At 37.7% G+C, this 72,089-nt stretch overlaps 2 protein-coding genes across 5 annotated transcripts; one reads left to right on the top strand and one right to left on the bottom strand.

Annotated features, from left to right (window-relative positions):
* Nucleotides 1-46,385: 46,385 nt before the first annotated feature.
* Nucleotides 46,386-52,721, bottom strand: LOC139690712 (palmitoyltransferase ZDHHC3). 4 transcript variants are annotated; one of them, XM_071588227.1, is made up of 8 exons: nt 52,661-52,714; nt 52,210-52,584; nt 51,944-52,129; nt 51,725-51,861; nt 51,467-51,551; nt 48,327-48,539; nt 47,968-48,001; nt 47,701-47,775 (listed from the first exon to the last, which is right to left on the bottom strand). In XM_071588227.1, exons 2-7 carry the CDS (start codon nt 52,288-52,290, stop codon nt 47,969-47,971), a joined length of 735 nt encoding a protein of 244 aa, XP_071444328.1. In that variant the 5' UTR covers nt 52,291-52,584; nt 52,661-52,714; the 3' UTR covers nt 47,701-47,775; nt 47,968. The 4 variants fall into 4 exon arrangements, with proteins under 4 accessions (XP_071444325.1, XP_071444324.1, XP_071444327.1 ...); XM_071588224.1 differs by lacking the exon at nt 47,968-48,001 and having other exon boundaries at nt 46,386-47,775; nt 52,673-52,721; XM_071588223.1 differs by lacking the exon at nt 47,968-48,001 and having other exon boundaries at nt 46,386-47,775.
* Nucleotides 52,722-52,805: 84 nt separating this feature from the next.
* LOC139691042 (transmembrane protein 208) lies at nt 52,806-65,487 on the top strand. Its single transcript, XM_071588765.1, has 5 exons — nt 52,806-52,988; nt 53,218-53,370; nt 54,275-54,411; nt 54,489-54,573; nt 54,978-65,487. The coding sequence occupies exons 1-5, from the start codon at nt 52,983-52,985 to the stop codon at nt 55,104-55,106; spliced, it is 510 nt and encodes a 169-aa protein (XP_071444866.1). The 5' UTR covers nt 52,806-52,982; the 3' UTR covers nt 55,107-65,487.
* Nucleotides 65,488-72,089: the final 6,602 nt, after the last annotated feature.

The raw sequence follows: 72,089 nt of genomic DNA, 5'->3' as shown, positions 1-72,089 counted from the left end.
TGCCTTCGCGGGAGCGTTCCAGGAATGGGAACGCCGCTGGAACAAGTGTATCGACTCACAAGGGTCCTATTTTGAGGAATATTAGCTTAAGATATGTAAAAGTGTAATAATTTTTTTTTCCTGAGCTCAGTACACTTATTTTCCGGACGAACCCTATATATATATATATATATATATATATATATATATATATATATATATATATATATATATATATATATATATATATATATATATATGAATTTCATATAAATATTTTATATGAAAATCCTCCAGATCAGGTGTATGTAAACGAAGGAGATTTAAAGAGTAGACATTGAACCGAAGAGAAAAATTATTACCTCGGTATGCATAATCAAATCGGCTTTAGCATTCCAGGATGTATATGTCATGGTACGAGTTTTGGCCGGTAGTTCTACTTTTTGGAAGGGATGAACAACAGTTTTGAACAAGACTTTTGTTGTTTTTGTTGCTTTTACTAATTCATAACTATTTATATTATTATATTTATTAATCATATATTTATCACACACCTAATTATGAATTTTAAAACACTGGTTAAAATTTTTGTGACTTTCGTCGAGTCTTCTGAACATGTGCGGGTATGTTTATTCAGGTTGAACGGCGATTTCACTTCTCTGAGAGTTCTCTGGTTAGAGATTTTTCGCCGGGAACAACGATGAGGGGGAAATTAACTCAGAGAGACAGGCCGAGATGTTAGCACATTCTTCTACCAAACTGCAAAATGGTACTCTTTGTTTCATGAATTTCAGACGACGAGGAGCGCTATGTAACAAGAGTCTAGTTGTTTATATCCTGAACGCTTGATGAGTACGATGAAAGGAATGTGAAAAACTGACAATATAAGTGTGCGGAAATCTCGACCAAAATTTTCTCCCTTGGGCGATCGATGCACCTTTCAAAACACGTTTGTTTACGGTCTGGATCCGAGGGCGGCAATGGACCATTTCCTGGGTGACGCACGATTACGTACAAATAAAGGAATGGGAGGCATGGAATTCGGTGTGGCCAATGCTTAATACCCCGATTTCAGTGCCATGCGTTTACGGGGTTGCGGAGATGGGTGGGATCCATTACGGTTTGGTCTGTGGGAATAGTGATAGTTTGTAAAAAGGGTTCCATGCTTTTGGTTTACTGAAACCGTAGTATACCACATGGACTTGGTGCGGAGGATCTGGTATAGACGTGGCTTGCGGGTTGAAAGGTGTAAGTTTAATCATCACATCATGTCAAAATTAGATCTGGAAGGAAATTGAGTCTGGAAGAGTCGAGAAAACGTTTTTGTCGGCATGGAAAATAGCTCTAGTGGCAATAAATGCATCCTAGGAACCAATCGTTTAGAAATTCATGCAGAACTCCGGTTTAGCAGATATTCGTGCATGTTACTTTAAAAATGAAGGACCTCTAGTATTAACATTGAAGCTTATTTTTGCTATTTTTTTAATCTAGCTACCTGCCACATAATAGTCAATACTTACCTAACAGTATTTCACTCGGAATCAACCAAGAGCAAATTTAAAACTTGGCAAAATTGCTACGGAGACATTTGGAATGATTCAGCAAGCCTTGCAAATGAATTTATGATTCGAAGTTAGTGTTTTGAGTGGCACAGTCGTTTTAAATCGGGCAGAACCTCAGCAGATGAAGATTCACGAAAGGGGCGGCCTGCCACTTCGACAGACCCCAACTATTTCAAATTGGTGAACGATTTGGTGCGGGTAAATCGCCCTTAAACTGTTAGGAAGATGACCGAGGAAGTGAACATTAGTTTTGGATCCTGTCAGATAATTTTCACAGACATTTTGGGCATGACGCGCGTCGCATCAAATTTTGGCCCGCGGGTGCTGACTAATTAACAGAGACAAAAACGTGTAAACATTTGTCAGGAACTCCTGGATCGAACCAATGCCGAGCCAGAGTTTCTTAAAACCATAGTAACCGGTGACGAAACCTGTATTTACAGTTATGATGTTGAGACAAAGGCTCAGTCTTCTCAGTGGAAAGGCCCCTTTACCCGCGACAAAAGAAAGCTCGCATGTCCCCGTTCAATGTGAAGGTCATACTGGTGTGTTTCTTCGATTAGCAAGGGCTGATTGATTACGAATACGTCCTTCAAGGTCAAACCTTCAGCAAATATTTCTACTTAAAGGTTAAGGAGAGGCTGAGGGTCGCAGTGAGCCGAAAGAGGCCGGGGTGTGGAGAAACAATGCATGGCGTTTCCACCACGAGCTGGCTCACACGGCGCTGATCGTGATTGAGTTTTTAGGCAGAACCGGAACTTCCGTGATCCCGCAGCCACCCTACTCTCCAGACGTGGCTCAATCAAACTTTTTTTTCCAAAATTAAAATCAATCTTGAAAGGGCGCCGATTCGACTCTATTGCGGACATTAAAACTAATTGTACGGCGGACCTGAAGAGGATCCCTAAGGTGGCTTATGAGGTAGGGCTCGAGAGCTGGAAGAAACGTTGGAAAAGGTGTGTCGTCAGCCAAGGCATGGAACACCAAAACTAAACATGTGAGTGTCCTTTCTTTGTGTTTCTGTGTTTAAATGTTTTAATATATTTGTGTCGTCGCTGGAGAGTTTTTACTACTGTACGCTACTGTTTCGATACACACACACACATACATTATGTACGATAATGCATAGTTCTACCACTATTTGCATTATTATTCACATTCATGAGACTTTCACATTATTTATATGGAATATATATATATATATATATATATATATATATATATATATATATATACACACACACACACACACACACACACGCACACACACACAATCTACTACCAAGATATTCCCTGTGCGATACTCAAAATTTAAGTACACTTATTTTTATGTTGCATACTTCAATGGAAAATGCCACTGGTGCCATGGGTAGGGGATATAAAGAGATATTCATATTCTCATGCGAAAATATCTTGCGGAAGGGACATCTCAGTTTGATTTTTTCATTTGTATCTGTTGAGACTAATTCATTTTGCTGAACCAAGAAATATGTTTTATCATCGTTTGTTGATAAACTGAAACTCATTTCTATGAATCCTCTACGTTTACTCTATGCCCGTTACTCTCCTCGTGAATCTGCTCCGTCGACGGCGTGCACACCGCAAAGAAGAACACGAGCGCCAAAAAATTGTTGACCAGGCGAGGGAATGATGGGAGCATCATCATTTATGCGTATCAACGCGATAGGCCCTGTTCTCCCTCGTTTTTTCCCCCACTAACGCCCCCTTAAATCACTCGTGGGTGTCAGCAATGCACAGAGATTCGGTCACCGTAAGAGGGAGGCTCGGAAGGGGAAGAGTCCATTTTCATGACTCTCCCTACCACCCGACCCCGATTGCCCGTTCGAAAGAGAAAGAAACCTTCCCGTCTCCCGGAGAGGATGCGTTCTTTTTCCGCTTCAGAAGTTTTTGTCCGTGGAATGAAAAAGGATATGCGTCCTTCGCAAGGGTGAAATGGAGGGAAGGCGTCGTCGGTTGTGGAGGATAAAATCAACGACTGCAAAATAATTAATGAAGAAACCGACGCGGGGCGATTGGACCGCGGAGTGAGAGGGTCTATATTTGCCTTCCGCCCGCAGGAAAAGAAAAGGAGGTAAATTTTGTTTTCCGGGCCATTAAAAGGGATGAAATGGCTTAATTCATTCGCCTCGGGAAGAGTGAACGGCGTTTGTGGATTCATTTAGTCCACCAACGGAATTGAGGCCCGAGGACCTTTCTCTTCGCCGGGAGTGTATAAATATGCAAATTAATCATCGTTATATTTTTGTACGCTATGGAATCCTCATGCACTGAAATATTTAGATCCATGCGAAGAATTTACTCTCAGAAAGTGCAGTTCTAAAATATTCGAGGAAGATCTATTATTCATAGGAGCAGAATTGACTGTTCTTGCTTGTGCTATTTGTCACAATATTTTGAGAAGTCAATGCCTGCAAGCACGTCTTAGTGGCCAATGGGTAGAATGTTTGGCTGCCAACTGAAGAATCCTGGATTCAATTCAGAGTGCTAATGCCTGTGGGCACTAAGATTACAAGCTGTGTGATTTTCTGTGCACCAAAACTTCCGTGGTTAACCCAAGGAAGCACCGGAAAAGGAACTGCTCCCCTTCCAAAATAACGCGTAATTAATATGCCGCAGGGCACATTTCTGCCAAATCCCTTTATGAATAAGGTAATTTTAGATTGAGAAAATAAAACGTGATCAGGGCACATTTCTGCCAAATCCCTTTATGAATAAGGTAATTTTAGATTGAGAAAATAAAACGTGATCATCTTACGATATAAATGGAAAATGAAACTGCCATATTTCGGCTTTTGTTCTAAGCTGAGATATCCTGTAGACCTTATAACTTAATTATCATAATCGCGTCCTATAATCACTTTCATCTTACTTTTAATTAAGAAAATTTGGTCTAAATGTCCATTATTTTCGGGTAATAAAGTTGATATATTTACCGTCATAGTTCGCTTTTAGAATAAATTAGTTTTGAATAAATTCTTCCGTATTCAGTTTCGCAAAAGATACCGAGACGTACAAACGTAAAAACGTACAAATGTTAGTAAAATAAAGGTCGCTTATCATTTTCGCTGGCATAAAAAGATTCAGTTCAGTTCAGGTGAATGTACTATATTAAACACTTCCCCTGAATGACCAGCACAAGTCATTCAAAGGTTACTCGCATAATTTACGGCCAACCTGCATTGGATGACGACAAAATATGCAGAAACACATTAAAAACGCTGTAATTTCTGAACACTTGAATATTTCTCAACTTTATTAGCATGCAAAATATTTTAAACAATAAAAATTGAGGCCCACCGCTAATCCTGACATTAATTTGTGCGATTAATGAAGCATTTTCTCGGATGTATTCTCATTAATTCTCTAAAGACTTGAATAGTGACTTCATCTTTCATTATTAAGCACAGGTACCCAATGCTTATAAATATAACAAGCTGAAATTTTACATGGAAATACGTTTGAAAAATAGTTATTGGTATCAGGTCTATTGACTAATGAAGCTCACTCTTGATAAAAGTCTATTATTTCTTGTATTTCGTATCTCTGTGCTGTTTCATCTTTGCTTACCCAAGCCTGCTCGTGTATCCTCTTCCGTGTCTGCACATTGTTCAAGAAGTGCATCGAGCCTACTCTACCGCGAGGTCTGCTGTTCGTAGGTTCTCCTTGAACATCCTAAAAATATGTATGACATTTTGGTCGACCTCTTGATTTTAAGCGTGGCTTTCCTAAGCGAGGCTCGGTGTGAAGGGCTCGGGACGTTGTTATCGACCGCAGTACGTGCTTTTGCCTTTGTCACCCCTCCGGTGTAATGAACACACACAAACACAAGCCGTCTTCTGAAACGAAGGAGGGTAAGAGTGTCGCAGCACAGGCTGACAGTGAGTTAAACTTGGGGGAGTGTGCTCCATCGGACGAGCGCTCTGGAGAATATTTCGCGACGATAGGTTGAGGAACAAAAGGAGTTGATGACGTGAGAGACGGCTATCCCCGTCGTAGAATATTTAAATTTGAGCATCACAATGCGACGTAAATTGATAAAGAGTATATTTTCTGCATTAGAAATGGATGGGAGATGATGAATGTTGAGTATATATCTTCAGATCACAAAGATTGCAAGATTGAGTGGTGATAGGCATGAACTTATAATTTATCGGCATGGGCACTATTATGAGCCATTTTTTTCTCGCAAAATCTATCTTCAAAATCTGCTACCGCAAAAGTATAGTATCAAAATACCGATCCCTTGCGAGTTTTTACGTAATTTTAAAGAATAAGAGGAGGTCGTGCTTTTTTAAAGTCTAAAACATATGAAATCCTCAAATTAAATCGAAATCTTCAAATGAAGGTTTTATTTATGACCGGTCAAAGAAATAATTTTAAAACATTATTACATGGTTGGGCATATTAATTTTTAAAATATGAAAAGAATAATTTTTCCGGACTGCTCATTCCATATTTGTTTTTGTGAATTTTTCAAATTATTTTTGGAATATTTCTTTTAAATTGCTTTGAAAATTTATTTACAAATTATCAAGTTAAATAGTTCATTACTATTTCTTTATAATAATGCTGTTGTTGCTCAAGGTGTCTTCAAAAAATTTTCTCATTCCAAGTTTGCGACTGCTCGTCCCATTTCTGTTCTTGTGTATAATTTTCTGATTAATCTTCTGAAACGAACACTTTTGTTAATGAAATTTATTGAATTTCTCCTTCTCATCTATGTGGCCCGAATGCATATCTCGGACTGTGTGCTTGACATCCATACACCGGTATGTCTGAAATTAGAATACTTGCTCGATCAGGAGATGCTCCGGCATTAGCGTCATTTGTATGAATACAAATACTACGTAATTAGTCATTCGTAATTGCGTCACAGTCTACATTTAATTTTGTTAGTATATAGTAGTTCATTCTTTGGAACAATATATGTTTATTTTAAGAAGGGCATAATTGTTATCATGCTTTTAAATTGAGATAGAACGGAATGTTTTGTCGGAAAATTTTCGTCTGTCAGAATAATTGCTTATTATTCGAAAATCAATGGTTCACCAATTCCAAGACCAGAAAACCAGGGCCTAGAATATGGTCTGCAAATATTACCTTGCAATCAAAGAAATAAATAAATTTTAATTTTGCATTCCATTAATTTCTTTAGGAACTCCTTGCTGGCATTTAAAATAAAAAGAACACAGTAGTTCACCCGTCCTGGTGGTAAACAAGAATTTTTCTGAAAATTCAAACGATTTGCCTGAATAAAATAATAAGGTTTAATTGTGAAGTGTGAACCAATGGAATTAACTTAGAAGGAACATAGTATTTACCCTAACTATATACTCTCATTCTTGTATTGAATTGCGTTAATAACTTTTGAAAGAAGACATTCCGTCACCTTCAACTGTGAATTTGAAAATAATCTAAAATTTGCGTGCAAATAAATAAGATTTTTAACTCCGAAACTCAACGAAGTCTATAATTATGTTTTTGTTCTATTTTTTAACGATTACGATATAGATTGGGCATTGTTTTCAATAGTAATCAAATTTTAACAGAAGAAAAATTCAACGGTTTGTGAAAGACAAAACTAGCTACGCTAGTTCATTATTTACGGGATATCTGTGTATAAGTGCATACTGATAGGCACATAAATGGGTAGTGCCACAACACCCCCACCACCCATTCCGTTGATTTTGTGTGAATGTGACTGTAATTACTTAGGATAAATGATGATAATTTAATCATAGAGTTGGCTTTCTAGGATCAACAACCGGAAACCGTTAAATGTGACAAAACACATGATTGGCTGGTGAGTTCCTTGCGTGTTGCAGATGAATGGTCTTTCTAATAGAGGTATCCGTCATTCCATGCCGTACTCTACGCATTTCCTGCGCTTATACTGCTGTGTTTGACAAGGTTAATTCAAAGAATAAGCGGTGTAGGCTCAGTCATAGAGAAGATGACTAAAAACTACAGCTCTAGGTGGTCGATGGAGGGAGGGAACATGAGGCTGGAGAAACGGGTCCTTGGGGGAGGGGCGGTTCCAGGATGAAGATATCTTGTAGTTCCTATCAATTGTGTGAGCACACTAATATCGAGATTCCTCGATAAGGATAGGGAGTTCGGAACATTCCTCCTTTGAGAATCGATTGAGACGCACACCCGGACCAATATGACAAGCCGGTAATGAATGACTCTGCCTTCGGATAATATATCTCCGCATGAAACTCGTGCACTAGAGGCACGTGATTACGTTTTTTTCTCATTCGAAAGGAAGAGATAAATTATTGCATTTCAAGGAATTTATTGTGTATTCGTGAATTTACAACACAATGTAAAATTATTGTATCCCGACCGGAATTTCGGATTAAAAATTTGAAAGGAGAAGACGATACACCGCGGTAATGTGGGGCATTCTTAAGTTCAGAAGTGGGCGTAATGGACTCCGGATACAGTTTTGGTACTAATAGCAGGGTACAGAATGATATGCCCTTTTTAACGGTATAGACATGGAAATATAGGATGGCTTATGCATATTTCCTTCCTCAAGGAACGTTATAAGACGACAGAATGCGGCAATCCCTTATTCATAGATTTTTCTTTCGTTTTTTCATGTCCTCTTCCCCCTCGAAAAACTGCTGTCGTTTATCGTCTCTCATATTTTTTTATCCAATTATTTTCTAAAGAAAATAATTCTCGTTTAGAGCTGATTGTTTTTTTTTCTGGGAACTTACGATTTAGGAAAATAAACATTTCGTTGAGGAAAAGTTCTGTCTCATGCAGAGTGCATGCATTATTTACAGAATTCACGTGGAATTATTCAAAGCTTTAAATATTACTGGTACTCCTTTTTGCTGGAATAGTGGTATAGATCTCGGTAGTAATAAGTCCACATCATGTAGAACTCTAAAAATTCTGCATTATTCCCATCTTACCAATTACCAACTAGGTAATAAATGTAACTTAAGCATCCATCAGCGTGAAAATCTCGTTTTCAGTGTGTATTCCTCTTTCGAAATTAAAATTATTTGTCATTCGCCTTAAAAACCAAAATTTATAACAAAAAAGTAGTGTGTGGGTAAGATCATTTGCGCGACCCAACATTTCATTTTGGTAAAATCGGTGTGTTTAGCTTCAGTATCGTACGAAAAACAAGATATCTTTGCGCTCAAGTGATTTTCAAACTTTTCCCCTAAAAGTTTTCACGGTGTTACGGCTCATTGTGGCGTGAAAAAGAATTCCCCAGGAGCCAAAGCGAATGGAAAGTATTGAATATATTTTCTTTTATTGCGAGAGGTATCTTGGTCTGTGGAAAGACGGGGGACCGGAGTAGTAAGCACTTTTTTGCGCCCATCGCGGATGAATGAATCACCCAATTAATTAAAAAAATATATATTTTCCTAAAATGTAAGGTACGCTACATGGTTATCTGCGGTTTCCTTAGATTTATTCAGAGTTTCCATAGTCGTATTGGTCCAGAATCAATCCTATTTGTTGCTCCTAAAAAAGGAATATTTCAGATGGAAAGTTGGATACACATCCTGTACCCCATTGTTTGAAAAACTGAGCAGGAACTGAGGCAAGTCATACTTTACGTTCAGGGGAAAATTTACCGATAAATCTATGTGACCCATCTCTGAATGATAGCTAATCTAATGACTGGCCACTGTCCAACTGACAGCCACTCCTTATCTCCTAGGGGTCGTGGATAACTACGAACAGATGTAGATGGTGCGGCGGATTGCGGGGTACATCTAAATAGTACCCCGCAATCCGCCGCAAGGGCGTGTGGCGGGGGGTGTTAGGACACCACCCTTAATCAAGAATGAAACCGCATGCAAAACCCACAAATTCATTCCAATATACCCACATAAAATCGTTCATATTCCTGCAAAAACCTTTACAATTCATGCACATGCAGATACATATTCTATCAACTAACACCTACATGCACCTACGAATATACCTTATGTGTACGCCACGTTTAATCTTGTACTGACTAGTAAATTAAATGTATTTAATATTTCTTTGGTGACTTTGGTTTCTTGCTACTATGATTCCTGACTTTCCGGGTTAAGAATGAGTGTTTGTATATATTTGCACTGGAATCTATCTCCCTTATCTTTTATTTATGATCTGATCTACCTAAGTAGTGTGGGGCCAGAATAATTCCTTAAGTGACATTGTTAAACTCGTTTGTTATGAATCTTTCTAAAAGTCTCAGTCGGGTTTGTTCTCTTCGTATCTTTAGTGGCTCCCAGCATAGTTCCCCTTTAAGGCATGTTACACTCGTCTTCTAATTGTAACAATTTTTCACCAATCGGGTGGATTTTATCTGGACTTTATCTAACTCTTTTTGCCAAATTTTTTTCCCAAATATCCGAAATACGTGCGGCATATTCCAAAGGAGGTCTTAACTATAGTGAAATAAAACCTCTCTTTAACTTTCTCATTTCTTTTTCCCACCACTCATTTAATGAAGTCGACTTTCTTTGAAGTGGATCCGCATATTGTCCTGATATGTGCTCAAAGTAATTGATGAAACAGCGCTATCATCTCATATGCAAATGCCAATCTATTGCAAGGACTCGCAATAATATCTTCTAGACGTCATTAGCTGCTGGTACACCAGTAAATTATCATATGTATCTCTGTAAGAGATAGTCAAATCTCTGTAAGAGACATCAAAGGGGGATAAAAGGTGGTGGAGTTAACGGTATACGGCACGGTGAACCTTCCGGTCTCAGTGCCTAGAATCCTTCCTTGATGGCGTCCTCTATTCACGTAAAATCAATCAAATACCTTAGATATACTTGAATCTCCCGACTATAACTTAAAGCTCTCAAAGATATCGCAATTACATGCACTGTCTGAAATGAATTATGATTAGGTCCTTTCCCAAAATATCGTAACTACCAATTCATCAACATCATTTACTCAATCAAATCCGAAGGAATTTATTCATTTTTTGTTGCTCCGGTTGTTCAACTTTTGCCGGTTACATAATGATTTAAACCTCGATATCTATTTCAAAATGTAATTAGTTACGGGATATATTATTTGCAATGTGTGTTGAAATTTCAATAAAACAATTTTACCACTATTAAAAGGTACACCCAAGACGATCAGAATTAACGCATTGATGTGATGGATTGATCTATTTTTCAGCATCAGTAAGTCATTATACGGTTTTTTATTCATGAAAGATATTCAAAAATAAAAAGGGTTTTCGACAGAGGTCTTTTCACCCAGCAGTCATAAAATAAGTACAAATAAAAAGAGTGGAATATGTGCGTAAATTTTTGCTTCAACTGGAACTATGGTCAGCGTTGATCCGCGTACTCTCGGTTAAAAGTTGGTTAGCTTCACTAAATTTTAATTTAATATTTCTTGAAACCACATCACAGCTCTTGGAGTATGACAATTGTGGGCGCGTGCGGTAAGGAGATTTTATCTTAAAATAAGTGGTAAATCCTAACGTAATCTCATGGGAGTAGTTCTCTGCTGTCAAGAAAAGTTGAAAGTTGGGAAATATTTATGTTTTCGTAATAACGTGGATTGATTTAAGAACATAGGGTCACTCTTTGCCACATCTACCACCAGAAGAACTTGTTTCATAGTGCTGAAGGCTTTTGGAAACAAGATATCACTAACAACAGTTTCGTGGGCCGTAAAATTTACTCGCATGTCGTCATGTAATGCCAGAAGCCTTCACAAATTCCACTCACGGTTGGCTATTCTCGTTCATGGAAATGAAGTAGTTTCTAAGCTTTCCATGCTAAAATATCTTGGTCATTTTTTCGGTGAGCGGTCGTCTTTTGGAAAATTATCTCATTTCAATGTTTTTTATTGAAATGAATGTCGCACAGTGCTAGATATACATATTCTATTCACTTAACGTAAACGAACGTCTTGTGAACTAAGGTCTGTCGTACATATGGGATACCGTAAACTTTAAATTATTTCTAAAAAGTAATTGAGATAGAAACTTCTTTTATTTGTTATTCTTACGATTTCTTTACATTCTCACCATCACCATCCAGAGTTATACATTTCTCCCACCGTTTCTTGATCTTTCGAAGATCGTCATTGTAGAACTCATCAGATTGTGTCGAAAACCATTGTTCCACCTCTTGAAGAATGTCAGTAGTGTAGTCAAATCTCCGACTCCGCAATTGTTTTTTTTAGTCCTGGGAATAAGAAAAAGTCTCTTGGGGCGAAATCGGGAGAATAGGGGGATGTGGCAAAGCCCCATCGCTTTGTTAACTCAACCGCACTTCGAGATGAATGAGCAGATGCATTTTTGGCAAAAAGACGGATCAATTTTTAGATCATACCGCGCCTTTTCTTTTACAGAACAGCACGCAATATATTCGGCATTTTGAAGTATTAAACTCATTCAGTGATGGTCTAACCCTTCTCCAGGTAGTCTGATAAGATGACATCACGACAGTCCCTAAAAACAGGCAGCATGACCTTCCCCGCAGACCTCTGCACCTTAGCCTTAATGTGGGAGGTGAGTCCCCGTACTTCCACTCCTTGCTCATCTCTTTGGTCTCTGGATCATATTGATTGATCCAATATTCATCCAGTGTTACCTGGTGACTAAAAATTCCTCTTCGTCTCGTTCTAAAAGATTCAATATCTCCCATGATAGGGCTCTGTTTGCTTCTGAAAAGGAGTCAGTATTCGTGAAACCCAGCGAGCTGACACCTTTTACTTGAGCATTTCTTTGTGAATAATTTTCCTTACAATGCCCTTACTAAGATCAGTTTCAGTCATAATTATTTGAATTGTTGCTCTTCGATTGAATAGGATTAAGTCCTCCACTTTCTTCACTGTGGCAGCATCGTGCGTGAGTGATGGTCTTCCACTTCTTGGTTCGTCTTTGATGGACATTTGGCCAGTTTGAAAATTCTTTACCACCTCACAACTGTGTCACATGACGAGCTATCGCTTCCACAAACGGCTATCATTACAGCGTGGATTAGCCGGGCACTGTAACTTTTCAATTGAAGGAACTTAATTACGCTGCAAGCCCGTATCTTCTCCTTACTGTGAGTTACTTAAATATACGACTTCCTGAAACAAAACTAATCATTTAATATAATCAGAATCAATTGATAAGCATAATACATTTTATCTAGATACCTCTGCTTTTTCCTAGTTATAATTACTAAAAAACAATACCCCCACGTATGTGCTAGTATTATAGCGCAGTGCGCCAAATATAAATAAACGAAAGAAATGTATGGACGGCCTGCTAATCTTTTTTTTAGTCTCATCTCGTCCATGAAAGTTTTTTTAGTACGATTAATAAGATACCAGGAAAACCTAAAGGCAACCAAATGGCCATCGTGGTTCTACGGTTAAATAAATCCCCAGAATTATAAACATCGTTATATTTTTTATTGATTGATATTGTGAGTTTGAATTGTTTCAGTACCCTTACACTATTACAGTTATAGGTAAATTATTCTAAGTATAGAGCATCGTTAATGTTATTCGACATTATTGTAATGCAGCGCTCTCAATGAATCCGAAATGTGCTCAAGTTGTATATAGCACGCCGTAGCTAACTTTGCCATTTTATGGTAGGTATGAGCCACTATATGAAAGTTTGCTTTATTATTTGGTGGATTCACCTTACTGCAGATGAAATTATACACTCATCTCTTTATCAGAAGGGCTATAATACAAAAGTCATATCATTTTTAACTACGACAGTGGTACATTTTTCTTTGTCGTTAAATTTAACTGGTGAGTAGACATGAACAGAGTCACGCCAAGACTGTCCTACGTCAAATAGTAAATTATAAGAATGAATTATACCGAAATCGAAGCTATATTGAGAAAGGACGTATCTTCCAGGAAGTCATTCGATAACAGCTGTTATTTTTCTTTCGCCTGGCAATTAAGAACCGGAACAAGGGAAAGTGCTCTTCACGACTCAACGAAAATAAATAAACGAGTTGTCTCATCCTACCTGGACTTCCGAAAATTTCGGACTGGTTATGTGGGATATCTTTGAGAAGTGAAAGGTGTACCTTCCGGGGCGAGTAGAGTCTGCGGATACGCTCCGAAGGAGCGGTCGTGACGGAAAAAAAACGTATCTGTATATAAACCTCAGCAGCTTCTTGAAAGGCTTAGGCCCATCCCTTTTTTCTCCTCCGCTCTCTTTTGTTTTTAGTCGGTTCGAAAGAAAGTGGTCCGGTCGGGTAGGTTACTCACTCTCTGTCTTTACCCTTTTCCCCAGCGGCGGCGGCGTGGCGGTCCATCCTTAGCCCGGCCTCCCCGTTGGTCGCTTTTGGGGGTGGGACCGCCGGGGGGGTGGCGGGGTATCATCGGATTCCACCATGGGGCTCCCCATGGAGTGGGCCAATTTAAGGGCGCGCGACACGGGAGAGGTGGTATCCGTCGAGCATTTTTGCCCGCTTCTCTCAACCTTCCCCTGGCCCACAGACCCATCTCGTGAAAGTACGTTTCCTCGGAGTGAAAGTTCATGAAGTCACCTTTCACTCACTTTTGTTGTCGGCCACGACTCCAACTCGATTCCGATTCTTGTGACAACGCCGAGCAAATCGACCGATGTTTTGATTGCCCTTTTTAATTGCCAGGGAAGCATTTATCCCGGCCTTGAAGGGTAATTTTTGTGAATGAATACCAACATGCTTATATGAATAATAATAATAATATAAACACCAACACTGATTATCTCTATTTATATTGCTTAACGTTTCATGTCAATTCCTCATCTTATAACAAATTTTACTCAGCACATTTTTCCGTTTGTGAAATGCACCGGTATTGCCTTAAAGTGGTTCAATCTGAATATGATGCAGTACTTCGCTGTATGTGATTTTCACTGCAATTGATGAGTAAATAGAACAAGCAGTTGACCACCATTAAAAGATATGCTACTGAAGGACTCAAAAAACACTAATGCATAATTTCGTGTTCTTTAAAGGTCTTAACGCTGCTACAATCCAAGGTCTCGCTAAGCACTACGAAAAATATCCCGAAATCCCGTATTACGATGGAATTTTTTTTAAATTTCAACCACATACTACCAACTTCATTGCCCAAATTCGCAACCCTTTTCCTTCCCCTTCCTCACCTCTCCAAATTCCTTCCATCTTTCACCGTCTTCAATCACATATTGTCACATCTATTTCCTTTATCCACTGCCTTCTTCTAATTCCTCCAAGCAATCTTTCCTCGCCCCGTATCATGCCCAGCGCTTCCGATTAATTTTGCTTTCCATCCAGTTTATTTTCTCTAATCAATAAGCTAAGGTAAATTACCGTTTTCGTCATCGTTACCGGTAAAACCCGTTTTTGTTTACTTTCTTATCTACTCATGTGAAATTTGGAATAAAAAAGTTCCTTTAACATTTCGTTCCGTGGCGAAAGGTAAAATTGAGATTCATGACCTCGACCATAAAAATTAATGGATCTAAGGCTCTCTTTTCCTCGATTTTTCGAGGGCGGAGCAAATGAAGTTTTACCAGTAGTTTGTAGGTGTTGATAAAAAAACTTGAGAAATCATTAATGCGTTCCAAGTTCGCAATGGCCCGGTGGCAAAATTCGACGGACGTGCGGGATGGTCGCCATTGGACGGGAGCGATGAAAGTATATGTATCCACGTTGCCGAAAAATGAGAGAAAGTTAAAAACAGGTTGGGTTGGTCAAGTGCTCGACAAACAGACATTGGGATAGGAGTAATTCTGGCCTTTAAATGAAAAATATTTATTCCTACTACCAATGTGGTGACAGTTAAGGGTTTCTTGAGTTGGAAGTGGAAGGGGATACGTAAAGTTGATCATACATTTCAAGAGATGAATCGCCATTGGCATTGACGAAGCCCGCCATCGATAAGAACTGTTGTTCTAAAACAATTTAATGGAAAATGTAATTGACGAAATCTCACAATAACCTTAGAGGTGTCCAAGTTTTTGCCGTGTACACATCAGCTCTCCCCTGTCTGTAGGAAATCATTTCTGTGGAAAAATTGAGAAAAGATAGAAAAAATCGAGAGTAGAAATGAAATAAAAACTCTTGTTGACGAGAAAGTTGTATTTCGTCGAGTAAAAAGCTGTGTTGTAGGATATATTACGGAGGAAATTGACTTTTCATTCGATGTGGTGTCCCGAAGTGTATCACTCGTGTTTGAAACCAACGGTTTCAGAAAAGTTTTTTTTGTTCTCTTGCGCCCTTCGTTTTCTTAATATATTTAGCCACTGAATTTTGTTCCGATCAATGGCATTCTGCTAATGATTATTCCGGCGTAGTTAGACTTTTCCTTTCTTTTGAAACTTGGGTGGAAGAATAATGAAAAACACTATTATTTATACTACAGGACCTCCTACGAGCGCCATCACATCGATTCCTTATGCAAAAATTCCTCATAAGATATAACAGGCAATGGTAGTTTAAAATCCATCCTAGATGAAATATCAATCCAATTATTTAAGCACGGGCAAACCAAAACTTACTTGTTTTAAAGGTTACAACTCAATTCTTGAAGGTCACAAATCTCTTGAGACAAATCAAGACTGCAACTTCAAATATAGATATCGATTGCATGGCCTGAAACATTTTTGCAAGGATACGTCTATTTGTAAGAGTCTTTGCAGGCCGCAAATACTTTTTCTGTACTTCTATAAGAGTAGGCCCTATTCAAATAACTTTGATTTTTGATAACCTTAATTGATAACAATAATTGATAACCTTAACCAAATGTTCTGGATGATGAGTTAAACTTCAAACTGTATTAATTATGGGAGAACATAAGCAAAAGTGAGTTGTATTTTAACCATCGCAGAGGTTTTTTACAGGGGCACATAGAACTGGATTAGTAGGAAACAGATGGAAAGAAAATGGAGAGAGAAGTTGAGGGATAAAGAATTCGAGATTAAATGAGTGATAGAGTGGATGGAAGTACATGCCTACATTTCAAGTTGAGAAGGAAGTGGCTCCTATTGCGTATGTGTACTCGAATGAAACCGCACTTGGACACAACGTTGACCCACTCGGCGTCCCTTAATTCCCCATCGGGGCAAGAACGCGTGAGCGAAGTAGTGGGGCATGGTGTCGCGTGAGATTGATTTTTAACGGCCGGAGTAAATAGTAACCATTAAAAAAATCTTTTAAATTAGCTTTAAAATCAATCTAAACTTCTATAGAAACGAGAGGACACGGATATCATTTTCATTTTTCTCCAGTTACACGAAGGAAGCCCAGCGGAAGGTTAATAAAAAATGTATCGGCCTGAATTCTTTTTTTTTTTGTTCTCACCCTCCATGGGACCAAGGAAGCTATTTTAAATGACGTGTTATTAAATTTGATGTTCTTCCCAGTGGAATGCGCAGCTGTTTACCCGAGGAATTGAAAATTGATGGAATGATTTTTTTTCTCCATCCAGGCACATACCGTCAGAGTTGTTATAAATTTGTTCTCCACGATGATCTTTCACACGCAATTGATTGCCGTAGCTTTCCCTCCGGGGAATTCCATAATTATTCCTGGTCAAAAACCTCATCCTCACGGTGAGTAGCTCATTTGCAAGGATAACTTTTAAAATTCCGGAGGTATGCTCCAAAAATCCTTGGAATTTCTCCCTTTGCTCTCTCTCTCTCTTTCTTTTCCCTGTCACATTCTGAAACAATCATGTTGGGCTGTCGCGTCATTTGAATATCACGACTTTTACCTTTATGTGTTCCTGTATGTGACACCAGTTTATAACCACTATGACACCGTTTAAAGAATTTATATATATATATATATATATATATATATATATACATATATATATATATATATATATATATATATATATATATATATACACACACATATATATATACATATACACATATATATATATATATATATATATATATATATATATATATATATATATATATGTGTGTGTGTGTGTGTGTGTGTGTGTGTATATATATTACGCGTTTAATGGGAATTTACGCGATTTACGCGAATTTTGAATCAGTGGGCTGTCGGCCGTATTTCCACAAACATAAAGTTTTGCTTGAGAATTGAATTTTGTTAGAATATTGTCACTGAAAAAAGCAGATTTCATTGCAGCATTCATCGTGCTCCTTTTTAATTATAGTCATAGCCTAGGACAATGTCGTGCGCAAACTGTTGACTGTTGTTCCGCATGTCGTAGATTAAAAAATTGCAGGGTTGATAAAGAGGCAATCCTGCTGTCTTATTTTATCATAAATAATTCATTTATTTAGTTACATTCTGAAAAAAATTAAACATTTAGCAAAAATACAGAAAGCCTACTTAGAATTAGGAGTATGAAACATCAGGCGCCAACGACTGACCAGCCATTTGACTTCACCACGACAAATTGCCAAAGCGTAAACGCGTCAGAAAATGAATGACAATTTATCGGCGCAGTTCGGACCAGTTCAGTCATTCGTAATAGTGTACGAGTTGCAGTGAACTTCATTCATTTTTTATGGGCCCTAAATTGTTTTTCAAGCTTCTCTTGGGAACACTTCACATAGCAGAGAGTATGGGAAAAATGATGCCATTTTCTTACGAGGCACACTACCTACTCAAAGCCCTGAGAAACTAAGCGCACATCTTTCCATGATGAAAAATCTATTGTTTTTTATCATCATAATTTTATCTGAAATATTTTTTTTGTTCTTTAACTCCGAATCCGGGATTAAGAACAATCTAACCTTAGCTACACCATTTAGTGCAGGCATCCACAAATGCACGCCTATCGGTAGTTATTCTAATTTCTGATTTCATGAACGTGACAAGATATCTTCCGTCGTTGGCCTGAGATGAATTGAAGATAGCTAGTATTTAATTAAAGGAGTCATTATTCAATGTTTTCAAGGGTGCATGATTTTTCTAATGAGCATAGGAACAAAATGTGTAAATCTCTCCAGTTACAAAATTAACAGTAACAAGAGGAATGAATAATCAAAGTATAAGAACTGAATTTCATTAATAGCTACTGGTGTCTGGTTATATATTCCTGAAAAGACGAATATGAAATGCAAAAGGACAGTAGAATGCTTGGAGAAACATAAAAGCGAATCAATAAGGACGTGTAAGAGGAAGTACAGACTATTTGTGAAATATGTTATAGGTGGTAGTCGTTAGGAACAATCTAAAACCTACTATTAATTGGCACAGTGCGTAATATGCTTGAATTTTACTTCTGCCATCCCTATTTTCGCCACTATTCACCAATAGAAGTTGACTCTCGGACCCAAAGGGGAGATGAGACACCTACCTATGTTTCTCCCCGGAGCGAGCGATGAGCTCTTTCCACGAGGTCCACAACCCTGAGGGAACACCAGGGGTTCTCGGGAATCAAGGGAGCCCGTCTCGCTCTGCCCCCAGTCAACCTTCTCTAATACACGCTCCTTCCCCCCTCCCCGTGCCGAAGAATGCCCTCCCGCCTTGGGGGCGAACAAGGGAGGGGCGGGTGAGTGATTAGGGAGATGCGAGGCCGTGATGGTCGCTGGTAATGGAAAAATGGGGTCCCAAGGGAGGCCCGGCGGTCTGAGGGGGCGCTGCGAAGAGTGCCCGGGGGAAGAGGCGGTGAGGTGGGTCGAGCGTTAAGCGAAAGAGGAGTCGGGAATGCTTCGAGGGGTATCTGGGGTTCCATGTTGCCCAGGCGGCGGGCACGTCCATTAAGACCGATTAAGACTATCATGAGACGAATAGAAACCGGGGTGAGGAGAGATTTAACGGCTAGGAGCGGCACGAAAAGGGAGCGAATACGACGATTGACACCGATGAAGAGGTCGGCATGGTGCTCATCTCAGCTTTATCCACCTATCATTAGGATGAAATCGAGCGATGGCTGAGAAACGAGATTTTCGTCATGGATGTCGATAATGTCCATCGAGAAGCAACTCTGGACAATCTGTATCCCTCAAGGGCTAACACATATGCGGCGATTCGTTCCATTAATGTCCAAACACAAAAAAACTGCATAATAAACCTAATATCTGCCAAGTAACATTACAAATCCTCACCATAAATCTTTTCAAGAAATCAAGATTTTATTTCTAATCTAGCTAAGCCTTTCCCTAAATCATCAAAATTATATAGAATTATGGTTGATCTTTCATAAACTTCGTATTTTAAGTGCAGCATACTCTATTGAAGCCAACTATGAAGAACGCCTCAGAATGTTATGAATAATTTAGCTCCCTTGAATTTTATGCTCATGTAAAAGTTTAGCTTGAAGCACGAGTTAACAATGCCTACATTGAAGTTATTCGCGGTAAAAGTGTGCGTCTTTGCTCCCGATCTGTGTTTTTTACAGGATATTAAAATCGTTTAATTATTATACCTCGCGTACCAACGAGTAAATTTCTGGAAGGCGGTGAGAAAAATTTTTGAATTAATGTAACACGCTAAAAACAGTAATTGAGCAAGTTTTTCTCAATACTTGACCCGCAATGGCTAAACTAAGCTAAAATCGGACGTTGCATTGATAAGCATTATTTTAAAGAAGAAATTATATCGATAAATAAGGGCTAGAAAACTCCTAATTCTGACTTAGTTTGGAGGACTGTTTAGCGAGGATATCGCCACTAGACTCATCTTCTCTGATAATTTCTTTGTGATTTGAATACATTGAAAAATGGATTGGGAGGGGGCCTTAAGATCATAGCAAGTTCAATGTAGTCATTAAAATATTACTTATTTCATTGAGTAACTTTTTTCAAGGGTAATTTAATCGATCATTCTTTAAGAAGAGGGATTATGGTTTATCGATTTCAAATACATGTATATGCATAAAATATTTGAAAATAAATCCTACCTCATCAAAAGTTTATTTGACACCCGGATGTCCCCGCTGTGGTTCTTTAAAAGACTTGAACATTAAGTCAGAGCAATATATTTTTTTGTGGTGATGTGGGCCGTTCACCTTACGGCGCTCCATAACCGGTGCGACTGTCTCGGTTTTCCTGCCTTTTCCGACAGGCAGACAACCATTCATCCGTTTGGATAGGTTATGAGTTGCGCGAGCGAGTAAGCAGATACCAGGATTATACTTTCATTAGTTTCGAAGGATATATTCGGATATGGAAAAGAGGAGCGATTTTATCAGGTAGCCATTGATGCAGGTAAACGTGAAAGAAAAGAAGACAGGAATAAAAGAAACAGGAGTAAAGTAAAAACATAAGGAGAAAGGGATATTGAAACTTAACATGTAAATGATCGGTAAGGTAAGAGAATACCAATAAAATGCAAATGAAAATAAGAAGAAGGGGAGTGAATATTTTATTCCTCAAACAGAAAATTCGTATTTAATGGATTGATCCATTATTGTTGTTAAATTTCTTAAGGGGGAGGGAGTTATACATCGAAATAAAGCATTAAAAAGGAGGACTGTAAGACGTACATCTTTGCCACTCCTGGACTTACTTACTTGAACTTTCTTGAATACTGTTAAAATGAGTGTGCAAAAGTAAGGGAAAAACGAAGAATAAATCGAAATCAAAGGATCCTGGCATGGTTGGTTGAGGACGGAATAAGACAGCAAAGAAGATTTTGGAACAAAGATTTCGGAAATGTGGTTTGTACATCGTAAGAAAAGATAAAACTCGAAAGACTTTTATAGAGAGGTGGCTCAGAGTGAACTAAAACAAACGAATGCGGGCAGGAGGGAAGTAGGAAAGGACGGAAGGTGTGCGTGGAGAGTGGGCATGGGACATGAACAATTCAATTAGAGCCCAAAATCAACACCATACTTGTAAGATCCCAGGTCTTGCGTTTTTCAAACGGAGAGACATGGGGACAAGAAGGAATGAGAACGAAATGGAGGAGGAGGATGGAAGACCGAAGGTTGGAAATTAAAGAGGAGGCATGGGTTGGTGCAAACAAGGTAAAATTAAAGTAAGGGCATGAAAGGGCCGAAGACAGATTAAACGTAATTTACGGCGACGTTTCGAAAGAAAGGGAAGGAAGAAATGAAAACGGAGAGCGAGCTGGATACAACGAAAGTAAGAATTAGGGACGGCTATTCCCTTCGCGATAAAATAAAAGGAAGAGGTAAGGCGGACGGATTTCGGGAGAGGGCGACTGGGTGAGAGGATGCGCGAGTCAAGAGAGCGACGGTTTAAGGATGGCCCGAGAAAGATGGGGAGAGAACAGGTTTGGGGTGAGTGCCGAGAGGAAAATAAAACCGTCGCTGGGCCTGCGCCGAGGGCGGGTGGGAACCTCGCCTCCCTGCCTCCACGGACGAAGGCTATTGAATCATCTCGGCATATCTTATGACGGTGAGGATGAGAGAGGAAACCCGACTGGTTGTTCCCCCTCACCATTTACTCCTCCCATTGTCCGTGGCCTCTTCACCCGACGGGAGTGCCCCAATCTCAAACATGTCACTCACTGAGCGCTCGCTCTCTGGCCTATGTAAACTGTTATGGACGCCTTAATCGTCGAGCGTGAAGGACTGTTAGGATGGACCCCCCTCCTGGGCTTCTCCCTTTCCGTCTAATGAAACTTCAAGAGGATTATATGGAAAAAATAAATGCACTTTATTCACTTAAACACATTTTTAACAGGTTGTTTTCATGTTTACACGTCGTCTTCCGTGTCAGTATACTTCAGGATCTTTTTTTTTAATCATAAAACAAATTTATAGTTAGGTATTAAATACACTTTCGTCATCTTCACTGTCCGGTCTTATATCCTTCCACTGCTGTAAGAAAAGCGAGTTATAGGTTAGTAAGTGAACATAAAATTACTAATATTATCCTATTAACATTTGTGCCAATGAGCGAGGAGATCAACATTACTTGTCTGATGAAGTCTTAATTAAAAACTTAATCAAAAGTGCACCTATGTAATGAGGTTCAATTTTTGGTCAACTCACCTGGATATTGCGGAAAAACCTGTATTATCTCCCGCTGAGGATAGTCTGATTGGGTTGGCTGGTAGGGCATGTATCTATATCCAAATCCTGGCCAGTACCCCAGGTCCCTAGGTTAAAAAAGTTGTGTTTTATTATTGTTGGAAATATCAATGTCTTGAGGTTGGAATTATGTTAACTGGGCAGATATCAAATTGAAAATTGAGTGAAGTTCTGAAAAATCTAATAAACTGAGCGGGAATTAATCCTGGATGAAAAGTTCCAGAAATTATGAAACTGTTACAAATCGGGTTATTTTCATGGAATATGAATACGCTACATATATAACTGTTCGGTAATAATTATCCTTGAATAAATGAATTGATTGAACTATATAGTGTTATAGAGATATAGACAGTTCTTTTAAAATTTCCAGTTCATAGGTCGATTTGGTCAAAACATTTTATGCGTAAATGAACACGTTAATTGTGTTTCAAGAGTTACATTTGACCAATTTATTAATAATAATTTTAGTTTACAAAATAGTTGTAATGTGAGAAGAATTCGAATAGACGATTGAATATGGATTACTTACAGCTTTTTGAGCAGAATGGGTAATATGAAAGCTTGGCCCACAGCCAGATAGCACATCAGCAGCGCCAAAACGACCTAAAATACGAAAACATGAAGGCTTACAGAATGTTTCAGGCGTTACAAAATCTGAAAATAATTCCTAAGCAAAATAACGATTTTCCATATACATATACCACTTGAGTTACATTGAATTGATTTCTATAGCATGCAACTAGGGCTATCATTCTCAACTTTAAACAAGAAAAAGTATAAATTAGGAGAGTAATTATGAACCATATATATTTTAGAGGAAAAGGTTTTCGCCTCATCAGTTATTACGGTACGATATGGTGTGAAATATTTAGCTAAGCTTCGTTAGAACCTCGGGAGTATGATGGCACAAAAATTTTAATTTTAAGAATAACACAAATTTGATGTCTTCATTACTATTATTATCATTAATGACTTTGATGTTATTTGTAGCAATCAATATTAACCATAAACACAGTAATCAACCCGAAGGTCGGTTTGGTAGGTGATGGTAGAGTTCACCCAGCACTAAGCCTGACGGCGTGTGAAATTCACACATCAGGGTAGCGGGAAATTCACACACAGGCCAGTTCCTTTCCCTGTGCCGGTTATGGTTTCCCAGGAAGATCTGGTACCCAAAAAATCACATAGCTTGGGTGGAGCTGCAGGTACCCAGAAACTTGCCCGGGAATCGAACCCGGGCCCCCCAGTCAGCATTCCAACGCTCTACCCCCTGGACTACCGCGATCCACCAATCAATATTATCTGATTATATTTATTCATCTCATTTTCTTTGCAAGGGTACATGCCTCTGTGCGTCAAAAAGTATGTAATTTCTTCAAAAGGTAAATATCTACAAATGCATACCATTCAAATGAGTGGTATGCATTTGTACGTGAAATATTTCAATAAGCAGTTCAATAAATACTTCGCGAACATCCATGAGAGAATACGTTATAGGTGAACCAATTTATCTTTACTAGCATTGAGTTTGAAACTATAGATGTAAATTTTCAATGTATTCAATTTGTGTGGTTTGCGCCACGACAAAATCAATGCAGAGGAAACAGTTTGTATAGAGAAGAAAAAAATATCTGATTCAATACGCTAAAAATCTGAAAATTTTGTTGGTACAATTGATTCACGCTGAATAAATAAAATGGCTATATAAAAAGCATTAAAAAATACAATAACATAAACCGCACGATCACATTGATTTCTGTCGATGAAAATTTTTGCTTGTGAAAAAATACACATCGGGAGGCTCCACGAGAAATTTCTAAATATTTGTGGTGAATCGGTGAATTAAATAACTCCTGCGAGTTTTTTTTTAAGTCACCGGAGTTTCAGTCCTTGAAATATGGACGTGTAAAAAACTGCGACACTCCCGGGGATGATTTTTCTGAGTGCAAGAGGACCACACACACCGAAAATATTTCGCGAAAAAAAATTTCTTTTCATTCAAGGCGCGACCCCGTCCTTAATAAGCTTTTTTTTAAAAAAAAATGGAGACCACTTACCACAATCCTTTGTCCAGCCATCTCTTTTCGTTTTTCCTTGGAGTAGCACGCTAGAGGAAGAGGATTCCTTCGTTGATTTTTAGGGGAGGGGTAGTCTTGTCCCGTGTGTTTGTTCTTTACTCTTCCGCTGTCCTGATTAGACTGTACTCGCCACTCGCTTCACTCTTCCCTTGGCCCGCCTCTCCCTTTTTTTCTCTCCTCCTTTACCCGTCACTTTTTCCCTTATTCTCCCTCGACACTTCACTCCTCCACGAACTGCCTTTCCTCCGGGGTTCAAAGTCTAAGGGAATCGTTTTTAGTGTAGTCCCATCAGTTGGGGCACAACCCTTTTATACATTTTTATACCACCGGCCCACCTCCTGCACCTCCCCCGGACCCAGATACCCCTCCCCACCCCCTCCTCTCCGTCCGAAAGGTTCTAACGTCTCCGTGGAAGGTAGTATGCACGGTGTAACCCTTCCTTCCTTGCTTCCTCTGCCCGGTCCGCCCTTTCACCTCCACTCCCCCCCCCAACCCTACCTAAATAGCTAGCGTTGCTTGCCCTTGAAAGCTGACCGGAGGGATGTATTTTTTTTTTTAATCCTTCCCCAAAGTCCGATGCCTCTCCGGCTTCAACAACCCTCTCTCCGTTCCACCCGACGACTTGGGCGAGGGAGGAATCACGTAACCACACTACCAAGCCCACCATGCCACACGAGTATTACTTTTTTTATTTCTTCTCCGCTTTCAACCTCCCGGCCTCGGTCAAAGGGTGACGATGTGTCCCAGCGGTCCATATGGACCGCCCCCCCCGCCATCCCCTATGCCGTAGAGCACGGGGCCACTTCAAGGAAACTTGGATCTCGGAACGCCAGGGTCGCTTACGGTCGTGGGACCATCCGCGCGACGGATTCGTGCCTTCGTTCACGTGCCCCGTCGGAGGTTTCCTCACGGATCGTGGACCGTGCGCTGTTAAAAAGAGTGTGGAGGCAGGGGGTGGAATGGAATCACTCACGTGGGAAAGAGGACATTCTCGGCAATTCTGAGGCATCATCCCGAGACCCCACGCTCGCTCCGTTTATTTCACTCACCCACCCACGCCCTCGGACACGCAATAAACGGGCAGATGCTGTGTGTGATGATTATGATGACGTCAAAGATATTTTTTATGACAGGCTCGTGTCGCCGGTGGCGGTCATATTCGGGAAAAATAATCCGACGATTCTGTGGGAATTATTGGCGCTTTTACAGCGGCGACCCTGTCTACTGCTCGGCCTGGGGTACTTGAGTCGTGGAAGGGAAGGGTGACGGAGCAGCTGGAACGCCTGAGAATGTAAGTCTATCCTCAAAGGTATTTGGGTATCTGCCTTTATTAGAGGTAATTTTAGACGCGTATTTTCCTCGTGCTCTCGACGTGTCCGGGAACAAATGCGCCCATTAAGTCGTCTCAATAAAAATAAACGATCGCATTCAAAACTTTCCGTGTTATTTTGGAGCATATCTTACTGTAATCGTCCCCGGACTCGGACGTATATTTCACATTCACTCGACGGAATATCTCTTCCGTCGTAAATGTGTCAGCCTAGTTTTATGAAAACGTTTTATGACTACTTAAAGACACATTTCCCAGCGGTAGTGTGCATTCACAAGGGAAAATTTTCACTATCGTCACTTCAGCGAGAATAATTTTGGGAGAGATTTACGTTATTATGAAGGCGTTTCTGCTATTAAAGACTCGGTGTTCGTGAGTGATTGACGTTTTTATCCACGACGATGTCCTCAACGGTTATATGCATTGTAAAGCCGAGTATCAATAAAATTATCTATTCACGCTAAGAAAATAATTATTCAATTACACCGACAAATTTCTTAAAGTGGTCAATATATCATTGGATTTTTCTCGGGAAAGGGGATGTAATGGAATCATCGAGCGTTGAAATTACAGGAGGAGGTATCATCAACGTATGATTTTACTGTGTGCTGTTGGAGTTATATGCATATGCCCGCGAACCATTAGAAGTTAGTAATTACGTGAAAAACTTAGCGGAAGGCCGATAGTAAATATTATTTCATCTACATCAACACAATACCTCGCAAGCCGCCGCAAGGGCGTGTGGCGGGGGGTGTTAGGTCACCACCCGTAAATAGGAACAATACCACATGCAAAATCAACGATATGAAAAATTACACCCACAGCAGTCTTCTTTTCACTCTTCATTTTTTAGTAATGCCTCAGAATCAAACCATGTTAAAATTCAATGAAATTTAAATATTAACAGCGAATATTAATAGGATTTTTTATTATAGTATTTTGCCAAATTAACATAAACAACACTCACCGAGTTCAATGTGAAAAAGAAAGAAAGCCAACTAATAATTGGTTAAAAGTTCGACAAAACAATTTTATCTCCGAGTAAAATTATTGCTTTTATCACTTAAAGTAAAAAATAAACATTATTAATTGAACGCGTTAATGGCAATATTGTGTAGCTCTCTGAGCCATGAAACTATTGAAATTACGGGGATGATTTTTTCTGGCGTAATTGTGAAACGATTTAAAAGTAAATGCGTCACCATTTGACCAAAATAAATTTGGATCTCATCCTATCGAACATACCAGAAAAGGTACCTCTGTGGCACCATGGAGCCGCAGTCCCGATGAGAATTTACCACTGGCACCCTTTTCCTTTTTTCTCTTCTGGTCTCACCAATCTCCGATTTGTTCACATCGTTTGACAGCCGCTAAATAGCATCTCTTCACCCTTGACCGGGGATAGGAGGGCAATGAAACTGTTATGAAAAGGAGAAAAAATATGTACGCTACGATTAGTAGCGGAGGTGTGTCATTTCTCGAGTCATATTAATTTTTTTACCTCTCACTTCATTCCTCCAATAGAGCATTAACTTTTTATTCCACAGATACCCAAAGGGCGCGTCCATAATCCTCCCAGTTGAATAGTTTTTATCCGGCCCGGAATCGGCTGACAAACTTTCGATGCCTCAGCGGCCCTCCACGGCCTTTCGATGCGTGGCAGCTGACACATCCCTTAGTTCCTTTTCAGCTTCGAAGATTCCATTTTACCACGATTTATGGGACAATTTAAAGTAAATCAAAGTCCATGAAGGGTTGAGGGGAGGTGGGAACGCCTGTGGGAAGAAACTTGTGGATGTATACCTACACTTGTTTTCTTTCCTTTCTTCCAAAGGATGGTGGCAGGATTTTCATTTTCTCTCTCCCCTTGTTTGTAAGTTTCAACTCATCAACCGTTTAAAACAGGGCTCGCTGAAATATTTTCTCGTAGTCCTGAAGTATCGATAATTTTTCCTGTTCCGATATAAAAATCGGCTTATTTAAATGATAAAACTCTTTTGAAAGGGTATTTTTCTAAATTACAAATTGTATTTTCAAGAATTGAAAATTTGGTGTACCAAACAGTAGCTAAATAGTATTTTAAAAAGGTTTAAGTGATTGCAAATCGCTTTAGATTTATGTAAAATTTTTTTTGCAGTTTTGAGGCTAAATTATTGATAAATTCGAACAATTTTAAATTTTTCGATTAAATTTTCTTGAGAATCAAGAATACAAGATAACACTTCACACGGGGCGTTTTAATTTCCTTGACATTTCCCCCGTGAATACCGACCCTGATGGAAAAAAACTTTAGGAATCACATGAAAAATGAGTCCATAAGTCGCGATCGAAATTCCGCAGGCGTCAGAATCACTGACAACATGCCGCAAATCTGTCTCCTCTTTTTCTCATTCCCTCGAGCAAGAATCAAATAAAAAAAGAAGAGCAACGATGGTTGTGAACCAAAAATGCGTCGTTTCCCCGCGGTTTCCATTTGCCGCTTTTACCCCCCGGGCACCCACATACTCGTCACCTCACGTCTGAAGATATCAACTATACACGATCGGCGACTAAATGCAAGGAACTCACTCCCCCCTTTGAGTCTCGGAAGAGGCGGGTTTGATTGGGAAGGGTTTTTGACGTCGTGGAAGACGTTAGAGGGAGGCGTGTAACAATTAGCTGAGTCGGCGAAGCAGTGCACGTAGGTGGAATAAGGTGAATGGTCGGGAGGAGCCGCCGGAATGGGGAGGGCGGTTAAGAGTCACAATGCCCGCGGAGTGAGGAGATCCTTGGGGGGGGGGGAGGGTACGAAGGGGATGGAGATGGAGGAGGGTTGGAGCTTCTCCTCTCATGGAAGGGGAGGAGGTTCGGAAGGGGGGGGGGGTAGATGCGTAGGTCGTTAGTGTGAGACGAGGGACCTCCGGGCCAAATCCCATCACCCCCCCCCGGTCCTCTCACCTCTCCCCGATTACCTAACCCTCCTTCCCTGTCTCCCTGGCCCGTCCCACTTGGCCACCTTCTTCCGCGTATACATACGTACGTGGCGGCCGAGATGAAACGCCGCTCCAACAGGGGTTCGCTCCGGAACCACCCCCACGTCCACGTCCACTCCACCCCTCCCCTTCCCTCGCACGCACTCACTCCCGAGGCGCCCTCCCTCACGGCCCACCACCCTTCCCCAACTCTCTTTCTCGATCCTTCCCTGGCTGCCCATTCTATCGTCAGGCTCACGCAACAATAATAATGACGACGAAGAATTTGAACTCCCTCGGAGCGTAATCTCCCCCCCTCCCAATCCACCCCTCGCGCCCCCCTCTCAACTTCCAGCACTCCACTCCTTCTCCCGAACCGCACCGGCTTCCCTCGCCTAACCCCGTCCCAAGACGACGACCACGGAGGCGGCACGATTTAAGGAATCCCTCTCTCTCTCTCTTTCTTCCTGTCCCCTTCCTTACTCACACCCACCCTCCGCTCCACCCCACTCGCAAGAGGTATGCATACATTTACTGCTATTTAAAATGCACCCGTCCGCTTCCTCTTTCCATGGCATCACTCCACCTTCACTCGCTCCACGTTACAACCGATATTCTCGCTCACGGGCGGCAGTGGGTGGGTTCGTGCTCCTTCGATGACGGTTTCCTTCGGATGAAAGCCGGCTGATATGAACGAGAGAGAAAGAATAAGTTTTCAGTGATATCGACGTGATTTTCGGTGGTTCACGAAGGGCATATGCGTGGAGGTGGTTGTAAAGTCATCGGCTGGAGGGCGATTCGCCCATTATTTATGTACTTATCAATGTTGATAGCTATACATTGGGAACGCTTATTTTCTTGGCGCAGCTGACATTTTCCCTGCAGCGGTTAAAAAACATTTTCAAACGTTTTAGCGAAGGTTTCCAGCTCATTAAACCCTGACGGGGTAATATCACGCTTGGTGACTTGGAAAGTTAAGAATGAAAAAAATCTCGGTCTCTACATAGTGGCGCGTTGGAGTAGCCGGCCGTGGTCTGCAACACGTCTCGGACAGCCCACACTATAGTCGGATTCACGCAACAATAATAACGACCGCGAAATTGCCATATCCTACCTCCCTATCCGATTCGTCCATAGCCTACGAAATGGCTTCAATCATAGTGAAATCAGGTATCTTTTGCTTTTGCTGTGTGGCGAAAGGAGAGTTTTGGAAAATTTAGTAAAAGGAGTGAGTTTTCTGTGATTCCAAACTTTAAGCCAGAATTTTTTACTCTGTCTACCCAGAGAGGGAACGACATGAGAGATCTAATATGGTTTGTTGGTTTACCAACATGGTATCAGTAAGTATGCATGTATGATTATGCTAACTGTAGCCAATTATATGAGAACTCCAAACAAAACGGAACATAAGATAACGGACAAACACAGACGGGAGCAGAGACCGGCAAGACTTCCCACGGAGTTCTACAACAATATCCTTGAGAACCCTTTCTCGAAAGCAACTAAAAAATCTTAAACCAAAGGCACAGTTCCCAGTATGAATAAGCTATTTTGAGTCGCCATATTTCAAGGCTGGAAAACCAGTCAATAGCATTAACCTCCCTGTCCTATGCATTTTCATTCACATCTAACATTCTGTGGTAGCTTAGCTTTAACTCATATATACACATAAATATGTACATATATATATATATATACATACATACATATAGATATATATATATATACATATATATATATACATATATATACATATACATATATATATATATGAATGTATGTATATATATATATATATATATATATATATATATATATATATACATACATTCATATATATATATATATATGTATATTTCAGGATTTTTACTATATGTTAATTAATGATGCAATGAATGAAGTCTACAATTAAAAAAATGTATTAATGCATGGTACTATACTTCTTCAAAAGAAGAACAAACAAACAGACTTACACTTGCATCCTCGGAAAAGTTTAAATGACCGTTGCTGGCTTCGAGTATCACATTAATATCACCGTAATTTCGTTCTCAATTGGGGAAAAACAGTTGCTGATGCGGTTTTTACCTGAATATTTCCTATTTCTCATTTTTGAAATGCATTTTTGAAACGGAATATACTGTGAGTATCCTTGACCCATCTCAAGAAACTTTGTTTCTAGCATTGAAAAAGGTGCTGAGTTGCTCAGATTCATAAAATACTATAAAAACACAAGGTCGCATAATATCTTCAAAACTTGGGAATCAACCCGAGCAGACACCAAAGGTTCATTGCAATATCAAAATTAAGCAAAGTTATCCAACTTTATATTTTAGTAGCGAAATCGATAAAATAATTCTGATCCCACACTATCAAAAGGTCGGAAAATATGACAAAATAAGATAAAGAGATACGCTGATTACACTGGAATAATCCCTTCCACAGCTCATTTCACCACACAAAAAGGGAAAGGCCAACCAATTTGTGGACCCTAACATCCACTTCACCGATTTCTTCCCATATATTATCATGACTATTGACCCAATAACCCTGCCATATTCCCTTGCGGATGCTTTTGGACATTGTGTCAAGATATTTACTACGGTAGCATATGGTTATCAACCGCTTCGGTGGTTGAATTGAAGCATCGGTACCTTGCCAAGGAACTCATACGATGCCAAGGTTATTTATCAAGTACTATATAACCCAGGCTAACTCAGTTGACTGATGAAATAGCAGCATGATTATAGATATTATCTACACATAATAAAAGCAGTTATGCAACCTGGACGTTAACCGCATTCAATGCGAGTATAATTGTATTGATGCCCATGAATCTGCTTTTTCCTTGGACAGTTCCACGATCCGTGGCTCTCATAGAAGATAAAAACCGCAAAAGTATATCTGTATCAAAGGCAAAGAAAACATTTCTCCGTGCATTTCACTCGCAGTCAAGCTATTCTTTGATTCTGTGGTAAGATGTTTACGTAAATGTCATCATAGGTTGAGAATCCCCATTACTTGACCCTCAGGTCTAAACAGAATCTTCAAACCAAACCGTGTCACCGTAAGTACGGTATAAGTACCCGTCATATAAGTATTTGTATTCATAGATTCCGGCGTGTGGAGCGGGCCTCTATGGAGGAAAAATGGTTTTTATTTTCGGCGTCTCAAACAGTCGTACATTTTTTTATTTAGATTCACATTGCTAAATATTTAGCGGGTCAGATGATCAGATAGAGAAATGAGAGAGATATTAATCGTTTATTTATATGATCTAACTAAATTCAGCGATTATTTTAATTCCTCCTTTTCACTAATCCGCCCGTCCATACACTACGATTCTCTGTTCATAATATCCTGGAGAAATTATCCACGTATTAATCGGGGATTGATATGATTTGTGGGAAGATTCTTACTTGAAATTTTACTAGCACGGCCTCCCGCAGTGGAGCCGCGTTTACCTCGGGAAATGCGGAAGACGCCTCCGAGTATTTTTATGGCGGGCAGGACACATTTTTTGGGTGGAGTAAGTTTTGAAGGTGGATGGCCTGTCGCGTAGTTTACGTTCCCCGCATCCCTCCAGTCACTTCTTTCAACCATCATCCTCTCTCCCACCTTTCTTTTCTCCTATCCGAAATCGGAAGAAGACCCGTTTCGCCGAGTATATCATACGATATACTCAACTCCCTGGCCGCGTCCTCTCCCTCTGAGTCTTTCTCCATCCTTCCCGGGGACCGCACCCGAAAGACGTGTCACCTTTGTGTTCTTTTTGTTTCCTCCGACGGAAAAATAAAACAAACCGGGTTTTATCCCATTTCTCCATCTTTCGACTCCATAACCCTTTCCTCCTCCCAACCCCTCCACGGGAGTCCCTTTCCCGTGGTAATTGGGAGGCGCAAAGGTGACCCCTAAAGTGGCCAGTTCGGACACGAGTGTGTCCGACGCGTCCATCCCTCACAGGTTTTTCTCTAACACACCAAATCCATGCCCTTCCCTCCTCTTCCTCTCCTTTCTTCGATGTCCCCGCACCTCAAAATTATCACGCATAAGCATTTATTTTTATGCGTTATAATAGGAAAACCGTATCCTCTTTAGTGGCTAACTTATCGATATTCATTCTGTCACTTTTATTCATTGTCCTTCCAAATTTAAAAAAAAATATGTATATTTATTTCTGCTCCTTGCGACGAAGGCATGAATAGTTCAGCTGCAGCGCATGATGTACTCCGACACCCCTCTCGCACGGGTCATGGAAACTGGGGATACGGTCATGGTTGTTCTTTTCGCCGTTATCGTCATCGCTATTCATAACGGAATTTGACTCCTGAGATCGGGAGGTGATAGTGAATACTGCTACCTAACTTCAATGATTCGGAGCCTGAAGTAGCGCTTTAGGGTTTCATAATGCTAAATTTGAAGAACGGTGAGAGAATATTCACCATCGATAGTTTAAATAGCGGTAACGATAACTCGCGCGCGTTATCATCCCGGGCAAGGTGTGCAAGTGACGGCCCACATCAGGGAGTAACTTGCGCATCTGGTTAAATAATGTTCTGGTGAAGTGGATCCCTTAGCATTTTAGACCTCGCACGATTAAATCAGAAGTGAACAGCACGCGACCCCAAGAATGGGGGGAAAATTTCCCCTGAGGGGGGCATGGATAAAAGGCGGGAAGTACTGGTCGGGGGAAAACATGAAAGGTGCGATTGCAACAATCTATGAAAATGTAGTTGGTTGAAACTGAAGTCTGACGCGACACTGTTGTATTTCCTTCCAGTAATAACATTAAATATCCATATTTTTCTATCTTGCCCCATTACTTACTCGTTGGGCCCTAATATTATGTATTTGGCATTAATATATTGTTTATCAGTACATTTAATGCCCAATTCCGTGCATGAATATTACATTTTCATTCAATAATATCTTTCTCTGTCATTTCCTTGCTCATTCCATAATGGTAGAACTATTCGCGGGTTTTTCACATCCCCATATTTGAGAGTGTTGTTCGGCGTCGGCTAATACAAAAGAGGCTCTTATGGTATCCTCAAAAAATGTATCCTAATAATTTTATTCATTGTCTTCATATGCCCATTTATTTCTATGCGTATTTTGAGGAAGGTACGTATGGACGCGAAGGATCTAAGGTCTCAATTTTACCCAAATAAATCCATTTCTATATTACTCGGTACTTTGAATAAATCTTCTTCCCCTCCCTGATCCCCCTGCCAGCCTGGCCCCAACCCCACCCCTTCGGACAGTTGGTCCCGACGTCATCGGACTCGAGACTACACAAGTCTCCCCACCGAGCGTTTGTTTCCATGGGAATGGCCCCAGGTCACCGCCGCTGCCGCCGCCGCCACCCTAACTCCCCTCCCCCATGCCATGCCCTTAATTCCCCTCCCCACCCCCAATACCCACCCTCTTCCACTCAACTTCCTCCCTCTCCTTCCGCTCTTCTTTCCACGTTAGCTCGCCTCCGACCCAACGTGCATTCCTCTCAGCCACCCTCTCCCTTCGCCCCCGTTGACGATTCCAAGGGACGAACCCTATTTTGGAGGAGTGTGGGAGATGATGGGGCGAGGGTCCTTTCTCCCTCCCCCCCCCTTACCTTTGAGACCCACTCGTGTCCACCACTCTCGCCGTGCGTGCCTCTTCCCCATCTCCGACCGCCCGGAAGGGAGGAGGGGGTCCATTCACCGGTCCGGATCACACTCGACTTTAGTCCACCCTTTAGTTATCCACTCCTTTTCATTCCGTGTCAGTCCGCTCAGAAGCGGGGGTAGATGGGGGGAAGGAGGAAGGTGGGGTAAAGGGTGGAGGACGGCTGAAACCGAGGAATGCGCGGGGAGGGGCGCGATGGGAGAGATTGTGGTCCGCGTGGCGGTGGCGGATTGGTCGGCGTATTTAGATTTTTCGTGAGAGGTTCGAGAGAGACGCCACGGCGCAGTGCATGATCGAAAGGCGAGGAGGGGGAGTGATGCATATATGTATTTGTTTTGTTTTAAATCTCCTTTCGCTGGCCAAAATAATAACAAGTCCAGACGTCACCAGATTCGAAACTCCCCCAAAACTCCAAGGTTGGCTGCGGCAATTGTTTTCTGAGTGTTCCCACGGCTGAGGTCAAATTCGCTATTGGAACAATAAACAACTAATAGGTGATCACCATTGATTGAAGGAAGAGTTTTGCATCAGCAGTTTTAATAGTACTTATTTTTTTTATTTTACCCACCACGTAGCACTTAAAACAGGTCGTAATATCATTTTATTTGTGGATAACGGCAAGTAGATACTGATACTAAGACGTGATAACCAAAAAAATGTTGTCCTCTCTTTGTCTGTAAACCAAGCTGAGTTCATAGTGAAGTAAAATCTAGTGCTTTCCCGATGTATTTGATTGATGAAGTTTTCTAGGGTCTTCCACCATGGAACCCCTGATCCGGTGGAAGACCTGAGAAACTTTCATCAAGGCTTCATAGTCACAGTAATTATCCTAATCCCCTACCTATGGGCTTTCTGGAGAGATATTCTTCTGCCAAGCTAATCCGAGGTCCGATGCGAGGACAGCTCGTATAACTGTCCAATTGTATGCACTGCACAATTGATAATGCTACGCGTGCTTTTTACCATTCCTTTTAATATCGCAAAGTGATATACAGGGATTATGGGATGTCTACCAATGAACCCATTGGATTCAAATTTCCCAAGCTAATTGAGATGGAATACGGGGAAAAAACAAGATCAAGGGCGGTGTAAGATACAATGAGGCATTTGGAAACGCTAGTCCTTGTAATGCTGATGAATTGGATACACAACTTTAATAACCTCGTTCATTTATTATTTCTTAGCGATTGTATCTCTTATTTTTAACCACTTCCGAGTATTACTCAATACCAATAATTAGCTTTTTACTTCTTCCGTACTCTTTACTGCTTACACCTTTGTGACGGGTTCTATAATTCCATGTAAATATTTTACGACGATTAAGTTAATAAAATAAAATCCTCATACGATTATCGAGTTGTATCGCACTTGTCTGATTTATAATATTATATCTTCATATACGAGGGTCATCCGGAAAGTAGTACCCGTTCGTGAAATAAAGACACAAAAGTAAATATTAACAAACATAAAAAATTTTATTTGAAAGAGGATACTTTAAACTACTTCTCAACATAATCTCCAAGCAAATTAAGGCATTTGTCATAACGTGTGACAAGTTTCTGTATTCCTGCTGCATAGTCCTTCGCCGCCAGCTCATTGAGATACGCGAGGGACCCATCTTGCACAAATTTTTGCATAATGCAGATGGTGTTTAACAATTTCATGAACAATTGTTCGAGAAACATTGGGAAAATGCTCACAGATGTCATCAATTGTGACGCGCCGATCGTTCCTCACGAATTCGTCAACTGAGCTCACCAGTTGGTCTGTAATGACAGACGGTCTCTCCGAACGCTCATCGTCGTGTGTGTTCCCCCTCCCCATGTTGAAGTTGCGACACCACCGCCGAACAGACGACTCGTCCATTACATTGTCTCCATACACCTCCTTTAATTGGCGATGAATATCACATGGGCGAACGTTTCTTGCATTGAGGAATTTAATCACTGCCCTCACTTCACAACTGGCGGCGTTCTCAATTTTTTTAAACATTGTAAACAATCACAGAAACAACACAGGCAATGCTAGCGTCACGCAACTTGGCTCAGAGAAGGCAGACAAGCCACTGAAGCTATCTGACCTCGTCCAGCGGCTACTCGCGTCGTCAGCACTTCATGCGGCACGAACGGGTACTACTTTCCGGATGACCCTCGTATGTATGTTTGCATATGTGAGTGGAATAATGCATTTTATATACATATATATGTTTATATATAATGTATTATTATATATGTAATAATGAAACACATTTTCCCATCAGGTTCACCAAAGTTGCAAATTTTTAAGTTTTGCACATACAATTTGGATTTTTACTAATTCTTAATTCTCTATGTTGTGGACCTTTTACTTCGAATGACAGAGAGAAAATCAACCGCGGAGCTCTTGACTCCTTTTCCGGAAATGCCATCATTTTTTACTTCACCTTCTGCGGTTAGAGACGCTACACACCTAAACATTTACGGAAGAAATTCCCTTAAGCAAATCGGTTGAGCACATTCTACGGTTTCACTTGGGTACTGCGGTGACCTTAAAGTAGAACAGAAGTCAACAGAAATATGGATCGAGCTTTGCCCTCCCCCTTTCACACCCTGCGCGCTTTAATGCGTGTTGTAAATACTTAATCGTTCACAGCTGTCAGGTAAAAGGAAAAGTACTGATTTTCTTTCTGATGTTCTTGGAGATTTCAACGGAAGTATCTTTAGCTGTAACGCCTCCCGAACGCGAATTGACCATTTTAATACGCATCTATTCGGGATTTAGTGGGTTTTTACGTGAAATAATATGGAATTGAGCAACGTAATTTTTCTAAATTAACTTTTTTTTAATTATAAATTAAAATAGTATTTTTTTGTGTGCTTGAGGTTAACATTTGGTTTGAGGTTTGATTTTGTGCTTGAGGTCACTTTTATTTTATGCATTGATTTTTCTCAGAAAACTCTAAAGAAAAGAAGTATAAAATATCCCTCACAGTTTTATTTCATGCGGACTTTTCAAAATACTTTGATTGGGGAATAATTTTATTTGCCTAATTTTTTCCATAGATCTCTTTTATTAGTTTTTATGGACTTATTCTTTAAGATTCGGGTGGGAAGTGGAGAGAACGAACACCCGTGTCATCATTTGTCTACTTTTAAATTAACAAGCCCGTTTGCCAAATTCTTCCTAATGGCGAAAGTAAATTGACCCACGAATAGGGGTAATATCTACAACAATTATTTAAAGCGATTAACAATTAAAATATCGCATCATAATCCCGCTTAAACCCCGATTTGACCCAAATGCCGAAAGCAATGCACTTTTTGCCAAAATATGTTCCCTCCCAATGTTTTATTTAATTAGAATTTTAAGGGGTTATAATGATTTATAAAACCCATTAATTTTACCTACGCACACATATGTACCATATACGTTTGCAAAATTTGTCCTTCGAGGTAAAATAATTACCGTAACCTCATATGTAAGCTAGAAATGAAATTATTGAGTAAAGGACCACTATAGCATTCGATTATTAATATGTTAGTTCATATTGTGCTCAATTATAATGATATTCACGGCCATTTGTGACGCAATCGATATTTTAACACTGCGGAAAACGGCTGGAATGAGAAGTATTATCGTAGCTATTACATCAGAATATTGTGTGCAAGGGTGAACAATGATATTATGCAATGGATTATATGCTGCATCTCATTATATGAGATACTGTATACATGTAGTTCAGCACTAGTGGTCAAGATCCTGCGTAGACTAAGAAACCTCTCAAAAAGAGGATGTTTACTATGAAATGATAAAATTGTCATTTGCTATTTTAACCGCTGCCAAAAATATTTGATTTCATTCACGTGCTAATATTTGCTCGAAGAAAGAGTAATTTTTTTCTAAAATTGGATAACTATTTATACTGGATAAAAATTGGACATAAACATAAAAGAATCTTAAGAAATAATTCAGATTTTACCTACAGAGGGAAAATGACGAAGTGTATTGATATAATTATTAATTGAAGATAAGGTTCGTTTACGATTTTTGATAAATTCACGCTCCCCATTTTTTAGCTGAGCAAATCGCCATTCGATTACCATTTGGTAAAAGAAAAAAGAAATTAATTAGCTTTGGAAATACCAACTTAAGCGATGCCGGAAGGATCTACAGTCGTCATCACTAATTCTATACTGATCGTAACACCACTTCGGGTGTCTTGCTTTTTTTCCATCGGGCCACATAGCCCTGCATTCTTCGAGATTGTAATATGCGGGGCATAAGGAATATTTTCAACCGAGGGCGGGTAGCCTGCAATCAAATTCCGTTGCATTAATACGGGCTGGCGTATATTTTTTACTTTCTTTTTCCCTCAGTTTGAATGCTTGGCATAGTTCAGTGGGCATTCACTCTTAATGGGGTGGGGTGAAGAAATAGACAGTTCTCACCGCAGCAGTTGAATGAATCGTAAAATTCTCTATCACCTTAAAAGGATTGATTGCTTTCGAGGAGGAATTTCAGAATATATCGATTAAGTTTACGCGATTGGAATAAAATTAAAATTTCATCGGGGTGATATGAGTTGAAAGATTTTACATTGTATATTATCATAGCACTATCATAAGGGATTGAGGGAAATGCTTACAAATATCTTCAAGGAAATCAGCTCACGGCAGAGCACTACGCCAAATATGCTTTGATAAATCTTTTTCCAGGACACTTACTGTGCTTTCTGATCCCGAAACTGGGTACGAGCATTTATCTATCCTAGTATCTGAGTTTTTGAAGCATAACCAATGATAACTTAAAACTTCAGTAACATTCTGGTCTACTTTCTTTGCATTTTGCTAGCTATTTAATCTTTCAATATAGCTATATATTTCCCTACCTGTAGTCGCCAACATCGACCACGTGGAGACGATCTCGTACCCAGGAACCGTACTCCGCGGAGTAAAGCACAGGGATTCACAGATCCTTTTCATTATTTTCCTTTTACCGTTCTACTGCAGTATTATATTATAAGCACTCTTCAGAGGGTATTAATTTCTTTGGGACTTATTAATAGCACAATAGCACTTTAAAATCTAATGACTTATTAACGACGCTCTAAGAAAGAGCTATTCCGTTTTAGGGCTAACAATGTAGGAAGGTCAAGGGCTTGTTCACCTAAATTGAGATTTTTATTTATTATTGGAACTATTGGATATCACACTAAGGAACGATATTTATTTGGGACATCCTCCTATTTAATTTTATATGTAATTTTGGCCGAGTCATTTAAAGTACGAGGGTTTTCAAGGAAGTAACTTACGTTTCGGCCGAGCATGGCGGTGGGTCTAAAACCACCATCTTGGTTTCTAAACATCCCTGCTGTGGTAGTGTGCAATCTGTGGATCTTCTACTTTGATCACTGCGAACTTGATAATTAAACTGTAATTTACTCTGCAATCCCGCGAGTTGCGATATGTGATTAGGTTTATGCTGGCAACTAAACCGCAAGCCAATTGACATTCATTCAACCATTGTCTTGCCAATAGGTTTATATTTTTTTTCAAAACGTAAGTTACTTTCTGGACAGGCCTCGTACATTCATTAATGCTACTCACTTTACTGTATCAAAAGCTTGTTCGAAATACACGAAATAGTCAAATATATTCTCATTGTATCCAGTGTCCGTTCCTCTCTATTAGCGATCTCGTGACTGCTATGTCATGATGTATGCCTCTCCCATTCCTTAATTCATACTTATCATCCCCTAAGTAATCATTTACCCTCATCTCCATCCTTTAATTGATAATCCTGAGAACCACTATAGCTGCGAGCGAAACCCAAATTAACTTTTCGTAGTCCTCTCATTAGTAGTCCTCGTTAGCTATAATACGAGGGTCATCCGGAAAGTAGTACCCGTTCGTGAAATAAAGACACAAAAGTAAATATTAACAAACATAAAAAATTTTATTTGAAAGAGGATACTTTAAACTACTTCTCAACATAATCTCCAAGCAAATTAAGGCATTTGTCATAACGTGTGACAAGTTTCTGTATTCCTGCTGCATAGTCCTTCGCCGCCAGCTCATTGAGATACGCGAGGGACCCATCTTGCACAAATTTTTGCATAATGCAGATGGTGTTTAACAATTTCATGAACAATTGTTCGAGAAACATTGGGAAAATGCTCACAGATGTCATCAATTGTGACGCGCCGATCGTTCCTCACGAATTCGTCAACTGAGCTCACCAGTTGGTCTGTAATGACAGACGGTCTCTCCGAACGCTCATCGTCGTGTGTGTTCCCCCTCCCCATGTTGAAGTTGCGACACCACCGCCGAACAGACGACTCGTCCATTACATTGTCTCCATACACCTCCTTTAATTGGCGATGAATATCACATGGGCGAACGTTTCTTGCATTGAGGAATTTAATCACTGCCCTCACTTCACAACTGGCGGCGTTCTCAATTTTTTTAAACATTGTAAACAATCACAGAAACAACACAGGCAATGCTAGCGTCACGCAACTTGGCTCAGAGAAGGCAGACAAGCCACTGAAGCTATCTGACCTCGTCCAGCGGCTACTCGCGTCGTCAGCACTTCATGCGGCACGAACGGGTACTACTTTCCGGATGACCCTCGTACAAACCATGAATGCCGTTTTTAAGCAGTCAGTAATTGCCATTCTTTCATGAATTACATTATCGGCACATAGCCTAATGGTGAATGTCAATGGCGGAAAAATAATTTCTATATTGAATAATATGATAAGTAAATTCAAGTTTAGAATTTGAGTACCCAATATTTTAAAATTAATATTTAACATTGTAACTGGTTTTACATTCGCTACGTCAACGTAATTTTCGGAGCATTAGTTATCACATATCATATTTTGCATTATTAATACGATTTTACTCCTAAACATTGTTTAAATTAATGAATTATGATAAATATAGATTAATATTCGTGGTATTAAAACCTGTACAATAATTATCTCATGAGTTAAATAGACTTAGTAGAGTATTGTTTTTCTTTCAGCCTTGATTGAAGAGCATGCTAATGTCGTCAGAATAGCATGGGGATACAATGGTATTTTTGGAAATCGATGAGAATGTTTCAAAACTTGGCGGATTCTTAGAGCATTGCAATAATTTTCTCATTAAATTCATAAGAGTTTTGACAACAAAATGGAAAATGCGATTGAAATGATTTCTTAGGACTGAAATTGAAGAATATTCCTTATTTAAATTATTTTAAATCCTTCAAAGATTTTAAGCGGAGAGTGGTAACTCATAATGAAACGAAAAATACCGTAAATCGCCCGCCTTATCCCACAATATGAGGGCCATCGCACTAGGAATACAGGAAATGTTAAAAATATTGGAAAAGTTTAAGAGTTTCAGACGCAAATACAAATATTTTTATGCTTTCTTTAAGCGATGCTGAACATTTCCACGAAGAAAACAATTGATAGATATCGGTTCTCACAATACATTCACCAAATCAATCCAAAATGTCTACTGAATTAGTAGTCTTTAATTGCACTACTGACGCATTTTATTTTGCTCTTCCAAACCGGGCTTTTCCCCTGACGTATACCGTATAAGAAAATACATCCTTGTCATCTCGTGTCCCAGGGCCCGAACCACCAGAAATGACAAATACTCTTGCACAAAGAGGGGTGCGAATCCATACAGTTTTAGTTAGCAGGCAAGCGTGCTTTTTACCCACATGACGAACTAGGATGGTTTAGAATTCACACATATGCGGAATAGTCACGTAAAATTTAACTTCAGTGATGAAATTAATCTCACCAGTCGGAATTTGGCTAACGCACTACTCGACATGAGTGATTTGTTGTTAAAAGAAGCAAGTGAAATTTAAATGAGGAATGAAATAAAAAATATAACGAAGGCACTGCGTAAATAAGTTATGCGATTGGAGAGTTATTCCGATTTTAATTTGCTCTCGGAGAGTGAAATATAGCAACATAGTTAGCCGTAAGATCTTTCCGTCTTGAGGTTTCGTTGCTTCATATAAGTTATAATTTTATTCTTGTTCGTAAGAAAATCCTTGTAGCATTCATTTACCTGCTTTTAATATACGTAGTAAATGAGGAGGCCAAATATCCACTATTGCAAAAATCTACGGATATTTCTGCTACATTAAATGAGCTATTCTAAGGCGCCTTCAATGAACTGCCAGTATAATATGGCTTCTTGAGCAGACTTTTCTGTTGATTATGTTTCCAGAAAAAAATCACTCCCTCAAGTGGAAAGAGAAAGATTTTGATATTGTTAAATGCCTAGATACACTATATTAGACTGATTTTTGCTATACTTCAGAGAAAATAAAGTACTTCTCTTCCGAAAATTTATAATTACGTCTAGTCAATTACCTATGAAAAAATGAACCTGTTTCGGAGAAAATTATGGGTAGATACGTTAAAAATGCATTGCAGCAATTAGGCTAACGGCTCTATTTCAATTTTTAAGCATGAATCATGAAAAAAACCTTTAATAGAATTCCAAGGAAATGTTCTTAGAAAACAGAACACGCAAAGGCGATCGCTATGTCTAGAGATTGGGGAAAATCGTCAAATAAATGTAATTTTCATTTGGGAGTAGTGCGTTGAAAATTTAGGATTTAGTTCATTTCACATGCCAGTGACACTCATCCCATGGGGATGAATTATGTGAAGGAAGATCGTGGAGTAAGTAACGTTTGGCATAGGCCTCGGGTACGTGATCACATTTCTTCATTATACACTCAGAAGTTCTTGTTTCTATCCCATGGATAGCGAAAACACTAACCGTTCGCCAAATTTCACGCTGCAAAACTGAAAATAAAGCGAGATTCTTATCTGGAACACCGAATTATTCTATTAGTTCACCTCTCTTTAGAACATGTGAAATGTATGCCCGGTATGAGAATGTTCCGATGAACTAGAGGGTTAACTTTAATCCCCGGTTAAAACCAAATTTAAGCAAATAACCGCAAATAAAAACAGACCGTTATGCTCCCCGAGCTAAAGATGGGAGTTAATACGGTTGGCATGTTAATTAGAGGATCTTTTCCATTTAAATAATTCACAAAATCGGACCCACCGGTGAACGGAATCATGTGTGTGAAAATACGGGCATCAGCATTACCTACCCAAACTAAATTGCGCTTCGCGCACACACTCCCTTGCTGTGGATTCAATAATTTAGTGGAAATCACACGTATGTTTTTGGCTATTCTGCTTTCTAGATAATTTACAATTATTCCTAATGTAAATCGATTAGTTTTGAGGCCGTCAGGAAATAAATATGTGTACAACACATACTCCGATTATATAAGACCACAATGGAGCGTTGTTCATGGTATTATCGAGTTTTTTCCATAAGCTAAAATGCTATTATGACAGAAAATATGAGCAACGTTTAGTGTATCTCTCATTACGTTCAAAACTTACGTACGTAAAAAATTGCAATGTTTCCTATCGTCATATTTAATTGCAAATTAGCGATTTGGATGGTCCCTGGCAACTATAGCATATCCTCTTCCGATAGCACCCACTCTAGCTTGCCCTTGACATTTGAAGGGTAATCATAAAACGGGGACGAGATAATCCAGTGGATTGAGCACTGGGCTACTGAATAGATGGCCGAGGATCGATTCCAGGCGATGCCTCTGGGCACCATTGGCTTCATCCAATTTGTGTGAATTTCACTCATCATAGGTCTTAGCACTGGGTGAGATCCTCAACTGTCAACCTTAACTCCAGTTTGATTACAGTCATTTATTGGGGGAGGCGGCTGAAAGGTCATTTGTACCATTAGGGAGGAGTAGGTAATTTAGTAGAGAGAGGATTTAGGAATTATACATAAGTCATACTCTTCAGTTCTTCATACTCTCTACGAGCCTTGATGGCATCTACATGTACATCCATCAGGTTAATTCTCTTCCTTCTTCTTCCCTGCTTGTACAAACATCATTCTTTCTGCCATTTATTTCTCCATCTGACAGATGGCCTTTCAATACCTCCTCCATACATCTTTTCTACCTCCTTTTATCCATACACCTGTGAATCCCACCAATAATAAACCACTTCATTGTTTGTCTTTGTAATGGTCTGTTTCACTGATTTTCTTCATTCTTCTAAAAGTCTCAAATCTGCAATATAGTTAGTTCTAAGTCAATGCATTTTACCATCATTACTTTGTAATTCAAATTAGTTCACCACATTTTTTGCTACAGAATATGGTTAGTAACATTTTAATAAACACACGATTAGGGAAATGGCAACCATAACTCACATGTGTATATGTTGGTCATCAACTGTAGATTAGAATACAGCATATGTCAGAAGATTTTAGAAGAATGAGAAAATAGGTTGGATGGATTGAACTACAAACAACTAAGTATTATCAACGGTTGAAGTTTTTTGGTGAAATTTCAAAGTACGAAGGAATGAAAAGAAAGGCACAAAAGTTGTACAGGATGCAAGATATTCTTCATAAAGAATCATTTTAAAATGTGCAACAATCAGGGTAGATGTGTTATGAGCAAATTTATTATTTACAAATGTATATCAAACTTTTTCATGGAAATATTAAATCTTATACTATTTAGCATTTTTGGAGTGAAGAACAAAGATTATGTTTTCATTTTCACCAATCACTATGCATAAACTGATTCACAAGCTCAATGAGGTAAAAACTTCAAATTCTTTGGAAGATATTATACAATACTACAATTGCATATCAACATCATATTAAGTGTAATTTGAGCCATTAAGGTTTGATGATATGGCATTGAGGCTATAAGAAATAGAAAAACCTTACAAAGGCCAATCCTTTTCATTTCATTCACTGTTGGAAGGTTAGATGCTTAACTATTAGGGTCAGATTGATAACATGAAGGGAAACCTCACGAATACCCACTGCATAAAATTCAATACCTATGCAAGTGGAAATGATTCTAAAATGGGGAAAGTTGAAATATTGATCAAATTAATCAAAATGCTATTAAGCATAAAAAATGATTATGTAGGTCAGAATGTAAATACATACGAATCTCTTTGAAGAACTGACAGCAACAATTGCATTATTGCCTGATGCCCAAACTTATCTTTTTCTGTTTTTTTCATTAAGATGCAATTATTCAACCCCGGGTGAATGCAAGCTGATTCTTCGAAACACAAGCAAAAAATTGAGGGTGTAATACAGAAAATATGATTGACAAAATTCAGTGTTATTGACCAAAATCCTTTTTAACATTTCAGAAGAGAGCGTCTAAGTATGTTTTAAAAGTCTTGGGAATAAGCACAGAAATTATAAGGACATATATAGGCAGTAGAATACAACAACACTCTTTAATGACTTTCCATATGACTATGACGTTTTAGAGTTTAGAGGAAAAACTGCTGTGGAAATACCCAAAAGGCATATTTATAATTTTTATTGAAATATTGTAATGATGAAGTGACATTGCTCATAAGCACAGACGTTGACCAGCATAATATTTCATTTTATCATTTGAATGAATTCCATAAAAACTAACCACCATATTGCTATGCCCAGTTTACACTTATAATGTGTTTACGTGATGTTCCCTTAATTGCTTAAACAACAGAGGAATGCTTCTTTTTATAATATTTTGCAAGTTTTCATTATATTATTTCCAAACAGCATCATAGTCATTTAACAGTAATTTGGAAAATGTGGCAATGAAACATTTGCCAATACGTGAAAAATATATGACTTTATATCTTACAGTGATTGATTATATAAAGATACACTTAATGAATCCTAAAAAAAAATCACAATTAGAAGCTCACAAATATTGGCCCATTCCCTGAATCACATTGTCACATACTTCCCAATGAATATGAGTATTCAAAAATCTAATAAAAATTAAGTACAGTAGCAAAGACTGAGACAGTAACATCAAACAGTTTCCTTTATGTTCAAGGCAACGTACATTTAAATACAGCAATACTCCACCTCCCAACATCTCCACATTACATTTCTCTGCATGAAAATATGCTCATTGATATACATTATTGGCAATGGAAAGTAAACTACGGTAAATTAAGCTGAGATTTCAGGGTTAAAATAAGGAAGTATGGTGATGGGGAACCAAGATCATAAATTCACCCCAAGATAATTGGACAGAGAGCAGTAAAAGCTGAGTGTCACTAGGGATAAAAACAACTGAAAAGTGAGAAATTGAACCAAATAGATCTGCAAAAGAAGAGCCAAAGAAAACAGTACCAATATCAGTGCACAGATGCCCTACTACATGAATATTGCAACATTTAAAATAGATGTCCAAAAATCTCGTCAATTTTTTAAAGCATCTTTACAAGCACAGATGCAAGTAAAAACATTTCCAATGCAAGTATACAATATCACGACTATACAATTCCAGTTCAAATTTTTAAAAAATTGTTCTTATATCTGATAAACGCTGAATCCCAATTGAAATGTATGCACTACTGAATTACAGTATTCACTCACTCCACAGAGGTATCATTCATTGACTATATTTACACATATCTTTGACGCCATAACTTTTCAATCAAAATATTCACCGTAATTATTTATTACCATAGATCATCCACCTGGTCCAACAAATGTCATTTTTTTTCCACCACCAGTGGCAGGAGTAAGTGCAGTTCAAATAGCGCTGGATATGCAAAAGTCCTAAGGAGTGCAGATGCACAAATGGTGGCATTATAAGATAGCTGATTGAAATTTGAAACCTTTTAACCAGTGTTTTGACTTCCTTGCACACGTTAACCCAGAGAGCACACTCGTTCATTCATTCATTCACTAAATAAATCAAGGCAACTTATCACATTTCAAATGATGCATTTCCGGTGGGTGTTCTTGTGAAACATTAAGGTAAATTGTAGCTCATTTCCTTCTAATATTATGGCAGAATTGATCCATCTGAGAACACTCATTTGCTGAATAATACTGAAGCACAATGTTCCTTTGGGAACAAATTAATATTCTGAGGATGATTAGTCCTTCGAATGGCAGATGCAGAACCTTTTTCAGACCTGCAATTAATGTTTCTCATAATACTCCCACAGTTAATGGATGCCTACCTCCATGATGTTAACCCACAGCTTGATATTCCTTTCATACAGAGTACAAGTAACTCTCGAGCTTACTCTTCGGTGGTGGTCTAGTGAATGGTGAGAACCATGCCAGTGAGAATCTTCCAAAAACAGCCTGAATACTTTTCCATCTAGATTTCTTCACCCACCTAGCCTCTTCCTTCTTCAACTGTTCTATCCCCTGTCATCCAATGAACAGTAAAATAGATTAATGAACTTTTGATGTAGTCGGTAGAATACATGAGTCACACGATAAATGCCACGGCATAGTAAACAAAATCAGGAACCATCCCTTGTTTGTTTCATTCTAGGACATCATTCTACAAACTGATCCACTGAGTGCGGCTAATGCAACAAATACAATGGAACTCACCTCAACATTTCACTTCCATTTCATCTATGCATACCTTAGGGCATTAAAAAAATTAGGATCTATGAGATTATCAAGATTTTAAGAGCATGGTATATCAACAAGATATAATTTCATAATACTGCTATTAAATACAGTACAATGACTTCTACTGCTCACCAAGAAAAGCTGAAAAAATAATATACTCATGATGGAAAATAGTTATTATGAAAATTAATGCTAAGAAATAGCTCATTCTTCAAGGAAAATAAAATTGGAACAAAAAACCCTAATACACAATTAACAAGGGATGGATTTACCAGCTAAATGAAACGTGATTCTATGAGTTTAAAAGTGTAACATCTAAAAGTAACCAGACTAACCGTTTCATCATTCCATATTGCTTGCATCTGAGTTCCCAGCATTACAGCAGTAAAAATCGCAAACAGCAGTGCCTCAAATATGAGGAAAAGGAGAAACACAACAGTGGCAGGGGGAGAGTAGTAAGTGCATTCCTTCCACTCATGTCTGATGCAAATCACAAACTGGTTGACGGACAGGAACAATGCATGCACAGATATTACAGCAATATAAAACTGAAAAATGCAGAATTGCAAATAAAATTGATAACCTTTTACAATTAAGAAGATCTACACTCTTCCACAAGTTACAGGTAGTCAAATACATTAGCTATACACTAGAGAAGCTGGTATGAATAAGACAATGGGAGTAACATTGCCCAGAAGTTTACAAAACGAATTCTCTTTAACTATTCAACAGTTTCCATTCACAACAATATCAATGATAAAAGAAAGTGGATATCATTGTACATATAGGTTTTGCGAGTTTCATAAGCAATATTAAACAATAGAGTCAATGGTAAAATAGTGGAAAATTTCCAAGTCATGCCCCATAAACAATTGGCTAGCAATATACATTAAAACATTTTAGAAAACATTCTTTGAGTTCAATGGAATCTTCAACAGGATGGCAGAGTAAAAGAACTTCATTAGAAGTGCAAGACCCGGTCAGCATTTTTATTCTATTTTAATTTTCACTTTCTCCACAAAATTAAATATGCAACACAATTTCTATCGAGTACATGTTTTTTTAGATAGTGAAACAGAATCAACTACACAATTTAGCTGAAAGTCGAACAATATAGGAAAATGAAAGCCTAATATCTGCAAAATGGTGAAAGCCTACAAGCGAAGTATAGCAAGTTTTATACAAGTAAACTTAACAAGCATATAAACTGACTATAACTAAACTATGAAATAACTAACTATATTGTTTAAAGAATGATGACAAATTATTATTTTATCAGAAAGTGGAAAACAATAAAGATGCCTATTTAATCAATGAAATAGTAATTTTGGTTTTCTCAATGTCTATTTGACACATAATTGTGTTGCCACAGAAGTGAAAATTTCAGTAATTACACTTTGAGGAGTGTATTTACAGAAAAAAATTAAAAGTTACACAATATTAATATTTCCTTCACAAGAAAATCAAAACGAATACATAAAATTTTCACCTTCCAATAGACATTCAATTCAATTCCACATTCCAATAGACCATTGCCACCAGGAAATTTGCCTAATTGCAACGTAATTGCGTAAATAAAATAAATAATTAAAAATAAATAAATAATTACACTTCACCTGTTTTAACTCAGGCGTTGTTTATTTTTAATGCAAAATAATACTGTAAATTGCACTCCTACGCTCAATTTTAATAACTTTAGTACGCCAGGTGAAGGTCACTACTGTTAATAAACTGCTGCCATATAGAAAATATATAAATTTTTTCAAAGGTCAGCTGTGCATTTTAAGATCCTAAGTTATTTGGGATCAATACTTTGCATGAATAATTCTTACAGCACTAAATGAGAACATAAGGCCTATTGTTATAACAATAAGCTTTTAATTACACATACACTTTTAGCTATGCTGCTTGATGTATTACTTTGAAGATCAGTTTATGAGTACATGACTTAAAGATAATTACTCTAATAAAGGTTAAATCTGGTACAAGAACTCCAGCCTGGTATACTTAGTGATTATGGAACACATGCATCATGTGCAGCACTGCTAATATAGAGAGTGTGAAATATGTTGAAAGTAAGGTAGAATGAAAAATAATACCTCTAAGAGATATTGAATTCTCAGCACAGTCAAAAAGTAAACCACTATGAACCAAAACTATTCACGGTACAAGAATTCTATATCCTACTAACCCATTTCATAACACATTTAAATACACTCAGGGGAGTCATTCATTGAGGAGAGGATGGGGTAATAGTCTCCCTTGCTCACCCCAAGTTTTATATCAAACATTCGCACTTGTGCCATAATTACAGTTGGCAAGTGTATTTAAACTTTGATAATTATAAACAATTAGTGGACACAGGGAACAAATAGAAAGTTTATTTCTCAATTTTAGAGGAATAGGGAAGGATTACACCAGGTAATATAGCTTACAAGTTCTTTCCTCCAAAACACTAGTCCCCAGATGGAAAACTGAAATAATGCTCCTTGATCAATAAGTAACAACATAACAGGATCAAAGATTACAATTCAGTATGACTATACATACCTTTATTTATAATAAAAAAGGTGGACTTTCTGGAATTAGGAGCAAGGACTAATTTCATGCACCCCCTGATTAGTGCTCCCTGCCCTTGTTACCTCTGTGGTGATACCAAGTTAATGCATGCCACAGCTATAATGCATATGACTCCTTTATTATTTAGGCATTTTGCTGCATATTAAGTGACAAAGTGAAAACAATAAATGGTAATAGTCCAAAAACAAACTCGAAATTTCTCAAGTTTCAGTATTTTTCAATAAATACAAAATGAATCAAATAAAATATATCTACCCGAGGCTGGTTGTTGTTTTTAGTGGCCATAAATTTATTTTTCCCCTCTCCAAGTGGTATAAGTTCAAACAATGCCCTAGTGTATAAACTTCATTGATGCTAAGTCTTAATTGTATGACTATTGATAGCATGCACACCACATTCAATTTTATTCTTCTATTCATATAAGATTTTTCTACAGGAGATGGGCACTTAAAAGTAACAAAGATTACTTCATGCCTATCATGAGGATTTAGTATGCGGATCATTTACAGTCACATAGTAATAACAAGCTCAAGTAAGGGAATAACCTAACCATTACCTACTCATAAGGAGATGGACCTTGCCTTATCAAAATTTCAAAAAGGCCAAATCAAGCATTTATTCACAGATCTATCAGTGAAGGACAAATTTCATAACAGTTAATTTTACTATTTAGCCAGTGGAGATCCTGTAGGCACTAGAAATAAAAGATGTACTTTTAACTTCCACTCTAAAAAACATTTTAATCACTTAAGAAGGGATGACATATTAGAAACAACCAATGGAGATAATAGCTTTAAAACGTAAAATTAATAATGAAAGCAAGGCCATAAGTTTCCACCATATTTATATAGGGTACCTATGTACTTAAAAATTGCATTAATAGAGACATACTTACAGTAAACAACACGAAGTATTTTTGGTTATTTTCTCCAACACAGTTATTCACCCAAGGGCAATGGTGGTCCATTTTCCTAATGCATCTGTAGAGGATACAGAGAAGTATTTAATTCATAAATAATGTACAAAGTTATTGATAGTTAATAGCGCGTTAGTTAATTTTTTCCCATAAAATACATTTTATACGGTACAGAAGTACAATTTATCGTGTGGCAGCCGACCCAAAGAATTTAATACTGATGAAGAACAACTTTACCTTTGGCAAACCGAGCAATGGTGAGCTCTTTCCGGTTTTATGCTGCAGCATTTTGGGCATTTGAATATTACTTGTCCCTCCCTGAAGCCCATTTGCTGTATCATTTCTTTGGTTGCATTCCCCTTCGGAACAGCACCCTAAAATGTTGAATTAAGGCTTACTTGAGTTATTTGTCTAACAGAAAGGAGAAGGCCATGCTTTCTCTTTAAAGTTTCTTACCGGGTCCGTAAACATAGTTCTTAAATGAGAGGCAAATGCAAGGAAAGCAAATGTTTGAAAAATCAAGGAATTAACAGTGCTATAAATGGGATATGGGCTGGGCAACAGCATTACATACATGACTACGAATTCTGCATACAAAATAAGTAGCCACGTAAGGATAGCACAAATTATTCCACAGATGTCCTGCGAGAAATGAGAGAGGACGTCGGTTACCAAGATCATGGAACAACACAACAATTATGATACATCCAACGAGTACATACTCTGATACACCACACCCAACCACCACAACATCGGTTATGGACATCAGCCTCACGGCGATGAACTAAATATTCATATTCCATTATGGCAAAGTACAGTTGAAAAAGTATTATATGATCTCCTCATATCCACAACCGAATGTGATCCCCACCATTCCGTTTCAATAAACGAACACTAATGGGGTAACCCGGTGTTTTAACATAAATACTTATTATATTGATAGATATTCGTAGAAAAGTTTCCAGCATTCTTGCAGACTTTAGCACAGCTATATTCCAAGACCTATCTATTACGAAATGTACATGTCGACGCGGACTTATCCACAGTGGTTATTCTTTCGTAAAAGAGACTGATTAACTTCAAGGATGCTAGCCGACCTGAAACCACAACAATTAAAAAATCAATTTAAGTGAAACTACCTCGGTAGAGTCTACATACGGCATGCAAACATACCCTCCAGCTTACTTATATCGCTTCGCCACTGACACCGTGATAATCTACTTTAACGTTCGGTGTCCGTCAATTGTTTGAATGTTTATTTTTTTTGCGCAATATCGTTATTCAGTATTTGCAAGTTGTTCTACAGCCTCACCAACGTGGAGGTAGTTCGGCTGCTTGTGTGAGGCGAGCGGAGTTGTTTGTGTGGAAGGTTGACACCTAGTTTAACTTGTGCATCCTTGTTTTACTACTCCAATCTGTAGTAAAACCTTCGTGTCAGTAGTCATCCTGACATTGTCTTCCTTTCTTTGCATTCTGTCTGTCCCAAAGAAGTAAAATGGTTGTAAGTATTTCTTAACATATTGGTTTTCGTTATTTGCAGTGAATAGTTGTCGATATAATATGTTATAGTTTATTTTAGCATGCATTTAATTTTCCAATTTATATTAGTTTAGTATTCGGACTTTTCCTTCGATACTAGATATTTTATTATTAATATTTCTGAAATAGATTCTTGCGCTGCTATGAACCGTATTTATGTGACTCACGCACCCAAATATTTTCCATTCTAGGTGCAAAAGGGCAAACAAGGAACAAAAGGCCAAAAGCAAATTGTTGAAGAGAACGCAGCGACTTTAAGTTTTTATAGAAACATGATACTTGGTGCCAATGGCATTTTCCTCCTTGTCACTGCATTTCTGGACACATTTAGCACAGCAAATATTGTGAGTGAACAATGGAGGATCTGAGGTTATAAAATTGATCCAATGAATTATAGGTTTTCCCCTTTTTTGTCTCGAGAACCACTGAATGATATTGAGGAATTCCAGTGTCAACTGTGCTGATGAATACAATTAGCTTGTTTCACCCAGGGTTACTGTAGAAATTCACAGGAATTTAAGGTAGTGGTTAAATATTGGCAGCTATCATATTATTTGAGTATGCTATTTTTAATGCGGCCAATCACTGTCTTAGCTACGTATTTATGTTCTGTTTTCACCGTGTCTGTCATTAAGGGGCACTGGAGTTAAAAACTTAGACAAATGCGATGAAGTTTGAGCAGTGACTTGGAAAACTGCTCGAAATTTTCTGTAATCTTTCATCAGGTCTGGAGTAACTCTGGCCGATGTTTCGACACTCGAGTCTAGTATCGTCCTGTGGATATATGAGCGGTTCGGCGGGCACTTTGATCAGGGGAATTCGGTGGTGCGGTGGCTAACGTACTGGCTTCCCACCCAGGGGGCCGGGCTCGAATCCCGGCGGCGACAGACATTTTTCAGTGGCGCCCCGATCCCTACTTGAGGGCACTTTGTTAGTGCGCCGTCCGTTGGATGGGACGTTAAGCTCGGACCCCTTGGCGCCTTTCGTTTAGAGTAGGGTAATTTCGACGCCGGGTTTCTCTCCGGGTTCCTTTCTTATCCATCCCCTATGGCGCAAATCACCTCAGCTGTCAGTCGCCTCCCCTAAAAACTACTTCTAACTTTGATCAGAATGCAACCCATGATCCAGGGGGATACTTCATGAAGCTAATCATCAGATCTAACTTTGAAAACCTCGCAACTACAAACACCTATCCTGTGCTATGCATCTATTTTGTCGCCACTAAAACATTTTCTTTTTCAATTGTAGGTCTTATTCATTGTTTCATCGATATCTTACATAGCAAGCTATCAATTTATGGCATATATGTGCAAACCCAAGTACGCAGACAGTGGTCAGCTTTTAGACAGTGGAGTTGATTTAAATATGGAAGGAGGGATTGCAGAGTTAGTATGGTTTTCATGGAATTGTCCAATGGTTTATTAAGGCCTCTCAAATGATTAATCTTTTCTTTACTCTCCAGACACGTGAAGGACCTCATAATTTTAACTTCGGGATGTCAACTAATGTCATTAATATCCAAATACTTTTGGCTATTATGGTTATTGGTAAGTTTATTCTACTTGTTTTTTCTGCTGGCTTTTCCTCTATATTTTTAACATGTTACTTTTTATTTTAACTGGTTTATTAATTAAATTTAATGGGTTTATTTTGTTTTTATTTATTATGAAATTAAATATTTAGAATTACTGTGGATGTTTTAATTGAATCAAAAGTGGTTGTAATTTTTATAAATAAGGTACATTCATACTTAATATATTTCTCTGTTTAATAATCTTTTTTTATGATAATTCATTATCTTCAATCTTTTTTTATGATAATTCATTATCTTCATTTCAGTGAAAGGACTTTATAGGTCATCATTAAATCAGTTATTATTAGTTTTATAAATGTTTTTTGTTGCTGTTCATGTTAATTGAAACCCTAATTCTCTGGAACTATTTTAATGCAGGCACCTGTGAGAGGGTTTTGGATTCTTTGGGTCAACATTTTGTCCCCATGGTTCTTCCAGCCAGGAGCACCTCAAGAGGTTGATGAGAAGAAGCAGAAAAAATTAGAGAGAAAAATGAGAAGGCATTGACTGCATTGTAATGGTGTATGGCACGCATTACTTGACACTGCCTTTTGACATACAAATGTGCTAATGAGTGAGATGTTTTTTAAAGTTTGTGGTGAAGTATTCGTTATTTGGATGTGCATTCAGAATTCTTAGTTGAACTTCCGTTGCTCAATTGGAAAAAGTTTACTTGTAAGGACAGATGTATTTGTTGTACCAATTCGAGGTTTGTAATGGTATCACACTTTGGCCAATCTCCAGCCAGAATTGTTTGTTAATTTATTTAATATTTTTCCATAATTTTCTTTCATCCCTACTAGTAGGTATTTTCATAACATATGTCCAAGTCATTGGGATGGAACGTCATCATTTTATAAAATAACGGATCCAGTTCATTATGCTGGACGTTAAAACATCTCCATTCCCCTAATTCTCATGCATGAGAAGTCAGATTTTTTAAAAAGCTTTTTTTTCCATTTGGTTTGATGTTTATTTTCCCTCTGCATTGTGTGGCTGAAGCGGCTGTTTTCTTTGCTTAACTATCGAGTTTTGAAATTGGCAGACATCTCTTTTTCACTGGTATGTAGCCAGCTGTAAGCCATTCCCTAGTCTTGTAAATATTTTTATTCTATTCATAGCTGTTGTCCATTTTTGAACTCTTCACAGTCTTAGAAGTCAACAGTTTGTAAATCATGATGTAATAGTTGGGTTTTTTTTGGCATCTTATGTCTTATTGGAAGTAGTACTGTTCCCATAACTTGTAAATATGACCGAGCATTACACTAGTCTGTCCCAAAAATAAGTAGGATAAATCTTGGGAAAAAATGTATTACAGATGAAAGTACAAATTATTAAAGGTCTTCGAAATAGCACCCTTGTGCATTGACACACCGATGTCAGCACATCTGCTAGTTGCGGTATGCTCCCTAGAAGGCATCGACGGGAACCTCAGTCAGGCACCTTATCGCTGCCTTTTTGGCATTATCCAGTGATCTACATTGGTTGCCTTTAAAGCTCCTTTTTATTCTTGGAAACCAGAAGTAGTCCAGCAGTGCCACATTTGGACTGTAAGGTGGGTGGCTGCGGCAGCGTTGCCATCTTGTTATTTTTGGTGAAGTCGTCAGGTGGCAAAGATCTTTCTGATGCATTGCACTCTTTTCCGCAGTCATTCGATGACTTCCATGTTAAATTTACTGTTCACTGTCTGTCCCTGAGGCACAAACTCTTAGCAGTTATAAACTTTTGTGTCGGAAAAAAACAATGAGCATCACTTTACTTATTTTTTGGGACAGATTCTGTATTTATTTTATCGCCTGTTACTTGCCCATTACCAAGCATAATGTCATTTGTTTTTCAATTCCAAATCTAGACATTTAGATCATTTCAGTTTAGACCCAGGTTGATTGCTTATTAAGGTTTGTTTCACATACAATCTCTCTAGTAAGGACTGTTGAGGATGAAATATGTGGGATTAGAATAATCCCTGTAACCAAAAACACATTGAGATTGTGAAAGTCAAAAGAAAAATTCTGTGGAAGTCAATAGGTTTTCATAAACCAAGCATGAAGCAAGATTGAAAATTTAGTATTGTATATATTTAACCATGCCTCCCTTATTAATGGTTGGATAATGGTGATTATTCAGTGAATGCTGTAATGTCATATGCTTCTTAGTCATCTCGCATAATGTGTGCATCCCAAGCCAGCAGTTGTTCATTATTTTCTGTTCTTTCAGTTTGGTTGTATGCCGCACAACTTCCTTTGTGACCTTTCTGCTTGATGTGTAGCATATCTCAATGGTTTGGTTAATTTTTTAAAAATTTTTGGCTATATTTATACATGGCTTTGGCACCACTTGTGAAAGGGATTCATGGCAAATTAAAATGCTAGCTATTTCTTGGCTAAAATTTTTATTCATAACCTAGGTTTTAGCATGGAATATCATCATTAGGTGCAAAATAAAAGTTTTTGGTTGTATATAATGTTAAGCAATGGGGATGAGGGCATAAGGTAGTGGAAGTGTTGGGAAAGAGTCAGAGTTAAGGATATAATTCCCTTGGAGAAGCAAGGAAAGGACGGGATCGAGATGGTGCGGGGGCTAATGTACTGGCTTCCCACCCTGAGGGTGCGGGTTCAAATCCCGGCGGTGTTGAATATTTTTCAGAGGTACTCTTGATCCCTACTTGAGGTGCTTTGTGGAGGGCACTTTGAGTGAGTACGCCGTCCGTCGGATGGGACGTTAAGCCGCGGACCCCTTGGCGCCTTTCGTAAAGAGTAGGCTAATGCCGACGCCGGGTTTCTCTCCACCCTTCATCCTTTCCTGTCCTTCCCCTATGGTGCAAATGACCTTAGCTGTCGGTCGCCTCCCCTCAAAACTACTACTAGCAAGGAAAGGATTCACTGGGTTTATAATGGGATAAGTGGGGAACCCTATGTTTTGAGAGACAGGGATAATGGAATAAAAAGTGGTTGGGATGTGGTAATCATAAAATAATGTGTTTTTAACAGCTTTCTGATTAGAGTTAACCCAAAAACCACAGTTTTCCTGGAATAAAAAAATGAAACAGCTTGGGTGAAGCTGAGGTGTGCCCAGGAATCAAACCCAAGACCTCCAGTCGATAGTCCAATGCTCAACCACTTCTTCGATTAGAAAAAGTACACTTCATAATCTCTGAACTGCTCAGGAGCATCTGGTCAGTGTTATTTTCCTTCAAATGCAAGAGTTCAGATGTGATTTCATTGTTGTGATTATTTTTCTCGTGGTACTGTACAAATGGGAAGTTAGTGTTTCCCTACTCCCATCTCCCTTCTTGAGATTCATTATGTTAAGTCCTTAACTCTTCGCCACTCACTAACACTATGACCCCAATGTAATAGTTTTATAACCAAATTTTTCTGCATTTTGTCTCTGATAAGATTGCATGCAGAAACCTAACTTGTGAATCAAGACTTCAATATGGAAATAACAATTGTTATTTCCTTAATGATCTCTATTTCTGCACTTCATTTCATAGTTGTTGATAAATAAGGCTTAGGTACTTTGCCTTTAGACCCCATCTGACACCATGATTTTAGATATGCTCTCCTAAAGATTTGCTGTGAATATGTACATGTATCACATATCTCAGAGAGAATATTTATGTAATGAATTAGTAAAATATTTTTCAGTTTTTCTCTTACTAATTTTTTGCATTCAGAGGTTTAGCATTGTCATCCATGTAGAATGGGAGGTTTGCCAAAAGATATTATTAATATCGAGTTAATTTTTCAGTTATTACAATTGATTGATTATGGAATATTTTTCTTATAACAGTAATTTAATGAATCCATGCATTGCAGAGGACAATTATTTGTTGGTCTGGCAACAAAATATTTAGATTTGACCGCTTGAGTAAGGCTCATTTCACCAGGCTCCTTGTTGAATATTGTTATTTGCATTCTTTTGAATATCTGCATAAAGGTTGAAACAAGAACCTTAATTGATAAAGATGGGCTTATAGTTCATTTTAAATAGTTTTATGAATGAAATGGTTGGCATTCCTTATGAAAGGAAAAATAAGATTTTCATCTTGGCTTCATATTTTTTTTTATGTTGACATTGGGGACATATTCTTCATATGTGCTCATTTTCATTGCTACATAATATTTATATATTTCCATTGCCATTGAGTAAACAATAAATTTGAAATAGAATTTCAAAGCATGGGGTTTACATGTTGTATTAAAATCTTTAAAAATTTTTGAAAAAGTTTAATGGCAATATCTACAGAGGATATTTCCATCAAAGAATGATGACCCTGATGGCTAATGTAATTGGACATATTTTTAAATAAGGAAGCAATGGAACAACTACTTAACACTTCAATGTGAGTGGGTATACAGCAATTTAATCCACACAGTTATTTACAAATACCGGCAGTAGGCATTAAATTGTGATCTTACTGTATAATTGAAACCCCTTGTTCATAAAAGAATATCTGTTGGGTCTACTACATAGTGTTTTGGCATAGATAGTAACCCACAGTTTTCAACCTAAAGGTCAGGGCGATAGGTGATGGTTGTGTTCACCCAATACTAAGCCCAACAGCTTGTGAAATTCATACATCAAGGTAGGGAGGCCAATTCCTTTCTCTGTGCCACTTATGGCTTCTCAGGAAGGTCTGGTGCCCGGAAATTCATGTGCTTTGGGTGAAGGTGCATAGAGTAATGCTAGGGAATCAAACCTAGGTCTTATGGTTTGTAGTGCAATGCTCTACCCTTACGAATAACCAAATCCCTCGTAGATAATAATTAAAGTATTTCAAATAAATATTGGTTTGCATTAAAAAGCAAAATAGCTGTTAAAGTACTGGTCTCTCTGCATTGATGCCATCCATTGATCATGTCCAGAACTATCTAAATACGTCTTATGACAATTTTAAGGAATTAGATTAATCCTCTGTAATGCGTAAACTCGATGTCATTGCATACATCCTGGTATTTATTGTTATTATCCATTGCTGCCCCTGAAAAAAATTTTATTTTGTACATTCAGAATTTACCCTAAAAGGTTTGGAAATTTATTGTAAGAGAATAACTATTGCAGTTTAAAACCGTCATTTCATGTAATACATTTTAAAGTTACTCATGATTTTTATAGGCAATGATAAGTACTTCATGTGGTCTTTAATATCTTCTATGTTTACATGAATGATTTCGATCCAAATGCATGGATAGCCGCATTTAGTTTAAAGTTGGTTTAGTTGCTGAAATATTTATTCCACAAATGAAATTTCATGATAACTTTTTCATTTTATGTGGTATATGAACCTAAAACCATTTCTTAGCCAGGAAATGGTCTGTTTACTGGATGTTTGGAAAATAGTTTGATTAGTTATCTTAAATGAACCTTAAGTAAGTTAAAATAGCTACGACTTTATAATATATTTTTTGTTTAAGAAGGAAGTTGGTGGCTCCATATTTAGAGAGAAAGCCAGCCTGAGAATATCTCGCATATCAATTTGAAGCAAAGAGAAAATTTATTTGATTTTTAACTGCCTTTTAAGTAATTATTTGATGGAAGTGAGTTAAACAAAATGATATCCAAAACATTGAATATTTTATTGTATAATATCTTTTGAATAGTAAAAGTAAGTATTGGCTTATTGTGTCTTTTAGGCAACAATTTAACATCTCTTCTGTGGGGAATGAACTTTGATGTTTATCTATGATTGAAATTGGTGAATTGATACCAAACCTTGCATTTGCCAAATGCTTCCTAATGCCAAAATTAATTTGTAAAAATCACTTGTCCTCCGACATACCTTAACTTCAGTTATGCATTGAGAATCTTGGAAATATGATCAATCTGCCAGGTGAAGATATATTTGCCGAATTTGGCCTTTGCTTGGATTGCTTAAAAATTTAAAAAGATCAATTCTTTTTGTTTGTTATGATGGCATAATAGACTCTTAATAATGAATGATGGAAAACTTTCAATCTTGTGATAAAGAAAGCATAAATTGATTGCATATATTTAGTATGTTTCAGTTGATGGCTTAAATGTATGCCTGTGGTTGAGTTAATTTTTTTCAAAAATTTCATTTGTTCTTCCTGTCCTTAAGCATTGCTCAGCCTCAGCAACAGAAGCCTCCGCTTCTTATATATTTATCCATTCCTTCCACTTACTATGCATGGCAGTTTTTCAAAATGGTAGCTCTGTAATTCCTTGAATATAGCAGTGTTAGATGCATGATGCATATCATTTTCCAAAATTTTTGAGGAGCATTTTTAGTTTCAAATTTTCATTGATCAGCTATAGGCATGGGAAAATACATTAACACTGTTCAACGAATTATTCAGCTTCTCAAAACTTCAGGGAGAAGTGAGGAAAATGACCATCAAAATCATCATCTGGAAAAATTCTAGAATGCAAATCCATTAATTAAATGGCCGCTATGGAATTTTTCTAATTTATAAATTAAATACACCCATTAGTTATTTACCATAACTATAACGCCATTGATATTGTATAACAGAAAGGCATCACCTCTTGTATGGTGAAATATGTCCCTTGGAAAAACATAAGTAAGCATTGTCCTATAGAGGTTTCTTTTATTGGGAAAAGCATTTATCATTACCGTTCATTTATTCTGTTTTGTTTTAAAGGTGAAACTAATTACTTTGCATGGATTTATTATGGTGACTTTTGTGTCCTAAATTACAAATTTTTGGCTAGTGATGACTAGGTAACTAATTGATGAAAGGAAAGGCAAAAAATCTGTCTTTTCTCAATAGTTCTTACACTTTGAACACTATTTAATTAGGAAAAAATGATAGCATGACATTCAGTGCTTTTTAATTAATATTTTATTGGTTAATTGTTAATCATCCTTGGGCATATGTTAATTTTTAATTCAATTTGTTCAATATACTGTGATTTATACAATCTGATTCATCCTAAGTCCTGATTTTAACCAAGTGTTTTGAAAAAAAAACATGAACGCATTATCTGATGATGTAGAGGCACTTGCTTGAGACAATATTTTGGCAAATAATAATGCCAAAAATGTGTTAGGTAATTACTTGTGGTTGGTTTTGGTCTTATTTTTTTGTGAATGTTCTTATTCCTTAGAATTAAATCGAAGTAGAATGAATTCTGCAGTCATCTCAAATAATAGAAAGTAAATCTGGCATTATCAATGTTAAAGAAATGATATTTCAATCTTTCTTCCGATAATTTTCTCTGGTTCGACATATTTAACTTAAGGTATGCATTTTCTTAGTTCATGATTTTCAATAATTTTTTTGTTTATATTTATCACTCATTTTACTACAGGACATATCTTATTTGTGATAGATAGTTTTAGAAGTTTTCGCTGATTGGTAAAACAAAAATGTGCCCATGTGTATTTAAGCCAGATATTTCATTCAGAGTTTGAAAAATTGGGTTTTTAATTGAAAACCTCACCCATATTTAGAATAAGAATAATGAGGCAGCTAGGTCCCTCTGTCAATTGAAGCTTGTTTCGATGTAAAATAGGTACTAATGTCTTTTGAAACTTTGGTCATCGTGTGTCCTTCCCTTCTTGTTCCAACTGACCACTTAGAAATAGATTAAAGAGTTGTAGTGAGAAAACATTTAGTAATGAAAAGAAATATTTTCTCTTACACATTTTAATTTGCTGAAATATTTAGTGAATTATCGTGTGATGTAATATGTAACTTAACGAAAGTTTCACTGTTTACTCTGGGTGAAGCCATATGAAAATTGAATGCTTGACTTTCTAACCCCTTATCCTAACAAACTCACAATGACCATTTGTATTTTCAATTCACTACTCTTGTGTGCCAAATTTGAAAAGAGTAAATTGGTTTTGCCAGATCTTCTGCCAATGGAAAAAAATCTCAGATTGATTTATTCATCAGGCCTTTATGTGAACCTTTTTTTTGCCAGATGAATGTACATATATCATCATTTAGGTTAAAACACTATAAATTTAATTAAGAAATCAGAATTTACATGCATGAGAAGTGTTTGTTGATGAATTATTCTGTGTTGAGTTTTGGCCCAGCCAGGGCTTCAGAGAGGGTAAAGATGATAAATTACATGGAATGTGTTTATTATTGGAACAATACAAGAATTAATAAGTCGATTATTTCTAATACTCCTTGTGAGAGACTTGGGGGAGGGAAAGAGGGGTGCAGGCTTTTGCATTCCATAAAGTACAAAAATGTCACATGTAAAATTAATCTTAACCTCTGGCTACCCATAATAACCTCGGGTTTTGTTTTTGGTTTGTTCTCCCCATTTATTTTAATCAGCAACTCAAAAACTGCTAGCACCTGGTTAGTGATATTATCATGTATAGCCATTTGAAATGTTTGGCCTTGAAGCCATCTGCGTTTTTAGTTGGCCATGAGACATTTTTGAGGTCAGAGTGTGTTGTAGTTAATAACTGTGTGATATAAAAAAATGCCACTTTATTGTATATTGAATCGAAGAAAATGTAAGGAGGTATACCTGTCAGTTCTGCTTACTAAATCATGCTAATTTACTTTGTTTAATTCTATGAAGCCATTGATAAGAATTCATGGCTTCTATAATAATGTGCATCAGTTTCTTCCCAATCATCTTTTTATTTATTAGTTTGAAATCCTTGTGACTGGATTTGTGTGCAAGTGGGATGCAGCCATGAGCCCCGCAATTTGGTGAATTAGTATGTTGAGTAACTTTTTTAGTTAGTTGAGCATATTTTTTGTATGTACAAAAATGAGGCTTTTGGTGTGAAGACCTATGCAGAAAGCATTCTCTCATAATTTGATGTTGCAGTTTCCCTCCTCTTCAAATTTCTGTAATTTCTCAAAAGAATGACAAAATTAAATTTGGCATCTGGAAGGAATTTCTTGGCCCATCCATGGGAAAACTTTTCACTTATAAGTAGATCTTTAAAAATCAGGTGCCCCCAATTGAGGAAGGAAAATACTATGACAGTGCCTTTTAAGCTCCAGGTGACCTCTCTGCTGCCCTGTGTGTATGTGAACCCTAGGAACAGCAATACTTCAAGATTATCTTGTCATGGTCAGTACAGCAGTGTCAACATTCATAAATAATGTTAATTTTTTTATGTCGACATTGTTCAAAGAAATTTTCATTCATGATGAGCAGTGTTCTGTTTTTGCCCATTTCTTAATTTATCATGTAATGATGAATTCAAGATTTTAACATTTGTCCTTACATGACTTCTGGGCATGCCATTTTCTACATTGCAATTCATATTTCTTCTTATTGATTGAACATTGAATCATGGCTTATTTCATGGATAAGGAAATGGGTTTTAATTGTATTTTTTGTGATATTAATATTTTTATTATCACAAATAATAAAGTGATGGTCTGATAAAGGTTTTTGAAATTGGTTTTGTTAATAAAATTATATTTTCAAACTAAATTGTCATAATTTGTAATTTCTCTGCCCTGTAGAGAATTTTTTCTCTGCCTGTGTGAATTCTAATAGTTTTATTTTTTGAAAAACTTTGGGATTTCATAAAAAAATATTGTTTTAATTTTTTTCTTCAGCATAATTCAAGATAGGATTCTAAATTGAAATGCTCTATGATTTGGGCTGATTCATGCCTGAATAATTTTCTGCTGTCTACAAAGTAACTTATCATTTTTCTTACCACAAAAGAGTGATAAAAATGAAATAAAGATTTATCAGGATCCAGCTAATCAACCTGAGGACAGGTTTCTCGTCAGTCTTCCAATATTTTTGCAGAAATCAATATTAACTTGTTATTGTCCAACTGAAGACTAAAAAATACAAAACTATTGGTTTGTTCATTTATGAAAACTTAAAGTAATCTTTTCTGAAATAACTTTCCATGTATAATATTCATAATTATTAAAATGAGTCTGGTTTCTGGCATATTTACACATTTTGTGGTATGCTAATGCAATGTCGTCACAGGGACATAGTTACAGTTGAAGTGTACAACCACCTGAAAAAAAGAATGTGATTCAAGTTTTGTATAAAAGTTGAAGAGAAAATTTTTCTTCATATTGTCTTAGAACAAATTGTCATTAAACATGTTGTTTACCATATTTTTTAAATTTTGTAGTAAATTTTGTCATTTTAATATTATTAACAGATGTCATTTCAGATGTGTATTCAAAATGGTTGCACAATAATCATTTCTTTCCGACTGTGCTTTCAGCATTCCTACGCCAGTCTTTCCTTGATTCTCTCCCATAAGTATGATTTTTAAAAAATTTAATAGTATTTTTTTAAGGGTATCTGCAGAAAATATTGGGTTATACAGAAGTCAAAAATCTTAATGGAAAATATTGGCTGCTACACTGCTGGGCCACTTCTCTTTGAAAAAATCTTGTATCCATACCTAAACCATCATGGCATAGTTCATGGACAACTCTCATGCTTGCATGGTGAGAGAGAGACTGAGATGGTAACCCAGTAGTGTTTACTATTATGCACAGTGCCGGAAAATACTGAAGTTTTTATTTAATTTCAGTCCCTTGATAGTAACAAACTTTTTTAACTGCTGTCATTTCATGCCCATTGATGTTTTTCGTGGTAAAGTTAACTAAATAGTGTGGCAAGCTTTTGAGTTGCTAGTGTGGCTTTTAGTGTTGCTGTTCATGGAGCATTATGTGACTCAGTGTTTTTCTTGTGGTCCATTAAGCATCTTCAGGAGCCAAGCCACTTCATAAACATGTTCATGTAGCATTATAGTGACAATGGGCTACATAATAGAAACACTTCAAGTTTAAAATAGATAAAGTAGTATATAAGTAGAAACACTTCAAAGCAGCATTACTTTCATCACTGTTAAAGTTTATGAGTATGATTGCATTTTGTTGAAAACCTTTTTTCATTAATGGTAATTGTATGCAAATGAAATGATTTCAAAATATTTGAAACAATAAAGGATGCATGCATATGAATTTTGCTGGCAGGGATGCATATAATGTGTTTTTCTCTTTTATCTTTGAATGGCTGATATATGGCTTATAACCCAATTATTTCTTGGTATAATTTAATATGTTTTAATTTTCCCACTCCAGACAACCTCCTTTGGCATGAGGGAAGTTATTTACTAGATAATGAATCTCTTTGATTTATTCTGGATAGCTTTGAGATTGAATTGGTATTGTGGTAGTGATTCAATATGCTGGAGTTCTAGGGTTAATGTTGAAGAATTTTTCTTTGGTATTCCCATTACACTAAGGATGGAATGGGAAGACCAGTGCAGTGCTGTATTCCATCATATTGGATTTTCTTAAATATATTTGGCTTTTATAAACACTGCACTGTAATTTTAAATAAGTTGGTGATTAATTTATAACTTTGTGACAGCAATATTTCCTATTAAAAATTGCATTCATAACTTATAGGTAAGTGCCTTATTTGACAATGTCATATTAAGAGGGTGGATTGAATGGTTAAGTAATAAGCTTGTACATATTTGTTTGGATATGATCTATATCTATGAAATCGTGATAAAAATTCATTTTAGAAATTACACTTTTGCCAATAAGATGACCTGAATGTCAAATATTATATTTATAAAGCATATACTGTGTGCAGTACAGTACTGTGTACATCATCATACTATTGAAATCATCAAGTTTATGGTGAACATTGGATTTTTCAGGTTACCTAAAAATATTCACTGAGATATGATGAAGTGAGCAATTATTGTGTAAATAAATTACCATGTAGGTACTCATTAGCAATGAGGATTTCGTAAATGGTGGTGAAGGAAAGATAAACATATATAGTCATTATTTATCGACCATCTTGATTGAAGTTCTTCATTTCCTTTTTTATTTCAATTGCATTTGTAATTGATTCCTTTGAAACCAGGGTAAAAATAACTTTGATCTATTCTGATTTTTATTTAACATGTCAACAGACCCTGCATAGTAAAAACAACATTGCAACAGCTAAAATTCAGTTTCGGCAGGCTTATTTTTGCCAGCATGTCCTAATTTTCTCAGCTACTATTGTTACTGCTGAATTTTTTCGCTTGCTCCTTATTAGATCCCTAATGGTCTTTCTGCTGGTTTACAATTTAGTTTTGGCGGTGGACTATGATTTTTGGCAGCGTAATTAAATTTTCTAGAGTAATTTGTGTGATGAGTCATGAATACGAAAGCCGGCCTTGACAAAATTTAGTAGCTAGATCCGAGTTCCGGGAGGCAGCGCTATTATTTATATCTATCGTGCTTCGAATCATATTATCGCTTCATTAAAAAAATCCTATCATTGTTATTTTCACTGGTTCCTAGTGCTGTTTACTATCCGATTTTCATTAGCTGCCCCGTAATTTCGACTCCCATCAATACATTTTCATTTTCCGGGCCTGACTTTCCATGAAAATTCTAGTTTCCTGTAGTTGATTCTAATTTTGCTACTTATACTTTCTTTCTACAACCCAGCGCCAGTTTTTATGTCTCAATATAAATCTTCCGGCCCTAATTTCATGCAGTTGACCCAGTTTTCACCTAGCTACCCCTAGATGTCGACAACCTTGCGCTGCAATTCAGAGTTTTTTCATTTAAATTAACTAGCTCTGTTTTTCTGAGGTGGAGCCTCATTTTCTGTCGCCGGCCCCGATTTCCTGCAATTGCAACCTAGTTAAGCCTCTTTAAGTTTTGACTACCCCTTAAGTCTTTTTGCAGTCACTTCATTAAAAACTTCCGGCCATGATTTACAGCAACAGAATCTATTTTGCATGCCCAGCCCAATATTTCTGCACTTGTCACAGACTTTGTTTGCCCCTTTATACGGCAACAGGGTTTCACTTCATTTCAGATTACCGGCCCTGATTCTTGGTGACCGTCTCAGCACATAGATATTTACCCGACTTATATTTCCTTCACGTTTTTTGATGTTTTCCTTCTAAATCATATCATAATCATAGTTGTATTCCCCTCATTTGTGGTAGCCATAACTTAATGTTGGCACACACCCCTAAACTGGCTGTAAAAGTGCTATAATTTTCTGTGAATTTGGCAACAGGGTGAAATTTTCGCCAGTCAACTCCAAATTTTCGATCTTTTTGGCCCTAACCTGTATCGATTTCCCTGAATGTCATATCTGTGGGCACAGTTCACGGCCTGCAACTTTCCAGCGGCCGGCCGACAATTTTATATCGTCAAATTCTGCTACTCTCCATTATTACGCTCAATCTGGACTACGACCCATTTGATTGCCGCTGCCGTCAATATTCTCATGGAAGGAGCGGTGGTTTAGTTTGAATGCGGCAAAGAGAACGTTATACCGGGGCCCACGGCCGCTAGAAAATATACTAAGTCTAGAGCGTCTCTTACCGAGAGAGCGGAGAGTTCCATGGGTAGTCATGGCTCGGAGCGCTCAGCCGACATCCGACCTGGCCGCAGTTTGATTTCTTTGAAGTCCCGAGTTTGGTAAGGGAAATAAAGGTTTTAACACAATTTTCCTCAAGAATCCCGTGGCTCGGGGTAATAAAGCCCGCTACCAACTAGGGCACAGCATTAAGGTGTTACATCGCAACCTTTTGCTGGCAATTTTTTTTAAAATCTTCCTTATATGGGGAAACTTCACTAGGGACTTACACATTGAGTTCAGGACGGCGTGGAAGATCAGAAAAACAATTTCTTGTTGAACAAAATTTCCCAAACAGCCGAAATTTTTCCGGCTGGGCGGCCAGGGGCCCGGAAAAATTCCCTCCTTTCCGATAAAATGTTTCATATTTTATGGTCTCATGATCTTTGCCGCTTAATCTTATGCCATTAATGAAAACCCTAATTGGCATTAACAAAAAAATTTATTAAAAGTACATTTAGTTTAATAGTTAAATGTCAGATGGCGTTGGCATGTAGAATTACTGCTGCAGCTGGTATGCCATCCATAATAGTTACAGTTTCTCAAACCAGATGGCACTAATTTACAAAATGACGATAAAAAATAAAATTGAATCAAAATGATTTAAAACTAGTTGCAATCTTTTGGGGCTTGAGAGCGATGTTTAATCAGTGGCCAATCGAAAAAAACCCCTTTCGTCACGTTTCCAGTAACAAGATTTGGAAACAGAAATATCGGCTGTCACTTATCAACACAACATTGTGTTAATTTCACAAATAGTAGTGTCCTTTTGTAAACGGAATAGGTTAACGATCAGGTCGAGGAAAATCAAACTAACTTTGAAATCTTTATCTCAGCTGACTCCGTAAAAGTTTCTTGCAATTCCACAGTCGATGTCAATCTAACGTCATGAGTAATTACTCGAGTTCTACGCCAAAGTTGATTATTAGCAGCGCGCACCATCATAAAATATCGTTGAAGCATTAAGGTCCATTCTTCTCGAGTGGTGAAATTTAGAATTTTCATAGTTATGTCTTATCGTACGTTTTTCATGTACCATGATTTAATACACCCCAGTACTTACTAGCCATAACATCCCATATTTGATAATGCACTATTTATTCTCAACCATTCTTCTTGGGTGGAGTGCATTACACACCCAGAGAAGCAAAATTTTACAGGCATATCCCAAGTGAAATTAAATTGTCTATATTCGAGGTCAGCAGACTAGAAGTTAGCAGTGAGACTACATACGGACAGCAAAATGAAGGCCTTGGTATATAATACTTCACATAACTTCCCTTGAAATTTTGGAGGAATTTTCATCCCAAAATTTAATCAGATAATAGAATCTTAATGAAAATGATTGTCACATACCTTTTCTATTATATCCCACACAAGTAACCATAGCCACAGAATTGACTTTTTGAATAAGTTTTCACTGTGGTTCTTTAGATGGCCAACCGATTCTTGCCCATTTGCTTTGCATGCATGAAGTCACATTTTCCAGATTTGGATGATTAAGGCAAATGAAGTTGGATGTAATGTCAAATAATTTTAAGTAGCTTGTGAGAGGTCATGGAAGCATTTTGTATAAATAGTTTGGAGTACCTGTAATAGCACTCAATCACCAAATCTAGTAATGAATGCATGCCAGCATAAAGACCTGACAAATAGAGGCGAAATTATCATAGATAAAACTGGAAGAAATTATAGGGGACGCATGAAAAGAAAAATGTAACAGAACAAGTATGGACACAACTATGTAACAAGGACAGAACTATGGTAGACGCAGGACTAGATTAATAAAATGTCTGTAGTAATACCAACCAATTTTATTTCATAGCCATTACAGTGATGGCTAAAAGATCACCAAAATGTATTTGATGCAAAATTTCCCCAAGTACTTACAACTTACCTTGACTTTTACCTGATTCAATATCTAATGGTGAGGCAATGAAAATTGCTCCATTCAAGGATATTCAGTGGTTTGATTTCATTTTTTTCAATTACCACAAATAAGAATGAAAACCTTTACTACTTTTGAATACATACAACTTGAAGGGACCATTTCAGATTGAAGAGTGGCAATGGGAGGTTTATGATAAGCTGGGTAGACAGGGTTTGACACAGGTTTTCTTGGGAGGGGTGGGGAGCATGGAATGGATTATTAGGCTTTAGGTAAAAAGAATGTGCAATCAGCTTCTCAAACAAGGCATCTCAAACCAAACCCAAAACAATCCACACTGAAAACTTGCCTCTAAATTTGTTTGTAGACGATCACAACAAATTAATCGAGTCCCACTTAAGCTAGCTGAAAAAGTAATCACATAAAAACTCACACAAATGAAGCAAGCAGAAAAAAGGAGCAAGATTAGGGGAAGCACATAATAAAATATACAGCCAAGATGCTACCCAAACAACGATGGGCTTGCAACGATAGAGGGATCCTGATAAGAAGATTGACCGATCAATATTTATGCATTGATCTTCCAAGATTCTATTATATTCTAGATTTTGGGAAATCATTACAGATCAAATATCTCAATATTGGCATTTGATTACAATATTGATTGCTCTGATTATAAAAAAAACAACATTTTTTAGCCAAAAATGACAAAATACATTTCACTGCTTTTAAAAGGAAAATAAATAAACTATCTTTAATAAGAGTACTCCTTTGCATGCATCTTAAATTAAAAATCAAGTGGTAAACATCATCATCCACTAAAAATTTTCCATGCACGATTCTAGACACCTTGAAATGAGAACAGAACACAAAAAATGACAAGTATTTACAACAATAAACATTTTGGGAATTCCTCAAAAAAGTTTCATATCAATTCTGCTAATTATTTTATTACATCACTTTCTGCAGCAGTCAAAAGGTTGCATCATACATGGATATATTTGAGCTCAACGTTTTCCACTCTGATTCCCTTAGTCCAATATCTGTAAATAAAATATGATTAATGCTTGCAAATGAGGAAAATATAAATAAAGGATTTTGTTGCCATCTCAGGGCACTAGTTTCAATTGATAAATTCCAATGATTTGAATTTGCCCTTGGACAAAATGTTTCTCTCTTCCTTTCATCAAAGAGATTACAGGTACTCTGTGCATCCATCTGCATCTAGTATTAAGGAAGAGCGGTCACGAAGGTTTTCCTAGGGTTAAAATTTACATCCATCCCTATGCCTCATGTTTCTCCAAACACAAAAACAATTTCATTTGGCTAGAAATAATAATTTTGAAAAGTGATTTCATTTTTTAGACTAATCCAATTATAAGCAAAGCCCACAACAACATCAAGACAATGCTAAGAAAGGAAGGTTACATTGATGAAGTTGAAGACTTTTTCCCCTATTTAGTAAAGGAAAAAATCAAGCATGAGAATTGATGGTTCAGTTGATCCTGGCCAAGGGAATGGGAATTTTCTTTTTAAATATGATCAATCCAGAGAAAATATGAGGCCAGATACAAAGGCTTCGCCTTCAAACATGTAACAGTCCCAAAGCAATCACCTCAAAACATATTTATAATATTAAAAATTGCTTGACTCTTTGTACAGCCATGCACAAAATGAACTCCTGCAGATTTCAACTGACCATCAAACTTATAAAGGATGATCCACATTAGAGCTAAACAGGAAACTTGACGAGCAAGTCAATTGTAGAACAATATCATTCCACATTTAAAGTAATTCACACCATAATTTACCAATTGGTATAATTAAGAATAATGTGATTTCTTTTTTAAAAGTAGCTAGTATATAGGGAGCAGCTCCTATGATACTTCCATGAGAGCAAATTTTCCTCTATCTGCTGAAATTTAAAAGTCATGAACTTTTTTATACTATCATACCACAGAAACATCCAATGATAGCCATCAAATTAAAGAAATAAAACTTTTCCACAGAATGCAAATTCTGTGCGAAAGTATGTTCTGTTTCTTGTTTAATGGATATACATAACTTCCATGAAGAAGCCTAATCCTGTTAGGTTTATACAGCGATATAAATGATAATAAATTATACATAAAAATAGTAATGCTGAATCCTTCTGCATAGAAAATCCCCTCCAAATGAGGCTCGTCCATGAATATATGATGCAGCTCACAGTAGTTAACAACTGGATCATTAATAATTTTCCTGAAACTTCT

Source organism: Hetaerina americana, unplaced genomic scaffold (genome assembly GCF_022747635.1).
Source record: "Hetaerina americana unplaced genomic scaffold, ioHetAmer1.1.p SCAF_3, whole genome shotgun sequence".
In the NCBI taxonomy this organism is placed as follows: Eukaryota; Metazoa; Arthropoda; class Insecta; order Odonata; family Calopterygidae; genus Hetaerina; species Hetaerina americana.
The sequence above is the reverse complement of the archived record's forward strand: the minus strand, read 5'-3'. Positions and strand labels throughout refer to the sequence as shown.

Excerpts from the sequence above, each read along its gene's own strand:
- LOC139691042 (XM_071588765.1), top strand. Across the intron at positions 53,371-54,274 it reads CATTTAGCACAGCAAATATT|GTCTTATTCATTGTTTCATC; the intron begins GTGAGTGAACAA and ends TTTCAATTGTAG. Across the intron at positions 54,574-54,977 it reads TTTGGCTATTATGGTTATTG|GCACCTGTGAGAGGGTTTTG; the intron begins GTAAGTTTATTC and ends ATTTTAATGCAG.
- LOC139690712 (XM_071588224.1), bottom strand. The coding sequence starts at position 52,290 with ATGGAATATGAATATTTAGTTCATCGCCGTGAGGCTGATGTCCATAAC. Across the intron at positions 52,130-52,209 it reads GTTGGGTGTGGTGTATCAGA|GACATCTGTGGAATAATTTG; the intron begins GTATGTACTCGT and ends CATTTCTCGCAG. Across the intron at positions 48,540-51,466 it reads AATACTTCGTGTTGTTTACT|TTTTATATTGCTGTAATATC; the intron begins GTAAGTATGTCT and ends TGCATTTTTCAG.